The 72089-nt window shown below is 36.8% G+C and overlaps 4 protein-coding genes and 2 pseudogenes across 6 annotated transcripts in view; 4 read left to right on the top strand and 2 right to left on the bottom strand.

The window, feature by feature from the left end:
* Positions 1-2514, bottom strand: part of LOC132543171 (carbohydrate sulfotransferase 1-like) — a 4127-nt gene extending 1613 nt beyond the window's left edge. The window contains exons 1-2 of the mRNA XM_060206641.1: positions 2414-2514; positions 882-1115 (exon numbers count right to left, since the gene is read on the bottom strand). Of these exons, the coding sequence (XP_060062624.1) occupies positions 882-1115; positions 2414-2514 (335 nt within the window). The remainder of the gene's footprint in view (positions 1-881; positions 1116-2413) is intronic.
* Positions 2515-4471: 1957 nt separating this feature from the next.
* LOC132543170 (carbohydrate sulfotransferase 4-like) lies at positions 4472-10245 on the bottom strand. The gene is made up of 4 exons (XM_060206639.1): positions 10166-10245; positions 5995-6228; positions 4887-5607; positions 4472-4645 (listed from the first exon to the last, which is right to left on the bottom strand). Exons 1-4 carry the CDS (start codon positions 10243-10245, stop codon positions 4472-4474), a joined length of 1209 nt encoding a protein of 402 aa, XP_060062622.1.
* A 3242-nt stretch (positions 10246-13487) lies between these two features.
* On the top strand, positions 13488-17494 carry LOC132543184 (trimethylamine monooxygenase-like; annotated as a pseudogene).
* Positions 17495-30062: 12568 nt separating this feature from the next.
* LOC132543153 (trimethylamine monooxygenase-like) lies at positions 30063-34708 on the top strand. The gene is made up of 3 exons (XM_060206622.1): positions 30063-30274; positions 32367-32531; positions 32693-34708. The coding sequence occupies exons 1-3, from the start codon at positions 30112-30114 to the stop codon at positions 33721-33723; spliced, it is 1359 nt and encodes a 452-aa protein (XP_060062605.1). The 5' UTR covers positions 30063-30111; the 3' UTR covers positions 33724-34708.
* Positions 34709-39301: 4593 nt separating this feature from the next.
* On the top strand, positions 39302-52401 carry LOC132543152 (trimethylamine monooxygenase-like). 3 transcript variants are annotated; one of them, XM_060206619.1, is made up of 5 exons: positions 39302-39387; positions 39565-39664; positions 47115-47246; positions 50062-50226; positions 50410-52401. In XM_060206619.1, the coding sequence occupies exons 2-5, from the start codon at positions 39607-39609 to the stop codon at positions 51438-51440; spliced, it is 1386 nt and encodes a 461-aa protein (XP_060062602.1). In that variant the 5' UTR covers positions 39302-39387; positions 39565-39606; the 3' UTR covers positions 51441-52401. The 3 variants fall into 3 exon arrangements, with proteins under 3 accessions (XP_060062602.1, XP_060062604.1, XP_060062603.1); XM_060206621.1 differs by lacking the exon at positions 39302-39387 and having other exon boundaries at positions 39579-39664; positions 47150-47246; XM_060206620.1 differs by lacking the exons at positions 39302-39387; positions 39565-39664 and having other exon boundaries at positions 46939-47246.
* An 11543-nt stretch (positions 52402-63944) lies between these two features.
* Positions 63945-65001, top strand: LOC132543169 (trimethylamine monooxygenase-like; annotated as a pseudogene).
* Positions 65002-72089: the final 7088 nt, after the last annotated feature.

Raw genomic sequence — 72089 nt, 5'->3', positions numbered from 1 at the left:
ACGAAATCTGCCATGCAAATCCATGTAAGTAATGTCATGTTTAGAAAATTCCGAGAATGAAAAAATGCTAGAAAAAATCCGATAAACGAAGCACTGTTTTGACATTTGACTAACGAAAACTGGTTGAAACCGGTCTATACAGATAACTCATTTTGCGGTACTCAACTTTACGAATTACATATAAATGATAAAACGTTGTTAAAATACCATATATTGGGACATAATAAGTAGTTTAGGATGGCATTCGTCGATTGAGATGTACATTATTGTTTCCTTCTCCATGCTGATATTTGATCTAACTAACGTGTCCGGGGCTGAAAATATTACTTCTGGCGGACAGCAACACTTTAGATTATAACATCTAAACAAAAAGTTGTTTTTGTTTGTTTAGTTTTTTGGAATAGGAAATATTTTGTATAATGTTAGGATTACTAGAGGTAACAGGAACTAATAAGCCTGGGGAGGAAAACGAAAAAAGGCAATTACAATGTAGATAGCAAGCCGTTATCAAAGATTTTTTAAGTAATGGAAATAATGTATTTTTAATGTTGAAGTGCAGAATAATTAAACTTTACACTGCGGATTAGCATTAGAAAGAAAATTCAGATGGGAATGGATATCTTAACCTAAAAAACAATCATAAGATATTGCCATAATAATCATTGCTGAATTTTTCATGTTTGGTTGTCATTCAGATTAATAGTGTAATGGTAGTCATACCGTCTGTGGATTTTTATTATCATAAGTGGTTACAACATCGTAAATGAGACATTCTGGGAAGTTCTATACTTAGTTCATATCGATTTACTTATTTCAAAACAAAACAGATTTGCATTTGACACAACATTGCTTTTTCCCTTATACAATGCTCTTCTACTAACCTGCAGCTTTCTTTTTTCATACTGCAGCTATAGTCTGGCTTGAAGTATCCAAACCTATATAAGGAATACAATGGTTCATACAAATAGAAGCTATCATTCCGTTTCCCAAGAATATCTCCTGTAAAAGAGGTTCCGCCTCCTAAATAGCCAATCAGTAGTATGTCGTGAGAATTCTTTCGTTTCTTTCCATTGTTGGACAAAGGGAACGGGCGATATTGGGGATCAGCAACTACTCTGTAAACAAAATGTCATTTATTAGTAAAAAGTAGCGACGAAATGAGAAAGAGGCTACCTATATATATATTTGTGTTTCCCAAAGAGGACAGTTTACTTTTTCTTGTCTCCATCCCATAATCTTGGCCGCCCGAAACTAGTTCACTTGTTGCCATCTGAAACCCTAGCGGGTATTTATAACAATGTTGATATTGTTTTTACGTATATAGTATTGTTGAATACTACACTTGCAATGAAAATTCTTTTTTCAGTGACGAATCAATCAAAATAGGATTACGGAAAAACTTACGTACAATTATTGTACTAATTCACAGCAAATATTAAGCGCAGCATTAATAATCATGTATACATATACGCTTGGCCAAACACTTGACCAACCATATTTTGGACTGGGCTTAATTTTACTCGACGTATTTAAGAAAATTCAACAGGATATATAGGACGTTTAGGCAGTAAACGGAAATAAATAGTCGATGGAAAAAATAATAAAACAGAATCGTAAGTGCTGTATCATTTTAAAACGATGTGCTCAAAATGCATTTTCAAAGTCAAGAAAATAGTTTGACCAAAACCATCTCTTATTTTCAGATACGTCATCAAATCATCAAAACCTATTGCTTAATCAATGAGAAATATTGGACATGAAAGTGTCAATATCGGATATAGGCGGCCACACTTCTGTTACATTTCTTATGTCCCTATTCTCATACCATTGACCAGAACCGAAGCTTGGTTTGAGGAAGCTACTGCCGCTCTTAATTCAGCGAATCGGGTAATTCTCATATTGCTTACTATTTGGATCCCGGGCATTTACTTTTTTCCGAGATAATTTCACACCTGCTGGTTTAATGTGCTGACTCTACAGGCGATGGAAGAAAAACGTTTCTATCACTTCTTGTTTGATGTAGTATTTGTGCATTGTATGGTTTGGCATTGCCATCCATTAGGATAAGCCGATCTGCCAATGGATTGGCATTGACATAATAAATAACTAAAGGCTGAAGGATCTGATCATGGTACTGCTGCCTTTATAAAGTTCTATCAAGGACTTGAAAGCGAAACTTAAATTAAGAGAAAACTATAACCAAACAGCAATATCGCCAACACTAAAGGCTGTTGTGTCCAAAATGTCATTCTAATGGTATGCCGTATTTCTTAGTCTCCAAAAAAGGATTTTCCGTCTGTAAGACTCTTCACCCAGACCTAATATTCCGTTTCCGGAGATCACGTGCCGATTGGAGTCTTGGTGGCTTTCAGTCAACAGAGGACGTTTTACTGGTCGGTGAGAGCGTAGTTACCTATTGCTTAAACGTCGTTTGTTCAGGGTACGCCGGCTAATCCGAATATTGGCATCCCACTCTCCTCTGATCGTCGGTGGTAAATGGGGTTCGTCGTGCATTTCTACACAAACGTTTGTCATCTCTGACTGTAGAATTTGAAAGATTACTAAACCTGAGACTCGTGAATACGTTTGATTCAGACGCTGCATTGTTCCAGAAGTAACAGAATAGCTGACATCTAATTTCCTGTATGTAATACCATCTTCAACCATTATAGAAACATGTCATCTGTGATTTTTCGGCATTCTTCAATTTTCGATGTGCCGTCTTTCATTAAAGTACAATTATGTATGACTTAGGGTATGCATCGCTCGAAATATGGAAGCACGTATCAGAAGGATTTATATGACTCGTGATCAATTGCTGAGATGTTTTATTTACACTTGATGTACTTCAGTAATAATCTTCAGTTGATTATAACATTGAAAGCAATATCCAAATAACAAGAAAATGGCAATCTAAATGAAAAAATCACTTTGTTTAACAAACAAATAAACTGTTATTTTCCTAAACAAAAAAATGATCAACAGATCGAGTACTTACCGAACAACCCCTTTAGATCTGGGATTGTCGAGGAAATCAGAGCGATATATCATATAGGATAATAACAATGCTGTGAACAGAATACCAGCCAGAAGAAACAGTCGCGGAGACATCATGCTGTCATTTGGACCTTGCCAACGTACATACCCAAACGTAAATATTGCCGGCACGGAAAAGTTTTGTTTTTCAAATTGTGCATGCAATAATTTCCTCTCAGGAATAGCTTCAATGCATAGCAATGTGTTTTGTAGTTTGTCGCAGTTTGCACCACTATAGAGTTAAATAGGATTTACGTGTCATTAATCATCGAGTTCCACACGTTTATGACGCGTGTGACAGGTGGATTGTTATTGGATTTGTTAAGGTTAAAGTACAGAAACAAAGAAGGGGACTTACATTATTTTTTTTTTCGGGCGGGGGAGGGGGGGGGGTGCATTTTTCAGCACAATTTTTGATCAGACCCGACAGATTCTTACAAAAGTAAGCGTGCCACTTATCTGAACCTGTCGAACTCATTCTAGTCGCTACCATTCAACGGTGGTGACTCATATCAAAATAATGCAGTATGTTTAATACAGTAGAAGGCTTATAAACTCCCAGTCAGTGATTATAGATTTGGCAGCGTATGGTTAACGTTTTTTCTTCTAATCATCCGAGAATATCTTAAGAAACAAATTAGAAATATATGTCTGTCAAAACGTCACTGATACATATATATGTGTTTCAGTGACTTAATTTGTATTTTAATTGATTATTTTCATACACATGATTGTTGACGTCATAAAGAAGCCTACAATTTAAAACCTTAAAATTAAGATATTAATTAAATATATAACTAAATAGATAAAGTAAACAAGCAATTAGATAATAGATAAATAAATATGAATCTACATTATGATACTTGTAGTCAAACTTGTAGATCTGAACTTAATAGGTATAACAACTCCTAATCTTTTCTGTTGAAATTCAGTTTACAGTATCTCTCAATAGTAATAGAAAATAGCAGAGTTGTTCTCCATACTTAGGGTGGAATTGATTCGTCACTCGTCCATACATCTCAGATTGCTAACTAATTACCATGCATTTGTAGACAAAATATTGATGCAGATGGACATACATATATCACTCTACTATTTCAACTACAGTGTAAGTTCCGCATATTTGTTATACTGATGACGGTAACGCACCTAAACCGATGAATTTCATTTAAAATGTAATATATCTATATTCAATTTCATTTCTTGAGTTTATATCTACATATGTTGATGTTAATTCCCTTCTCCTGTGCTATTCTTCTTCAACAACATAAAGACTGTTAAAAGTGAGGAAGAATCATGCTTGTCGGTTTTACTCCTTGTAAATACAGTACACTTGGAAATGTGATTATAACTGAAAAGATATTCAACTCGCATTTGTTTCCTTTGAGAAAGACGGATAGATAGCTTTACTTCTAGCGTCACAATCGCTACTTTATTATTGTGACACGGATTTAAAAGTTGAAAAGTGCGAAATACATCTGATACCGTCCCCGCCCATCAACACCCCTTCACCTACACACTTTTCGCCACGCCTTTTCTTTCTGTTCCTTTCTGTGCTTTGTTTGTCATCCTTGATGTCTTCTTGCCACTGATCCTCTTGTGACCCTGTCTGTTGAGAGGATGTTTAACTCATAAAAGCGAACATTATTTATGAATTATAAATAAGCATATCTGCTCGAAGTCTTTATGTTATTTCGTATATCACATTTGCATTTCTTATTTGCGATCAAGTATCGTATTATTTGTCATTGTCCAAGGCCCGTGGAGTAATGTCACATACTCTATTGACGTCTGTTTGACATCGACCGATATATATCGGCGATGTTATTAAAGTGTCTGGCCCCTTTTACTTTTAATCGGAGCGGGAAACTCCTGTTTCTTATTTCCTCTATATTTCTAACTTGCGGGTATCCCAGAAGCGAATATAAGTGACTGCATGCTTTATTTGTTTCTTTTAGGACATTATGGTCGATAATGTTCCTCCAACCCCATGCAATGTTCTGGGAATTTCGCGTTTTCTTATTAATACGGAGTTGTTCATCTGCATTGAAGTTATACCCCGCAAATGTATAAATATATTTAAATGTTTCGAATGGATCCGTCACCATATCCTCGTAAAACACAGTGTAAAATCGTCCGGGATAAACCCTTTTCAATTTTACTGATTCAAGAAAATCATCTGCCATTTTATTACATAACGCTATAGCGCCACCTGGGACAGGGGTCCAGTCATATTTGTTCCTTGAGTTCATTATAGCTCTTGGATCTCTCAGGAGATGGATTATATTCAGGTTCGAAAACTTATTCAAAAGTTGTGAAGCTAAGCTGACACTTACTCTTGGTATTTTGCTAACTATTGAATCATAATGTGAACATAATTTCAGATACTTCATTAAGCAAGTTCTGTTACATCTAGAAGAGGAAATATTCCAGTTTCGATCGTTGACTTTTCCAGCTGCACCAGATAATCGGACCTGCCACCATTGCACTGTATGATTGTAATGATCGTAATCACAGTTGAATATTGCCTGTACGGTCCTTATAGCTTGGTCGCTGGTCTGATTGTTCTTCCTGTGAAAAAGTAAAAACATTTAATAATAATGATAATTTTGGATTCCTTTTTCCATTTAAATACGATTCCAAATTTAAAAAAGGAAGAATAATAAACGTTAAATCAAAATATAATTGCTGAACTTAATGCCACCAGTCATGTGACCTGTTGGTCTTCAGAATTTGCCGGTTAATAATATTTGTACTTATATTTATTGCAGCTATTTGATTCTATAATACAGCATATATGTAATAAAACCAAAGTGAGTGATATCACTGTGTTAAATTATAAGGGATGTATGCATTGTATATGTTCTACAATTTCAACAGAACATTTTTATGTAGAATGCTTGATTCAATCTAGATACCTATATGTACCACATACCTAAGAACTACCAATTGACTTACCAACAATTGCCCGTCTTCATGCTGCATTGGTACCCAGGCTTGAAGTATCCAAATCGTGCCATGTAGTGAAGTGGTTCATACAAATAGAAACTAGTATTTCTGGTTCCTAGAATATCTCCCAGAAGTGATGTTCCACCTCCCAGATAGCCTATAAGTAGTATGTGATGATTCTTCTTTACCTGTTTCCTTAGCCTTTCCACATGACTTGTAGTCCTCAAAGGATAACTAAGAAACCTGTGAATAATATAGAATAGAAGTTCTCATAACACAACCAGTAGAAGGTTTAATGTGACGCGTCGATGACTACACGGTCACCTTCGTCTCATAACACAATCAGTAGAAGATTAGAGTGTGACGTTTCGATGACTACACGATCACCTTCATCTTATAACACAACCAGTAGAAGATAAGAGTGTGACGTTTCGATGACTACACGATCACCTTCATCTTATAACACAACCAGTAGAAGATAAGAGTGTGACGTTTCGATGACTACAAGGTCACCTTCATCTTATAACACAACCAGTAGAAGATTAGAGTGTGACGTTTCGATGACTACACGGTCACCTTCATCTTATGACACAACCAGTAGAAGATTAGAGTGTGACGTTTCGATGACTACACGTCATTTTCATCTCATAACACAACCAGTATAAGATTAAAATGTGACGTTTCGATGACTACACGTCATTTTCATCTCATAACACAACCAGTAGAAGATTAGAATGTGACGTTTCGATGGCTACACGGTCACCTTATAGTTCTTATAAAACAACCAGTAAAAGATAAGAATGTGACGTTTAGATGACTACACGGTCACATTATAGTTCTGATAACACAACCAGTAGAAGATTAGAATGTGATGTTTCGATGACTTCACTGTCAACTTTATATTATAACACAACCAGTAGAAGGTTTAATGCGACGTTTCGATCACCTTCATCAGACAAATGACTAGCTCTGACGTACTTAGTGCACGAGATGCAAATAATAGGTGTCTCATAGAACCAAACCATAATAGAATTTAATCGTACTTTGCATCGATATTTATCAGAAGTTTTGTGATTGGCTGCGTCATCAGAAACAGATAGACACGATTTTCAAAGGCATTCTCATAAATATCTCAAAGTGCGTAAGTCTAATGAGCGACCTAGATATACTATATTGTCTGTAGAGGACATCGATTCACACATGGTGGGAAAAATTAGAAAATAAAGAGAAAATATTGTTAGTAATGTCGGAATATTGACGAGGGTGAGTTTGTTCTGTAATAAACCAAGTTTGCGTTTCCCCAAAATACTAAAGATTATTTTGAATAACGCCAAGTACATGTGTATATGTTCACATTCCTCTAACCCTGATTTAGACATGCATGCCAATATTCTTATCAATTAGTGCAGGTCTTTTGTATAGCACTTCATTGTCTTTATATCTTTGGATTTAAGTTCGATTCAGCAGAGCGCGACGTAACTATTAAAACAATGAGGAGACACATCTGTTTGTTCCATCTTTTATGTAATATATAATTTGTAAATGCATATACCTAAATAAGTAAAATCTGATCAATAAACATCAATGGACCACCAGTTCGTCCTTCATATTGCGACAACACCAAGGGGTGATATCGGTAATGTTAAAATCATCAGACAGAGCAACAACACCAAGGGGTGATATCGGTAATGTTAAAATCATCAGACAGACAACAACACCAACAGGTGATATCGGTAATGTTAAAATCATCAGACAGACAACAACACCAACAGGTGATATCGGTAATGTTAAAATCATCAGACAGACAACAACACCAACAGGTGATATCGGTAATGTTAAAATCATCAGACAGACAACAACACCAAGGGGTGATATCGGTAATGTTAAAATCATCAGACAGACAACAACACCAAGGGGTGATATCGGTAATGTTAAAATCATCAGACAGACAACAACACCAACGGGTGATATCGGTAATGTTAAAATCATCAGACAGACAACAACACCAACAGGTGATATCGGTAATGTTAAAATCATCAGACAGACAACAACACCAAGGGGTGATATCGGTAATGTTAAAATCATCAGACAGACAACAACACCAACAGGTGATATCGGTAATGTTAAAATCATCAGACAGACAACAACACCAACAGGTGATATCGGTAATGTTAAAATCATCAGACAGACAACAACACCAAGGGGTGATATCGGTAATGTTAAAATCATCAGACAGACAACAACACCAACAGGTGATATCGGTAATGTTAAAATCATCAGACAGACAACAACACCAACAGGTGATATCGGTAATGTTAAAATCATCAGACAGACAACAACACCAAGGGGTGATATCGGTAATGTTAAAATCATCAGACAGACAACAACACCAACAGGTGATATCGGTAATGTTAAAATCATCAGACAGAGCAACACCAACAGGTGATATCGGTAATGTTAAAATCATCAGACAGACAACAACACCAAGGGGTGATATCGGTAATGTTAAAATCATCAGACAGACAACAACACCAACAGGTGATATCGGTAATGTTAAAATCATCAGACAGACAACAACACCAAGGGGTGATATCGGTAATGTTAAAATCATCAGACAGACAACAACACCAACAGGTGATATCGGTAATGTTAAAATCATCAGACAGACAACAACACCAAGGGGTGATATCGGTAATGTTAAAATCATCAGACAGACAACAACACCAACAGGTGATATCGGTAATGTTAAAATCATCAGACAGACAACAACACACCATCAGACAGGGTGATATCGGTAATGTTAAAATCTTCAGACAGACAACAACACCAAGGGGTGATATCGGTAATGTTAAAATCATCAGACAGACAACAACACCAAGGGGTGATATCGGTAATGTTAAAATCATCAGACAGACAACAACACCAAGGGGTGATATCGGTAATGTTAAAATCATCAGACAGACAACAACACCAACAGGTGATATCGGTAATCATCGGGTGAATGTTAAAATCATCAGACAGACAACAACACCAACAGGTGATATCGGTAATGTTAAAATCATCAGACAGACAACAACACCAACAGGTGATATCGGTAATGTTAAAATCATCAGACAGACAACAACACCAACAGGTGATATCGGTAATGTTAAAATCATCAGACAGACAACAACACCAACAGGTGATATCGGTAATGTTAAAATCATCAGACAGACAACAACACCAACAGGTGATATCGGTAATGTTAAAATCATCAGACAGACAACAACACCAACAGGTGATATCGGTAATGTTAAAATCATCAGACAGACAACAACACCAACAGGTGATATCGGTAATGTTAAAATCATCAGACAGACAACGACACCAACAGGTGATATCGGTAATGTTAAAATCATCAGACAGACAACAACACCAACAGGTGATATCGGTAATGTTAAAATCATCAGACAGACAACAACACCAACAGGTGATATCGGTAATGTTAAAATCATCAGACAGACAACAACACCAACAGGTGATATCGGTAATGTTAAAATCATCAGACAGACAACAACACCAACAGGTGATATCGGTAATGTTAAAATCATCAGACAGACAACAACACCAACAGGTGATATCGGTAATGTTAAAATCATCAGACAGACAACAACACCAACAGGTGATATCGGTAATGTTAAAATCATCAGACAGACAACAACACCAACAGGTGATATCGGTAATGTTAAAATCATCAGACAGACAACAACACCAACAGGTGATATCGGTAATGTTAAAATCATCAGACAGACAACAACACCAACAGGTGATATCGGTAATGTTAAAATCATCAGACAGACAACAACACCAACAGGTGATATCGGTAATGTTAAAATCATCAGACAGACAACAACACCAACAGGTGATATCGGTAATGTTAAAATCATCAGACAGACAACAACACCAACAGGAGACAGACAACAACACCAACAGGTGATATCGGTAATGTTAAAATCATCAGACAGACAACAACACCAACAGGTGATATCGGTAATGTTAAAATCATTAGACAGACAACAACACCAACAGGTGATATCGGTAATGTTAAAAGCACTAATCAGAATGAAAGCGATGTGTGCTGTGATTCGGGCGTATTGTTAGTGATGTGTTGTTGACTTTCTAATGCTTATTTCATACATACCGATCCATTCCTTTCCCCAAGAATTCTATTTTGCCGCTATCCTTTTGATTTGAAAAATAAACGTGAAAGCACAGTGACATCGTTATAACAAGTATGAAGCTCAGTAGATACGTTCTTCTCAACATTGTGTTACAATTAAATCACTACGTTAGTCCAAAACTGTGTGTCCGCTACCATAAGCATCAAAAACAACAGATAATCTTGTATTGGCAAGCATTGTGAAAGGACAGCCGCATCTATTGGTTTACAAGTGACCATCGTGTATGGTTTAAATACATATGTATCGAGGTGAGTTCCATTGAATTGATTGTCTGATTACAATAACAAAAGCTTTGTTCTAATCAGCTGATAGAGTTGTAATTTAGATCTGTTTATGTAAAGTTACATTATCAGCGGTTCTTCGTATTATACATTTACGATCAACATGAGCGAGCATTGACAATCAAGGATACACTTAAGTGATCGCTGACCTTTCCAGTGTTGACCATGTGGGACTGGGATCATATAGCAAACAGGTCGTCATACGGTAGGTAGCGATCGTGATTATTCATTGTGCATCACAACAATATACTGGCGATGTTGATGGTAGGTTCACAGATTTCTAACGCCATTTCTCTTACTTATCTCACCAAACATAAACGTGGGTTGTAATATTAGATCAGTATTGGAATAACGAAAAGAGCATAAGTAGAAAACACAAAAGAGCAATAAATAAACAAATAAACAAACAATTAAATAAACAATTAAAGAATAGATTACTGGCATATTTGATTGACTAGAAACAGATTTTGTATTATTTTTACTTATAAGAAAGAAACATTTCAGAACTTGTAATGAAAAAGAGCTACAATGTAATTTTACAAAAGATGGAATTTCTGAAAACATTCTAGCAACACCATAACAGTGTGGCAACACGTGAAGATTATGTCTTTAGTTGTACCGTACTGGTTAAAAGGATAGGATAAAAATAAACACTTTCCTTGAGTTTGTATCTTCCTACCATTTTATAGGAAAAATCAAGAGTACGACAAAAAGTAGAAAACGAAACATTATCAAGCCAATAAACAGATGTGAAAGACAAAGAAAAGGTACAGTATACATTTGTTTCAAGTATATTTCACTATTACAAGATTAGATCCAAATATCTTGAAGTAACTTTTAAAAAACTGCACAAAACCTTAACCATGAAACACTTCTACTAAAAAGAATCATTTGACAGAATTTGATTTATGTGTCCTAATCAACGGGTTAATCTATCCACGATTGAATATATAGCTTGGTTGATGCAAGGGAAATAACTCCTATTGATTTCATATTTCCATATAAGGAGAGAGGAGCAGGATGGAGGCGTTACTATATCCAATAAACGGTATCCCGTTACCGATACTGCTAGCCGAAATTAAAATGTAAAGTTACTACCTACATATTTCACTCGTATAATGACGTAGTACATAAAATAACTCTAAATTCACTTCCAAGCCATTAAAAAGGTACAACTAAAGCGGCAGAAACGTCATTGACAACACACCTTTCCATGGCAACAATAGGTTGATCTGACCGTCATTAAAACAACGGTATTTACTTCATATATGTAGCAAAAGTGTGATTTATGTTTTACAGAAATGTTTTAGTCGACTTTATTACTAAACGATAAATTACAACAAGCTTATGTAACCAAATATTGAAATCGAGTTCTGTCCGCGCTCTACACTAACCAAGCCAGTATGCATGCTTCACAATCATCTTGACATCAATAAATTGTGTCTAATAAAAGTTTCAAAAATGTTTTAAACAATCGATGCAATTATTTTAGAATAAACATAAACTGATTACTTATTGAAAAATAACTTGTCATTTGTAAGAAGTTTCTATGCTTTTCCGTAAAAAGTTTACCTGCTTTGCAACTTTATTTATATATTTCTGACATGCGCATTTCACTCTTCCGATTCTTATGTTCGGCAGTACTCAGTAGTATTCAGTGTATTACAAGCCGTATTATCATTCTATGTTGGTGGAATGTGTTTTTTTTAAATCGATTATACATACGATACATTATCACGTTTAGTTCTTAAGGTAAAAGTGTACAATAAGGACTGTGACACACATTTTGATTTGAGACTAAAAATCGCAGTACTTGTCAAATCAGTAACAGGCTTGTGTTTGATACGACTTATCTGTTCTGTCGAGGTTTACAAGGAAACCAAGTAAACAACTGAAATGTCTGACGGATGACGCCGTCAGTCTGGGTCATCCCTTGGACATTATATCTTACTCCGTAATTACAAGGATAGGAGGTGAAAGTCGCTGTATACAAGACAAAACTAGATACCACGTGACTGGTCAAAGGCAAAACTATATATACCACGTGACTGGTCAAGGGTAAAACTAGATATCACGTGACTGGTCATGTGTATCAATACGACAAATTCCTAAGTCGGACACCAAAGATCCCACAGTCCCTCTCAGCTACTTTGGAATGTCATTATTATCCATTCAATGTAAAATTTACACTAATGGTTAGGAGTACACGATATACTGACAAACAAACAAAGTGGCTTCCGCCGGAAAAAAAAAACTATCTGGACCACATTTAGTCGCTTTATATCATCATCGTTAATCGAGACTGTTTGTGGCAGAAAATCAAGGAAATGCCAACATATCACCATACCTATAATCTAAGCTGAAATTTAGTGAAAACAAAATATGAGAAAGAGAAAGATTTACATGGAGACGCCTGCCATGTAAACCTAGATCAACTAGAGTAAGTAATGTCACGTTCTCAAATGAGAACAATGTATACAACGAGCAACAATCACGTTCAACTTCATATAACGCAAAGAAATATAATTTTTACCAATGTTTTAATTCATTCGAATGATGGCACAGTGCATGTACACATGTACTTGATTTTGTTTTAAAATTGTCTAATATATGAAAATTAAGAAATTCACTAAATCATGGGTCTACTGCACCTTCTCGCCTAAAGTTTGACTTTTCCTTGTATCTCTCTAGTAAAAATAACAATTTTAAATGTATAAGTTGAAATACAATACCGTGACTGTGAGTGAGAAAATATTACTGGAACGAAAACAAAATTAAATTTACATTCCCTGGTCTCTTAGCTCTCATTCATAAATGTCATTCTCGTCACGTCCATTATCGGCTGTCATTCCAACTGACCGTGTGAAACCAGGGGCACTAACTCTAGGATATGATAATAACTGTATGTATTTACATGGCAACAGAAATATCGCCATTGTGTATAGTAGAGCTCTACATAAGATAGGTGTATTGCGAACTAGCTCGATTCTGTGTCGTCAGATTTACCAGGCAAACATGGCTGGTTACACTCGAGTTTGTGTTATAGGAGCAGGGCCATCTGGCGTGTCTTATTTGTATCAGGACAGTAAACGACGTGATTCTGGAGACACCTATGAAGTTGTTTGCTATGAAAAACAGTCTGACTGGGGTGGATTATGGAATTATACCTGGCGAACAGGTAAGTTTATAATATCATTTAATGAAACGTCGCATCATTATCAACTAACATTATGGGATCTTTCGAGATATTCATTGGAAACGCATAACTGGTATTAAATCAATATGATATGAAACTTCAAGAAAACAACAATGGACATGCTTTTTAAAGATAGGTACGTTCCTAGTATTCATTTCTAATAATACACCGAGGGTGGGCCTGTACAATGATGGGATGAAGGGTTACTAAGTTTGGTAAAAGCAATGATCTTGACCTACTTTCAAGGTCACAGGTCAAATAAAGAATAAATAGGAATTCTCAAAGGCTCATTTTCAATATTGTTATCAAGATAATGGAATCGAGAACGGCAATTAGTTTCTAATGCTTCTGCAGTTTAAGTAGAGTAAGCTCAAGTCAAAGTCACTAGGGTTGTCAGGACCGAGATTCCGTTCAATATGTCCACTAAGAATGAAAATGATGAATATATAAGGAATATCGGTACTGTAGAATTCAGATGCATGCAGAAGATAATGTACACTTCGAAAGGACGCCTTGGACGTCTTTCGGTAACGATAAAAGTAACGATAGCAAAATCTTCATAAAGTTTAAACAGATTTTGGAAGAGGTAATAAGCGAGCAAGTACTACCATTGAACCCTCCGATGGATGCTCTAAACGCTTCAAATGAATTACCCATAATCGTGTATACTAACACACAGAGAGTATAACGAGTTTTGGTAATGGGCGCCAATCAGTACATTGTCAACACTGAATAGCATAGGGTTATCGAGAGATAGACGCTAAAGAGGAATCAAGAAAGAGAAAGGGTTAGATATGTTGCCGGATGAGAGCACGAAAAAAAGGAACAAAGGATATAATTGACATATTATGGAAGTCGAAATAAAAACAAAAAAGACCTGATCGAAGGGCTAGAATAAAATGGATATATTATGGTTAATTATGGGACATTGAACTTAAGATACATGAAATACTACAGAGACACGCAAAAATCAAACATTTTATATACCTTATATTACTTAATACCTACAACACTTAAAACATGGTAAGGAAAACAACAAAGAGAACGGAAAAACACTAGCACACAAGCATGTAAAATTCAGCACCATATCGGGGTAAAACACAACACCTACCCATACAAGTAAACACTCATCTATATAAAATCACCTAGGACACATACCACACATACATCTATACATAGTCACCTAGGACACCATCACACATACATCTATACATAATCACCTAGGACACCTACCATACATACATCTATACATAATCATCTAGGACACCTATCACACATACATCTATACATAATCACCTAGGACACCTACCATACATACATCTATACATAATCACCTAGGACACCTACCATACATACATCTATACATAATCACCTAGGACACCTATCACACATACATCTAAAAATAATAACCGAGGACACCTATCACACGTATTTCTATATAAAATCACCTTGGACACATACCACACATACATCTATACATAGTCACCTAGGACACCAGCCACACATACATCTATGCATAGCCACCTAGGACACTTATTACACAAACATCTATACATAATCACCTAGGACACCTATCACACATACATCTATACACACATACCTAGGACACATATCACACATACATCTATACACACATACCTAGGACACCAATCACACATACATCTATACATAATCACCTAGGACACCCATCACACATACATTTATACATAATCACCTATGATACTTATCACACATACATCTATACATATTCACCTAGGTCATCTATCACACATACATCTATACACACCTACCTTTGACACCTATCACACATATATCTATACATAATCACCTGACCTGACTTTTTAGAATCTTGTTTATCTAGCTCCCGACATATATCAAAGTTAAACACCAAGTACTTTCTCAGGTATTATTTCACCAACAAACTAACTATAAACATGTTAGACGCAAAATGGAGACATCTCACTGAGTAGTAAGTATATTTGGTTTTATTAATCACAGTTGGAAAGGCGAAGAATAACAGTGTACATGCAGATTTATTTAGATTTGTGCAACAAAACATCTTCGGTTCAAAACGACAGATTCAACATCACGTCAGCCTCATACAATTATACATACATTTCAGTGTGATGACACTTTAAGTGTCATTCAGAGACCAATCATTCGTTGTCATGACCTTGGCTGTTGTGAGGACGTAAATCAACGAACTAGCCAGGATTTTCATTGTACACATATTTTATTTCATCAATAGGGTTAGACGAGTATGGAGAGCCTTGCCATGGGAGTATGTATCAGGACCTCTGGTCCAATGGACCAAAGGAATGCCTGGAATATCCAGACTACACTTTTGAGGATCATTTCGGGAAAGTTATACCGTCTTTTCCGCCTCGGGCTGTTCTTTTTGACTACCTAAAAGGTAAAAAAATTAATACATGCTCCATATATGTATTTTGATAAAGAAATCTCCATGTATTGCTATAAAGAAGATTGTGTGATTTACGTACATGTTCAGATGTGTGCAACTACCTATTGTTTCAGTGAAATACAAGCTGGAACTACTTATACCTATCTAACTTCCATTTTCTGTTTTGTAGGTCGATGGAAAAAGGCAAATATCCGCAATCAAGTACGTTTCAATATGCTCGTGAAGGATGTGACGTACAATAAGGAGACTGACGACTTCACGGTGAGAGTTAAGGATCTCAAAAGTGACATGGTTCTCCCTTCAGAAACATTTTCCCATGTCGTGGTAGCTAATGGTCACTTCTCAGTCCCAAATGTTCCAGAATTGGATGGAGCGGAGACATTCCCAGGCAGAATACTTCATTCGCATGATTTTAGGAAAGCTAGCGAGTTCAAAGGTCAACGACTTTTGATAGTTGGCGCAAGTTATTCCGCAGAGGATTTAGCAATGCAATGTTGGAAAATGGGCTCTGGAAATATCATATGCTGCTGGCGCACTAAACCGATGGGTTTCAAGTGGCCAAAAGGAATAGAAGAACGTCCTCTTATGCCAACAATTGATGGGAATACAATTTAGTTCAAAGATGGAATCACGGCAGACGTCGATGTCATAATATTTGAACAGATATCTGTATAAGTATCCGTTTCTGTCAAAGACACTTTGCCTAAAGACGAGGCTACGAATGTACCCACCCGGATTATACAAGGGGACAGTATGGATGGGTGACGGAAACAACAAGCTGATGTACCTTGGTATGCAGGATCAGTACTACACCTTCACCATGTTTGATATTCAGGCGGAGTGGGCATGTGCAGTAATAAAAGGATCCATAAAACTTCCAACTCGGGATGAAATGGAGTCTGACATATCGAAATGGCTGAAGAAAGAGGCAGTACTGAAGGATTGCTATGACCATATCATCTTTCAGACGGAATTTGTTTGTGACCTAGCCAAAGAGGTAGGCTGTCAACACAACCTGAATGTCAAAGCCCTATTTGATAAATGGGAAGATGATAAGCATGCTGATGTTTTAACTTACAGAGATCAAGTATTTTCTTCAGTCTTTACTGGCACTCCAGGGATAAAACACCACACTCGATGGATTGAAGCGTTTGACGACACTTTAGAAACATTCGTTAATCAAACACCAAACAAGTAAAGTGCGAAGGGTTGGTCCCGATCAATCATTTGTATAGAGGCACTTATTTAGCAACTCATATTTAATCCAGAACATGACTAATGTTTACATATGCGGTCGGATGTTTACTATGAAGTATTATGTTGTTGATATATACATATAGACGACGGCATAGATTATGCAAATGAAATAAAGAATGGGCGAATATGCAAATATTCGAATTGTTTCTGTTGTACAACTGGTTTAGAACAGCAGACACAGATGTAGTTTCCATTTTTGCTAATTAAACATTAGTTGAATATATCGTAGATTGATTATCTGTCAAATGATTACCAGATTTTTGACTGGCTTGGTGAATTTGTTTGCGTCATGTTTTTCGCTACTTACCGTCTTTAACGACTGTGCTGAATTTTACTAAATTTTGTGTAAACCATTCTTTTTGTGAAGCGGTCTGAATTTAATTAAATTGATGTGTGTGGTTCCTAGCTACTGAGGGGTAAGACTCAACAGTATTGAATATTTGAACTCCGTATTCTAAAAGTATGAAAAGATCTTGTCCTAATTGAATTTGAATCATTTTTGGGGAAAATGGGTTTAATTTCGGCGAGGATGATCTCCTTGGCGCAGAAGAGCGGATCCCAAGATGGGAAATATACTTCAATCTTAAAACTTTGCACACACGGTGTGTGTCCTCTTTAAGTCTTCGGGGTACACTAGATTGACATGTGAATAGAACATATGAGAAGACATGGTCAGTCGTTAATTACTAAGATCAGGATATGGCATCAAACCACTGTTTCATTTCCGGGTAGGTGTACACGACGTTAGTGCAAAATGAAATTTGCGGGTAGTTAATGAATATTTATTTTAGACTTCACTATCTATGTTAGGCAGTCTGGTATTCTAGATATAAACATTGTTAGACAGAGTAGTATTCTTGACAGAAACAGTGTTAGACAGTCTATTATTCTTGACAGGAACAGTGTTAGACAGACTGGTAATCTAGACAGAAACAATGTTCGGCAGACTGGTATTTTTGACAGAAACAGTGTTAGGCACTCTGGTAATCCAGTCAGAACCAGTGTTAGACAGACTGGTATTCTAGACATAAACAGTGTTAGGCAGACTGTTATTCTAGACAGATTCTGTCTTATACAGACTGGTTATCTAGACAGAACCAGTGTTAGACAGACTGGTATTCTTGACAGAAACAGTGTTAGGCAGACTGGTATTCTAGACATAAACAGTGTTAGGCAGACTTTTTGTGTAGACAGAAACAATGTTAGGCTCTCTGGTAATCCAGTCAGAACCAGTGTTAGACAGACTGGTATTCTAGACATAACCAGTGTTAGGCAGTCTGGTATTCTAGACATAAATATTGTTAGACAGACTAGTATTTTTGACAGAACCAGTGTTAGACAGACTGGTATTCTTGACAGAAACAGTGTTAGGCAGTCTGGTATTCTAGACATAAACAGTGTTAGGCAGACTGGTATTCTAGACATAAACAGTGTTAGGCAGACTTTTTGTGTAGACAGAAACAATGTTCGACACTCTGGTAATCTAGACATAATAAGTGTTAGGCAGACTGGTATTCTAGACATAAACAGTGTTAGGCAGACTGATTTTCTAGACAGAAACAGTGTTAGACAGACTGGTATTCTAGACAGAAACAATGTTCTTTGGTAATCCTGTTAGACATAACTGGTATTTTTGACAGAAACAGTGTTAGTCAGAACAGTGTTAGACAGACTGGTATTCTAGACATAAACAGTGTTAGTCAGACTGGTATTTTTGACAGAAACAGTGTTAGGCAGTCTGGTATTCTAGACATAAACATTGTTAGACAGACTAGTATTCTTGACAGAAACAGTGTTAGACAGACTGGTATTCTTGACAGAAACAGTGTTAGACAGACTGGTATTCTAGACAGAAACAATGTTCGGCACTCTGGTAATCCAGTCAGAACCAGTGTTAGACAGACTGGTATTCTAGACATAAACAGTGTTAGGCAGACTGGTATTCTTGACAGAAACAGTGTTAGGCAGTCTGGTAATCTAGATAGAAACAAGGTTGGTAGACTTTCTAGACAGAAACAATGTTAGGCACTCTGGTACTTGACAGAAACAGTGTTAGGCAGACTGGTAATCTAGATAGAAACAGTGTTAGACAGACTGTATTGACATAAACAGTGTTAGGCTAGACAGAAACAATTTTTTGTTGTTCGGCACTCTGGTAATCCAGTCAGAACCAGTGTTAGACAGACTGGTATTCTAGACTTAAACAGTGTTAGGCAGACTGGTATTCTTGACAGAAACAGTGTTAGGCAGTCTGGTATTCTAGACATAAACATTGTTAGACAGACTAGAATTCTTGACAGAAACAGTGTTTGACAGACTGGTATTCTTGACAGTAACAGTGTTAGACAGACTGGTATTCTAGACAGAAACAATGTTCGGCACTCTGGTAATCCAGTCAGAACCAGTGTTAGACAGACTGGTATTCCAGACATAAACAGTGTTAGGCAGACTTTTTTTTGTAGACAGAAACAATGTTCGGCACTCTGGTAATCTAGATAGAAACAAGGTTCGGCACTCTGGTAATCCAGTCAGAACCAGTGTTAGACAGACTGGTATTCTAGACAGAAACAGTGTTAGGCAGACTGGTATTCTTGACAGAAACAGTGTTAGGCAGTCTGGTATTCTAGATATAAACAGTGTTAGTCAGACTGGTATTTTTGACAGAAACAGTGTTAGGCAGTCTGGTATTCTAGACATAAACATTGTTAGACAGACTGGTATTCTTGACAGAAACAGTGTTAGACAGACTGGTATTCTAGACAGAAACAATGTTCGGCACTCTGGTAATCCAGTCAGAACCAGTGTTAGACAGACTGGTATTCCAGACATAAACAGTTTTTTTGTAGACAGAAACAATATTCGACACTCTGGTAATCTAGACAGAAACAGTGTTAGGCAGACTGTTATTCTAGACAGAAACAATGTTCGGCACTCTGGTAATCTTGATAGAAACAAGGTTCGGCACTCTAGTAATCCAGTCAGAACCAGTGTTAAACAGACTGGTATTCTAGACAGAAACAATGTTCGGCAGACTGGTATTTTTGACAGAAACAGTGTTAGGCACTCTGGTAATCCAGTCAGAACCAGTGTTAGACAGACTGGTATTCTAGACATAAACAGTGTTAGGCAGACTGTTATTCTAGACAGAAACAGTCTTAGACAGACTGGTTATCTAGACAGAAACAATGTTAGGCAGACTGGTATTCTAGACAGAAACAATATTAGGCACTCTGGTAATCTAGACAGAAACAGTGTTAGGCGGACTGGTATTCTAGACAGGAAAAGGTGTTCTGCAGACTGAAAATAATGTGTTGCTCTTTTTGGGTATGGGCATGGCTATGTAACTACTCTCAAAACTGTGAACCATTGAAATGATAAAGATACAGCCAGTAAAAGTTATCAGTATTAGTCAACCAATATCCTTTATTCCAGATTGGTACAGTACAGTTGTTAAATGTATTCAAATCTTAACCATACCTCGGAGATAGGTCCTCAAAAAATTATACCCAGGGATAGTCTCTTCTCAAAATTTGTAAAAAGTCGATGATTCGGCTTTGACTTAACTAATTAGAATAGTATTGTAGATAATGTTGTAACTCGTCCTTTACATTATTTTACAGACATGCCTAATTGTGACTGTCTGATCGTTCAGCATAAAAGTTTATCTTGCGTTTTGCATGCTTTTTTCCCAGGTGCTTGTTGAAATTGTTTTATCTAGGGCGGAATTATTCCACGTACTACACATCTTAAGAACTAATGGTTACAATATGTCAATCTGTAAGAAAAAGTGGAAAAAGTAAGCCAACTTCCGACATTAGAAATCGGCCGTAAGTACAGATATTATCCAAAACAAGCATGCCATATATGTAGGTGTAAAAGGTGTGATAAATACGATAGGGGATTGGGAAATACATATATTTTTATTATGCATTATTATTAACGACCCACTTCATGTTTTCGTTAGTTCGCGTTATGATGAAATGACGATAACAACAGTAAGCGAAAGGACGAATATCATCGTTTTCTCGGATCGACAAAACGAAACAACGAAATGACAGAAATCAGCCACCTCATTAGTTTTCTGTTTACACTTAGATATATAAAAAATAAACTTTATTTTTAGAATAAAAAAAAAAATTCAACTTGTACTAATTTCGATCTTTCAATGATGCTAGTGAGAAAGTCGTTGGTGGGGACCGGAGTACCAGGAGATAATTCTTTGTGGTCGGTAAAGCCCATGTCACACTGTCAAGAATTAAGCTACGGATGATGTCGATTAATTGTTAACAATCGTGGACCTGGTAATCGTGGAGATTCTTGATTTAAATCTCCACGATTCCTTTCTTCTGCAGATTTCCGTCGGCGATTTTACGAATATTCACGGTGTTTGTACGATTCCATGGTGATCCGTGAAGTGTCGGAAGCTATTCTGGCAGAATACTCGGATGAAGTTATAGTCATTGCTGCTACACTAGATCGATGGAGAGAGATAGCAGATCAGTTCGGAAGCTACTGGAATTTTCATCATGCTGTTGGAGCTGTGGATGGAAAACACATTGTCATGAGGTGTCTGAAGAATTGTGGGTAATTGTATTGTAATTATAAGTGATTCCATTCGATAGTATTGCTGGCACTGGTAGATGCAGATTATAAATTCATTTGGGTAAGCGCAGGAGCAAGCGGATCGTCATTAGATGATCAGCTGTTCAACGACTAAGAATTGGAGGAGGTCATTGAAGACGGTACAATAGGGTTTCCAACACCAGATCCCCTACCAAATGATGACTGAGACATGCCATATTTTATTGTTAGCGACGACGCTTTTAGAACGTGGTTAATAAAGCCATTCTCAAAACGTCACATGCCAGATGAAGAAGAATATTTAACTTTCTAATTAGACTGATCCCTGAAGCGTGGAGAGAAGGAGCCAATATGAAAGACATGGACAACATAGTCGTAGGGAATCGCATAACGAAGGCTGAATCTTATGCATTACTTCAATTCTTCAGCAGGAGCAGTTCCATGACAGGACAGAATGACCTAATAAGACTGTTGAATGGATTTGGACTTTAATGTGCCATAAAAAAGTTTGCAATCACGCGATACACTTTAATGATTATTAGTGATTCTGGAAATACTACACAATGCAATTGCTCGCATTTTGTCTCCACAACAGAGTGTTTCAATTTGTTTTATTCCAAAGTGCTCAAAAAAAAAATTAAATTGTGTATGTTAAAGTTGTTGCTTTGTTTGTTAAGAGAAAACTAGTTGATTTTTTTTTGTATCTGATTAAACCTTTAGGTTAAGTTGGAAAAAAGTTGTTCAATCGCGGGGGAAACCGAAGGACCTTTAAAAAACCCCAAACGAGCAGCAGCAAGTAACTGACAACTTTCTCAGACTTTCTTCGAAAACATTATTTGAAAATCCACTGCACGTAGATCAGTAGTGGGATTCGATCCCAGGAGGTGACCGTTGTTAGGCAAATGATGCGCAGAGGATTGGAACTTGAAAATGCAACACAAAGAATGGTGTATCATGAATTGACTAGGGTAACTCTACCAGGAACAGTACGTCCCCATAACAATCGAAATTTATTACTATATGTAGTACTCAACCTTTATAAGTCGGCACCGAAAGGACATGAAAATTATCATTTGTGTTTTACCAAAATATTGTTCTATCAAGTACACACGTATTGACTATAACGTGTTGCCACATGTAAGCAATGACGTGCGCACGTGATGAAAATATTGTTTATTTGTAAAACAGAAAGAGAAGTATATACTCAACAAAAAAGAAAGGTTAACATGTTTCCTTGGCGAATACCTGTAAATGAGTGAAAACAAAATGACGTTTGTGCAATATTAGAAAATGGTAATGTTTTACATTACAAAATCCAAGGGGGTTACCAAAATCATTCAAGCGTGAAAGTCTGTATTAGCGAAAGAGCTGCACGAGGTTTTCTGCGACAAATTTCATAAACATTCAAACAGACAACTGTCCCTTCGATCCTTATTACTTAGAAATCACCGAATCTTTCTATCTATCAATTTTATCATTATGCCCCGGCTGTCACAAGTACAGAGAGAAAGGGCTGTAGGCATGATCCAGGCTGGGGAGTCTCGCCGTCGAGTTGCACGGCATTTTAGTTGCAGTTTTAAGACAATTTGACAGTTGGTAAGTCGTTTAAACCAAGCTTGGTCAACATCCGATCGTCCCCGAAGCGGCCGACCTCGTAAAACGACCGCCAGGGATGACCGTCGTATAAGATTGATACACTTGCGCAATCGATTCGTAACCGCAGTAGAGACTACAAGGACATTGTTTGGGCGTCGTTTGTCTCCCCAAACAGTCCGCAACAGGTTGAGGGCCTACCAATTGAAAGCGCGGCGTCCCTACACTGGACCCAATTTGTTGCGACGTCACCGTAATAATCGGCGTAACTGGACCCGTGTTCACCGTTGTTGGGCCTTACGACAATGGAACAATGTTCTGTTTTCAGATGAATCCAGCTTTTTTCTGCAACACGATGACGGAAGGCGCTGAGTGTGGAGGCGACGAAGGGAGCGTTTTGCGAACTGCTGCGTCGCAGAACGGGACCGCTTTGGCGGAGGAAGTGTAATGGTTTGGGGTGGTATTTGTGGGGGGACTCGTACCATGTTTTTTGTGTTAAATGGCAATTTAACCGGCATCCGATATCGGGACGAAATTTTAAGACCAGTGGTTCTGTCATTCTTAAGACGCCATGACGTTGGCGCCATTTTTCAACAGGATAACGCACCAGCGCACACCAGTCGCATCAGCAGAATAACGTACAGGTGTTAGATTGGCCATCTAAATCACCTGATTTGTCACCGATTAAACATGTCTGGGACGTTCTTGGGCGACGCCTGAGAGAACGTCAAAATCAGCCGTCAAACTTGTAGGAGCTGGCCCAAGCCTTGATCGCTGAATGGAACAACATCTTTCCTCAAATTATCCGCCGGTTTACGAGTTCCATGCGACGACGCTGCAATGCTGTTTGCTTCGCAAACGGTGGCCATACCCGTTACTGATGGTGTTACCTTTGAAATTGACCCCAACGTCCTTTACAGTCGAATAATGAACCATGACTGCAGTTTTATCAGAATTGATCAATTACTTTATTCGTACATGATTGGTAAGGATTTATGCCAATTATTGCCAATGGGTTTCCTTTGTTTTCTAGTTGGCGGTCTGCAGGGAGTTTCTGGTATGTCTTTGTCATCCTCTTCAGGGACATCGTCGTTAAACTGACTACACAATCCACTTGGCGTTTGCTGCGGTTCTGGAAAACCATCTGGCTGTTGTATCTTTGCTTTGTGCTGTAAAAGGATAAAACGTATTATTCGGAAAGCAAATAACTCTCAAATTGGGAAAGGACAAACATTCGTAAAAGGAGCATTATTGAAATATGGAAAGCCCTTAAGTGGGGTGTCAAATTCATCATGTGAACCACTGCTCTACCAACTGAGCTGCCCGGGGCGAACAAATCTTGTAAAAAAGTACCTGTCCTGAAACTTACACTAACAGCCTGCCTGCTTGGTACACCAACGATATGGTTTTTCCAGAAACTGAAACTTGTCAACAATCCATTTGTCCCGTTCGGTATGTTCACGGCTCCCATCGCCAGATTAATTGTGTTAGTTTTCCATACCTCGTACGCATAGATCCAAACCAGATTTTCAGGTCGGTAACTGTAATTAGAACAAAATCAACATTTAATCGTTGTCATGTTTAAGACCTGTATTCAGTTTCAAGTAATAAGCGGAATGTAAGTTGAATTTCATAAAATACAAGATATATCAATCAGTTATTCGTGTAATTCAAAATTACTTCCAGAAAACTAACTCAAAACCAACAGTTTCTTAAAACAGAAAGGTACATGGCAATGAAGCATACCAGGTACATCCATTGCTTTGGCCTTTTCATCCCATATCCTTGTCTTTTTGGCTAGGCCCTTATAGTCATGACTACCTCTGTTGTTTATCAGCTCGTTGTCTTGCAGCCATTCTATGGTATTATTGAGGTAATTAGTTCTTGAAAATAACCAACTTGAACATGTCTACAGCAAGGTTGCCAGAAGGAGAAAAACTCTTTCTTACTTAAAACTTTTAAAATAGTTCCCAATGGTAAGGCTGATCCTTGTCTCTGAAGTCTTGAATTTAACCTTAACATTTTATAGGTTTATTTTATTTTATAAGTGTCAAGCCAAAAAACAAAAACATATTCGAGTGATAGCCAGATACTGTAAGTCCTAGTAAGTCTCAGATGTAAAACAAATTTTAACGCATAAAGTTTTACTTTCCTAGTTTCGAACGGACTTGTACTAAGTTTGTAAAAGTTGATACTGGTTTTTACAAGAACTTATAACGGTCTTTTGCGGACAAATATTGTTTCGTCTCATTTTCGAAATAAATTCAAATTTTTATTTAGAATAAACGTATCCTGATAAAATTTCCAAACCATCATCTATTTTCGGAATGTCTTCGACAACTTCACTGTTAATTGTCTCTAATATTCGTGACATGTGACTATTAGCAGTTCCTCAAATTTACGACAACAGTCAACGATTAAGTCTACCAATATTTGGACGATGTCTACTAATTATTTTTCTAGCTTTTGAATCTATCTTGTATAAAGAGGGATAGGCAGATATGTGTGAACCCTGGACCTTATTGGCATGATCTTGTAGAAAAGGATTAAAACCGTTCATTGGTTTCAATGTATCTTAAGTGTAACAATTCACCGTGATGGTTTTGTGACAAATTACCCTAAACAATTCTCATATTGGAAATAAACTGTAAGTGTGGACGCAGATTATGCCATATTTATCTTATAGCATAAACAAATATCATTCTTAATATAACAACTTTTTTCGGGTAAGAAACAAACCCGCCTTTTCGTATCAGCTCTATTCTACAACTTGTGATGATATAAACTATGAAACATTGAAGTGTTTGCCTGAGGGTACTTGGAGAATTTAATTAATTTTAAGAAATATATCTAAGGTTGATGGATATATCAAATATATATTTTCATTTATCACGATAACCAGTTAGGAAAAGTCTACTAACATCATCATATAAACAAACACTGAGATTTTTGTTTTTATCTTCTTCGGAATTAAATTGCTATTTACTGTTTTGCTGTTGAGTGCTATTAAATGTGCCGTGCGGTATATGGAGACGACATACATGTGTGAGAAAGACTAAGGGTTATGTCCCTTTAGTCTTACTCATCTGTGAGGAAGACTATGGTTTATGACCCCCGAGCTTTGTTCGTCTGTGTGAGAACTACAGAGGATTATGTCCCCAAATCTTGCTCTTCTGTATGAGAAAGGCTGAAGACTCTATTCCTAAATGCTTGTCTGTATGAAAACTTCAAACGGTTCTGTCCCAAAAGTCTGCGTGAGAAAGGCTACGGGCTATGTCCCTGAAGCATTGCTCGTCACTGTGAAAACTTCAAACCATGCTCGTTAGTATGTGAACTGTAAATGGTTTTGATCCCTAGCCATGCTCGTCTGTATGAAACTGCCAAGAGTTTTGTTCCTCAAACCTTGCTCGTCTGTATGGAAACTACCAAGGGTTTTGTCCCCAAGGCCTTAGGACATCAACATGATAAGAATTGTCCTGTATGATACTTTTTTTAACGCGCAGTCTGCACCGAACGGAATACATCAGGAAGTGTATATGTATTGGACCGGGTGGATTGTCATCTCCATCAACCTTGAGGACAGCATTCAATGACGTCTTCATATTTACACCGTTCTCTACACTAAATCATATGTTTATGTGACTTTGAAAAGTAGAATCTATCGACCTATCTTATGATCTAATTCCGATTGTCGTTATCGTCACACACAACCTATCCTATAATATATGGCCGATTGTCGTTATCGTCACAGACGACCTATCCTAAAATATATGGCCGATTGTCGTTATCGTCAGAGACGACCTATCCTATAATCTATGACCAATTGTCGTTATCGTCACAGACTACCTATCCTATAATCTATGGCTGATTGTCGTTATCGTCACAGACTACATATCATATAATCTTTGGCCGATTGTGTTTTCATTTTCAATTTCAAGCTGCAAATTCTTTTACGAATGATGTACCGAATGAAGCCTACTTAGAAAGTAAACTCATCGCAACATGTTCTCGTTTCACCAATTCTCTTGCATAGTTTTCAACAGAAATCATAAGTATCTTGAAATTCATATTCCAAGTAACGGACGATATTTAGATTCTTCATGTAAAGCTCTTGCAGCTTACCATTATGAATAACGCTTCAATCACCAGTTGCTACGTGCCTAGTTGGACCATATTTATAAGTAGAGATAGAACAAAAACAAGCTGACAGAGGACTAGTGCTAAGGTCATCTACATGCTTTCAATTGCTGCAGTGTTATTTGTAGTTGAAAATATGTAATGGTATTGGAATAACTGTAGGAAATTACAGTGGTGTTCCTGCTTTGAAAATATGATAAAATGGTAGATTGACATTTGGTGTAAAATGTTTGTAGCATTCACTCTCTTATGTTCAAACCAAACCTTTATAAATTAGCGTGATGATGAAGGATCGTGCCCATAGGTATGGACAAGTTCAAAAAGGCTGGTTTGTGTCATATCATCAACAATTTTATGGAGTCTCCACGCTAGTTTCCACAGGTCACCTGAAGCAGTATAAGCTAAACATATCTGAAGTCTTTGTGGTAGTAGTATATTAGTAGTAGTAATTGTAGTAGTAGTAATAATAGTAGAGAGAGAGAGAGAGAGAGAGAGAGAGAGAGAGAGAGAGAGAGAGAGAGAGAGAGAGAGAGAGAGAGAGAGAGAGAGAGAGAGAGAGAGAGAGAGCTATACCATTACGTGTCAGATGTGCAGTTTGTTTAACAACTACGTTATATATTATATATATTGATCGTTACCGTTACTTAGACTTTTGCTTCACAAAATATTTTGATTTTTCTGTACCTGTGCGTGAGCTAGCTAAATCAGCAAATGAAGTCCCCGGTGCAGTTATTACCAAATTGAAACTCGATGGAGGGATGTCAATGTCAAGCTTCGATCAATTTTACACGTCTTTTATGTAACCTGTACTTGTCTATTGTAGTGCAATATGTGAACATAACAACTATCGTTTCGTTCAATCGTGCATGGAGATTCTTTCCTGGAACGGGAAAAACTGTTCCAACATTGCCGCACGGGGAAACCATGGTTGGAACTCATGCGGAGTTTACTTTTAACTTTTTGGTAGACTGTTGTTAAATTTAAGATGTCCAGAGGAGAATGGACTTCCAAAAACAAATTTATAACTGGTTTCTTTCTGTCAACTGCAGTTGGGAGTGTTATTTAGCTCATGAGAGACAAGAACTTAAATCTTCTACCTACCGATAATCCCTTATCAAACAAAGAATTATTGTGTCAGCAAAAAAATCCTTTTGTAAATGTTGATAATTGTGAATGGCATGAAGCGTTAAATAATGATCGGTATTTCCTGTTCCGTTACCGTTACCGTTAGAAGATGGAGTTTGTACATTATGTGACTTAAATTGTGCAGAAGATAACCACCATTTTTTATTGGTTGTGACTTTTACACAGATATCAGAGCTCATTTCACGGTAAAAGCTGAACAACCTGTCCAGTTTTTAAACAATGTACGGAAGCTCCATGTTTTAATTAATGAACGATACCAATTTGTAATATCTTTTAGCAAGCAAAGTTTACAAGATGTATGGAAGAAGAATATGCTTTTCATGATTATGTTCATCACTTTTTTGGTACTAGTAGATATTGTATTATATAATGTCTATTAAACACTAGTAGGCTAGGTGTCAAGCTTACTGTATGTTCCACACTGCAAAAGTGTTTATAATCATATTATGAAAGGTTGACACGTGACACTTTGATCAAATGTATTGTACTATTATCTAATTGTAATTGTGCCGTATTGTATTGTATTGTATTGTTTTTTGTTTTCAAAGAAAATTTTGCCATATACCTTTCAAGCGGAAGTCCTAGCTCTACGCATTATAACGAAATTTGATACTTTTAAAAATTTCTCATAAAGCGAAGTTTTTAACACATTTTTGCCATTTTCCACGTAGCTTGATATGTACAAATATAAATAATATATCAAAAGCCGTTACAACATAAGATTACATCTGTTCTCAAAGTATGGAGGATGTCGCCGACATCTGTGGCTATACTTACCTAATAGATCTGCGACAATAATAGGTAATAGATACGTTAAGCGTGCTACGTTTTGGTTAATTTAAATGGTGGCACAGTGCATGTACACATGTACTTGATTTTGTTCTAAAATTGTCTAATATATGAAAATAAAGAAATTCACTAAATCATGAAGCTACTGCACCTTCTCGCCTAAAGTTTTACTTTTCATTTTATCCCTCTTGTAAAAATAACAATTTTAAATGTATAAGTTGAAATACAATACAGTGACTGTAAATGAGAAAATATTACCGGAACGAAAACAAAATAAAATTTACATTTCCTGGTCTTTTGGCTCTCACTCATGAATTTCATTCTTTATCGACTGTCATTCCAACTGACATAGTGAAACGAGGGACACTAACTCTAAGATATGCTAATAACTGTATATATTCACATGGTAACAGGAATATCCCCAGTGTGTATTGTAGTACTCTACATAAGATAGGTGTATTGCGAACTAATTCGATTCTGTGTCGTCAGATTTACCAGGTAAACATGGCTGGTTACACTCGAGTTTGTGTTATAGGAGCAGGGCCATCTGGCATGTCTTATTTGTATCAGAACAGTAAACGACGTGATTCTGGAGACACCAATGAAGTTGTTTGCTATGAAAAACAGTCTGACTGGGGTGGATTATGGAATTATACCTGGCGAACAGGTAAGTTTATAATATCATTTAATGAAACGTCGCATCATTATCAACTAACATTATGGGATCTTTCGAGATATTCATTGGAAACGCATAACTGGTATTAAATCAATATGATATGAAACTTCAAGAAAGCAACAATGGACATGCTTTTTAAAGATAGGTACGTTCCTAGTATTCATTTCTAATAATACACCGAGGGTGGGCCTGTACAATGATGGGATGAAGGGTTACTAAGTTTGGTAAAAGCAATGATCTTGACCTACTTTCAAGGTCACAGGTCAAATAAAGAATAAATAGGAATTCTCAAAGGCTCATTTTCAATATTGTTATCAAGATAATGGGATCGAGAACGTCAATTAGTTTCTAATGCTTCTGCAGTTTAAGTAGAGTAAGCTCAAGTCAATGTTACTAGGGTTGTCAGGCCCGAGATTCCGTTCAATATGTCCACTAAGAATGAAAATGATGAATATGTAAGGAATGTCGGTACTGTAGAATTCAGATGCATGCAGAAAATAATGTACACACCGAAGGGACGCCTTGGACGTTTTTTTCAGATAAAAGTAACGATAGAAAAATGTTCATAAAGTTTAAACAGATTTTGGAAGTGGTAATAAGCGAGCAATTACTACTATTGAACCCTCCGATCGATGCTCTAAACGCTTCAAGTGAATTACCCATAATCGTGTATACTAATACATAGATAGTATAACGAGTTTTGGTAATGGGCGCCAATCAGTACATAGTCGATACTGAATAGCATAGGGTTATCGAGAGATAGATCATAAGAGGAATTAAGAAAGAGAAAGGGTTAGATATGTTACCAGATGAGAGCACGAAAAAAAAAGGAACAAAGGATATAATTGACATATTATGGAAGTCGAAATAAAAACAAAAAAGACCTGATCGAAGGGCTAGAATAAAATGGATATATTATGGTTAATTATGGGACATTGAACTTAAGATACATGAAATACTACAGAGACACGCAAAAATCAAACATTTTATATACCTTATATTACTTAATACCTACAACACTTAAAACATGGTAAGGAAAACAACAAAGAGAACGGAAAAACACTAGCACACAAGCATGTAAAATTCAGCACCATATCGGGGTAAAACACAACACCTACCCATACAAGTAAACACTCATCTATACATAATCACCTAGGACACATACCACACATACATCTATACATAGTCACCTAGGGCACCATCACACATACATCTATACATAATCACCTAGGACACTTATTACACAAACATCTATACATAATTACCTAGGACACTTATTACACAAACATCTATACATAATCACCTAGGACACCTATCACACATACATCAGTACATAATCACCTACGACACCTACCACACATACATCTATACATAATCACCTAGGACACCGATCACACATACATCTATATAAAATCACCTACGACACATATCACAAATACATCTATACACAACTACCCAGGACACCGATCACACATGAATCTATACATAATCACCTAGGACACCTATCACAAATACATCTATACATAATCACCTAGGACACCGATCACACATACATCTATATAAAATCACCTACGACACATATCACAAATACATCTATACACAACTACCCAGGACACCGATCACACATGAATCTATACATATTCACCTAGGACACCTATCACATATATATCTATACATAATCACCTGACCTGACTTTTTTAGCCTGTTGTTTATCTAGCTCCCGACATATATCAAAGTTAAACACCAAGTACTTTCTCAGGTATTATTTCACCAATAAACGCAAAATGGAGACATCTCACTGAGTAGTAAGTATATTTGGTTGTATTAATCACAGTTGGAAAGGCGAAGAATAACAGTGTACATGCAGATTATTTAGATTTGTGCAACAAAACATCTTCGGTTCAAAACGACAGATTCAACATCACGTCAGCCTCATATAATTATACATACATTTCGGTGTGATGACACTTTAAGCATCATTCAGAGACCAATCATTCGTTGTCATGACCTTGGTTGTTGTGAGGACGTAAATCAACGAACTAGCCAGGATTTTCATTGTACACATATTCTATTTCATCAATAGGGTTAGACGAGTATGGAGAGCCTTGCCATGGAAGTATGTATCAGGACCTCTGGTCCAATGGACCAAAGGAATGCCTGGAATATCCAGACTACACTTTTGAGGATCATTTCGGGAAAGTTATACCGTCTTTTCCGCCTCGGGCTGTTCTTTTTGACTACCTAAAAGGTAATACATGCTCCATATATGTATTTTGATAAAGAAATCTCCATGTATTGCTATAAAGAAGATTTACGTACATGTTCAGATGTGTGCAACTACATATTGTTTCAGTGAAATACAAGCTGGAACTACTTATACCTATCTAACTTCCATTTTCTGTTTTGTAGGTCGATGGGAAAAGGCAAATATCCGCAATCAAGTACGTTTCAATATGCTCGTGAAGAGTGTGACGTACAATAAGGAGACTGACGACTTCACGGTGAGAGTTAAGGATCTCAAAAGTGACATGGTTCTCCCTTCAGAAACATTTTCCCATGTCGTGGTAGCTAATGGTCACTTCTCAGTCCCAAATGTTCCTGAATTTGATGGAGCGGAGACATTCCCAGGCAGAATACTTCATTCGCATGATTTTAGGAAAGCTAGCGAGTTCAAAGGTCAACGACTTTTGATAGTTGGCGCAAGTTATTCCGCAGAGGATTTAGCAATGCAATGTTGGAAAATGGGCTCTGGAAATATCATATGCTGCTGGCGCACTAAACCGATGGGTTTCAAGTGGCCAAAAGGAATAGAAGAACGTCCTAATTTGACCAAAATTGATGGGAATACAATCCACTTTAAAGATGGAACCACGGCAGACGTCGATGCCATAATATTTTGCACCGGCTATCTGTATACGTATCCGTTTCTGTCGGAGACACTTTGTCTAAAGACGAGGCTACGAATGTACCCACCCGGATTATACAAGGGGACGGTATGGATGGGTGACGGAAACAACAAGCTGATGTATCTTGGCATGCAGGATCAGTACTACACCTTCACCATGTTTGATATTCAGGCGGAGTGGGCATTTGCAGTAATAAAAGGATCCATAAAACTTCCAACTCGGGATGAAATGGAGTCTGACATATCGAAATGGCTGAAGAAAGAGGCAGTACTGAAGGATTGCTATGACGATATACTTTTTCAGACGGAATTTGTTTGTGACCTAGCCAAAGAAGTAGGCTGTCAACACAACCTAGATGTCAAAGCCCTATTTGATAAATGGGAAGATGATAAGCATGCTGATGTTTTAACTTACAGAGATCAAGTATTTACTTCAATCTTTACTGGCACTCCAGGGATAAAACACCACACTCGATGGATTGAAGCGATTGACGACACTTTAGAAACATTCGTTAATCAAACACCAAACAAGTAAAGTGCGAAAGGTTGGTCCCGATCAATCGTTTGTATAGAGGCACTTATTTAGCAACTCATATTTAATCCAAAACATGCCTAATAATTACATATGCGGTCGGATGTTTACTATGAAGTATTATGTTGTTGATATATACATATATACGATGACATAGATTTTGCAAATGAACGAAAGGATGGATGGAATATTCAAATATTCGTGTTGTTTATGTTGTACTGGTCATGTTTTTTGCTACTGACCGTCTTTAACGACTGTGCTGATTTTTACCAAATTTTATGTAAACCATTCTTTTGTGAAGCGCACTGAAATTAATTCAAATAATGTGCGTGGATCCTAGCTTCTGAGGGGCAAGACCCAACAGTACTGAATATTTAAACTCCTTATTTTAAAAGTATGAAAGCATTTGATCCAAATTGAGTTTGAATCATTTTTGGGGAAAATGGATTTAAATCCGGCAAGGATGATCTTCTTGGCGAAGAAGAGCGGAGTCCAAGATGGGAAATAGAGCTTTGAACCCACGGTGAGTGTCCTATGGGTACACTGGAGTGACATGTGGATAGAACATCTGAGAAGAAATTGTCAGTTGTCAAGTGACTAAGATCAGGAAATGGCATGATTGTTCTACTCACGGGTAGTTGTACACCAATTTAGTGCAAAATGAAATTTGCGGGTAGTTAATTAATATTTACTTTAGACTTCACTATATGTATTTATATCTTATACTCCGAATTGTTATACAATGTTAATTCTAGTGTAGGAATTTTGTTTTGAAATCACTTTCATTTTTCGTTGGTGTGGTATGACACATTGTGTAAAGGAGGCTCGAGTAGTGATATTCTACAATTTGGGGTACTTTCCAGCTAAATGTAGGTTTGTCTTGAGAAGTTGAACAATATGATGTAAGAACCAAATCCTCTGCAAAGATTTATAGATTCTCATGTACATTATGTCAAAAACATTTATACAAATAAATTTAAATACATCACTTGTTGAATATCGATTTGTGTGTACATGGGGAAAAATTGATCGTGTATCATTTGATAGGTAATAACTCAATTTCAACTGAAAACTAACCTTTCAAATGTATGCAGGGACCTACATATAGGCACATGAAAATGTCACTGAGACTCCCCCCCCCCCCCCCACACACACACTGGTCCTAAATGTCGGTATATCATTACCTAGAAAGATTATGTAATACATGTCTACACGTATACAGCTCACAGTCGTGGGAAAAAGCGGCGCTATACACCGCCGGGGGATTTTATGTGCCGTGTATATACATGCTGTGATATGATCCACTAAAAACGATTATCTTTTCTGCACAGTGTGCCTACTGAATTACATTAAACATCAGGCTCGTAGCCAGGCCAAAATGAATATGGAAGCCCGCTGGGACCGAAGGTCCGACAGAGTGTCGAGGCATGAAACCAGGAGAATACGAGAAGTGAGAAGGGCAGTTGGAAGCATCCCTTTCGTAGGGGGATATAGTGGTCTCTCTGGAGTTTTTGGTATTTCTAGATGTACAGAAGTGACGTCGACATATGAACAATTTTGAGATATACAAGTGAGAAATACAATAATGCAATTCAAGAGAAATTTAATACACAACACATACCGTGAAAGTCATGACTTACATTCTGTGATATGTTGTAAAACATATTATTGAATTTCACAGACATCCCCTAACATAATCCGAAGAGAAACCAGACAAAAATGTCATACGTGGTAACTAAGGGGTGTATTTTAGTTGTCACTATTTCTATTTCTGAAAATTCTGTATTGACGTCTTAATTGTACATACAAAAATATTTACATATCCACAACGATATTTTCCCATGACTTCAATTACTGTCCTTGATTACTATACAAAAGTCAATCGTCGTTGTTTTGCTTCTACAAACTGGGTCACTACTTTGTCTTAATCTATGGAGTTTTTTACGATACGCGTGTAACAATGCCAGAGAAGACATTCGCTCTCCGCCCATGATTGATCTAAGGTGTTTTTAGCCGACGCATGATACTGAAAGAACATTCCGCAGTTGCAGACGTACCAGGCATACATAGGAGAATCTGTAGACACCCTGAAGACATTCGGGTAAAGTTTCGGTTCCTTGCTTGCGACCAGTGTTGCACCGATTGTTGCTGATTTCTCTGATATGGTAACGTCTTGCCTTGTGACCTTACAACGCTGAACTTCCCTATTAAATTGCACATTGTCAATGGTCGGTATGTCATCACCGAACGATGCGTACATTAGAGCCAGCTGCCTATCGTTTATGTTGGGAAGGTTTGTAGGCAAAAGAAATTGCGCATTAAATCTGTACTGATTCAATGCCAACCTATCAGTTAATGACTAGATGGTGAATAAACGGCAGAAACAAATTTCTCTTCCAATACTCAGAAATGGTTGTTGCCGGCGCATTCCTCGATGCATCTGCCTTGCAGCTCCTCTCGGAATAGAGAATGTCTTCTTTTCCTTCTAAATCAACAGACTTATCATATAATTCATACCATACGTTGTCATCGTAACACTCGTTTGACAGGGTTTTAATTAATGTATGACACTCTTCAAGAAGGTCAAGAGACTTCTCGAGAGATAGCAAGTTACTGTTTTTTTCCCTTGTAAGTCTCAGATATAAAAAACTTTAAACGCATAAAATTTTAGTTTCCTACTTTCGAACGGACTAAAGTTCGTTAAATTTGATACTGATTTTTACAAGAACATATAACTGTCTTTTGTGGGCATGGCAAATATTGTTTCGTTTCATTTTCGAAAAGAATTCAAACTTTTATTAAAAATAAACATATCCCGATAAAATTTTAAAAACCATCATCTATTTTGGGCACATCTTCGACAACTACACCGTTGATTGTCTCTAATATTTTTGACATGTGACTATTAGCAGTTCCTCAAATGTACGACAACAGTCAACGATTATGTCTACCAACATTTGGACGATGTCTACTAATCATGTTTCCAGCTTGTGAATCTATCTTGTATAAAGAAGAGATAGGTCAGATATGTGTGAACCCTGGACCTTATTGGAACGATCTTGTGGAACCTAAGGATTAAAACAGTTCATTAGTTTCAAGGTATCTTAAGTGTAATAACTCACGTAAACGTTGATCATCGTGAACGATATCCTCACAAAGATTGATTGTTGTGTGACAAATTTCCCTAAATATTTCTCATATTAGAAATAAACTGTAAGTGTGGACGCAGGTGATGCCATATTTTTCTCTCATATCCCGCCATATTGGATAGAGTTTGCCCATGTAAGATTGCTATGTAAGAAAATTCTATCTTACATGTGCAAACACGTGCGCGGAGTAATCTGTGTTCAGGGAAGGCAACTCTTTTATTTGGCGGCAGTTACAAACGACAAAGGTCCCAATGTTAAAGATAAATGGTATTTGCGTGCCCCTGTGGGAAAATGCAAGCTCGACAATATAATGAGAGTGATGGCGAAGAAAGCAAACCTACCTGGTTGTGAACGACTGAAAAAAACTAGCGTCCGAAAATCCCTTGTACAAAAAATGACCAACATCCATGTACCCGATACCTTGCAGGGCTACATCACGGGTCATAAAAACACACAGTCGCTGAATAATTACAGGACACTGAATGACAGACAGAAGTACATGAATTCCAATATGTTGTAAAACACAAAAAGCTCCGAATTAATTCCATCAAACTGAACACCATCCTCTGCCACCATTTCATCAACTTCAACAGTTACTAGGCCTACATCTGATGTCACAGTGTGTTTACCATCGTCATCACAACAAGAAAACACGATTAACACCTACAATCCTGTATCACAGAAACAATCTGAAACTCGCTGTTTGCTGGTTCTCACATTGAAAATTGCCAAATCACCGTAAATATCACCACAAATCATGGTGATCGAGAGCGACAGCGACTCGGAATAGGAGATCGTGTGACGTCACGCCTTGAATTTATGAATGAAATTCCTTTGACGTCATGTCAGCGTCACATTATTTTGAAAAGGTGGAATACCCATAATCGTGTATACTATTACACAGAGAATATAACGAGTACCGGTAATGGGCGCCAATGAGAGCATAGTCGACACTGAATGACTTAAGGTTACAGAGAGACAGAAGATAAAGAGGAATCAAGAGAGAGAAAGGGTTAGATATGTTAGGGGGCGAGGACAAGAAAAGGAACAAAGGATATGATTGACAAAACATTATGGAAGTTGAAATACAAAAAACCTGATCGGAGGACTAGAATATAATGGATATATTATGATTAATTCTGGGACAGTGAACTTAAGATACATGCAATACTACAGAGACACGCAAAAATCAAACATTTTATATACTGTATATTACTTAAAAGATAAAACACTTAAAACAACAAAGGGAACAAAAGAAAGTTAGCACACAAACATGTAAAATTAAGCACCATATCGGGGTAAAACACAACACCTACCCATACAAGTAAACATTCGTTAATCAACTCATACATACATCTTAGGACACCTACCACACATACATTTATACATAATCACCTAGGACACCTATCACACATGCATTTATACATAATCACCTAGGACACCTACCACACATGCATCTATACATAATCACCTAGGACACCTATCACACATATCTCTATACATAATTACCTAGGTCACCTGTCACACATATCTCCATACATAATCACCTAGGACACCTGTCACACATATTTCCATACATAACTACCTGACATATTACATCTAGAACGACAACATTGCAACTAAGGTGGCCGTTAAAATCATTTGGTCTCTTGTTTATCTGGCTTCCGACATATATCAAAGTTATACATCAAGTACTTTCTCAGGTTTTATTTCGCCAACAAACTAACTATAAACATGTTAGACGCAAAATGGAGACATCTCACTGAGTATTAGGGATGGGAAAAGGTATATCTCATTGAATTAATCACAATTGGAAAGGAGAAAAATAACCGTGTACATGCACATAATCATTTTGATCTGTGCAAAAAAATATCTTCTGTTGAAAATGATAGGTTTAACATCATGTCAATCTCACACAATTATACATAGCTGATATATAATCACTAGTTGCATCTAATCATGTATATATATGTGCCAAAATATAGTTTCTATACAAATTAAACGTTGACGCGATGTAATGGTAATCGCTTTAGTAGTTCAAGGTGCATTTTGGTATGATGAGATGAGAAACAAACTGATGACTAACAAAGCAAAGATCAATTTATATACACTTTCTGTCATCTTGAGGTTTCGTCTGACAGATCTTACCTCCAGCCTTTTCGTTGAACTTGTGCATAGGTAAGGAAGGCAAGTCTGAAAGTGGGTGCATCGGGACTTGTAAGCCAGTGGTAGGTATTTTACTTGCAGGTTATTTGTAATGATTCTGTGTCATATATGACATTTCAGTGTGATGTCGTCATTCAGTGACCCCATTATTCATTGCCATGACCTTGAAATTTTATTTCATCAATAGGTTTAGACGAGTATGGAGAGCCTTGCCATGGAAGTATGTATCAGGACCTCTGGTCCATTGGACCAAAGGAATGCCTGGAATATCTAGACTACCCCTTTGAGGATAACTTCGGGAAAGCTATCCCGTCCTTTCCACCTCGAGCTGTTCTGTTTGACTACCTAAAAGGTAAAAATTCAATACATCCTTCATATATGTATTTTGATAAAGAAATCTCCAAGTGTTGCTATAATGAAGATTGTGTGATTTACGTAACTGTTTAGATGTTTACAACTCCAGATTATTCCTGTCAAATATAAGCTTGAACTACCTTTACCTATTTAACTTCCATTTTCTGTTTTGCAGGTCGATAGAAAAAGCGAATGTCCGCGACCAAATACGTTCAATATGCTCGTGAAGAATCCTTTCAAATGCATGCAGGGACCTACGTCTAGGCAAGCCTCTGGTAAGAACACAAACTTTACGGGTTTTTTTATTTTCAGTATAGATAAAGCCATTTAAAACAAACAAGGATTTTATATTTTGTTGCAAATAAAGAACATAATTCTCAAGCCCTGAAGAGCTATTAGGTATTAAAATGAAACATTTTTTTCCAGTAGTTATTAACTACAGTGAAATCATGTGATATCAATTATCAGATAAAAAAATATGCCTATAAATAAAATCTTTGCAAAATTAAGATTAAAATTAGCTACATATTCTGTTTATTTTGAATCTTTATTTAATTTCATGTGCAGTATTTCTTTAATTTTTTAAATGGTTACTTCACTGGAATAATGTACATACATGTGTATATAAGAGATACCTTTATATAGCCTTATGTCAGTTTAAGAAGATTTAGTGAAGTTTCCAGTTTCTGATATACAATGGAATGCTTCTATGCCATTCGACCTTGACTAGTGGAAAAAAGAAAGAAAAACAAACACAAAAACACGCAAAGCTGACATATGTGCATGACTCAGGTATATAAGATAACATTTAGTGCAGATACAAACATGTTTAAATTTTATCTTTATATTCACGTTATGTAACTCAATCCAAACTGCAGTCTGTAGTTAACGAGTCTATCAACTTACAAACTAAAAAAGAATAATTGTTGAAAGTCGTTTGAAAGTCAATCTAGTCTCATTGTAGCCATCCGAGTTCCATTGTTAAAAACCAGCCATCCAATCAAATATTCTTAATTTTTTTTAAATACCATTAAGATTGATAAAGAGGAAATCACAAAACATTTGTTAGTATGTCTTATGAAACACTTTCTTTCCTGAATCTGACAGAATCAATGCAATGTCTTGGTAATACAATGTTATCATTAACTTTAATCTTAACATCATACTACATCTACTTAACCAATCAACGGTTAATTCCTCTGGTCTTTCACCTTTCAACTCTCGACAAAGAGGCGGAATCCAATACAGGAAATAGAGAGTTCGTTATATAAATAACAGTTGGAAGGAAGAAAAAACTTGTACATGCACATATTCAATTGGATTCGTGCAACTTAAACATTTTTGGCACTCTGGTACTCTAGATAAAAAAAACTTTCGCCACTCTAGACAGAAACAGTGTACGGCAGACTTGTATTCTAGACAGAAACAGTGTTAGGCAGACTGGTAATCTAGAAAAAACATTGTTAGGCAGACTGGTATTCTAGACAAAAACAGTGTTAGGTAGACTGTTATTCTAGACAAAAACAGTGTTAGATAGACTGGTATTCAGGCAGAAACAGCGTTAGGCAGAATAGTTATCTAGAAAAAAAAATCAGTGTTAGGCAGACTGGTAACCTAGACAAAAACATTGTTAGGCAGACTGGCATTCTAGATAGAAACAGTTATAAGCAGACTGGTATTCTAGACAGGAATAGTCTTAGATAGACTGATATTCTAGATAGAAACAGTGTTAGGCAAACTGGTATTCTAGACAGGAAGTGTCTTAGATTGACTTGTATTCAGACAGAAACAGCGTTAGGTAGATTGGTATTCTAGACAGAAACAGTGTACGGCAGACTTGTATTCTAGGCAGAAACAGTGCTAGGTAGACTGGTATTCAAGGCAGAAATATTGTTAGGCAAACTGGTAAGTTGCTGCTGTGATGAAATTTGCTGATGTGCTTGTTGCTGAAGTGGTTGTTGTGGAGCAGGCGGGAACATATGAACAGGCTGTAATGACTGGACATTCATATACTGGTGGGCAGAATCTCCCTGGTATGGTTTGAAAGTATACGGTTGAAGTGGAGTCTGAAACTGCTGGGGGGCTACACACTGTTGAGATGACTATTTCAATTGCCACTGTTCTTGTTCTCTTATCTGAGCTGGCTATTGGATATAGTGCATAACCTGATCAGAGTGTGTGACTAGAAGAAGCGGAGTCACCTGCCCTTACCAGCTTTCTTCGTCTTGACCTTGACAGCATTGTCGGACATCACCATAAGTTTACTGACAACCTCTGATTCAGTGCCAATGGATTTTCTTTGTTTTCTAGTTGGCGGTCTGCAGGGAATTTCTGATATGTCATTGTCATCCTCTTCAGGGACATCTTCGTTAAACTAACTACACAATCCATTTGGCCCTTGCTGTGGTTCTGGAAACCCATCTGGCTGTAGTATCGTTGCCTTGGGCTGTAAAAGGATCTAACGTATTATTTGGAAACCAAACGTGCAAAATAAGTCACAAATTGGGAAAGGACAAACATATGTAACAGGAACATTATTGAAATATGGAAAGCCACTGCTCTACCAACTGAGCTACCCGGGGGGAACAAATATTGGAAAAAAGGTACCTGTACTGAAACTTACACTAACAGCCTGCCTGCTTGGTACACGAACGATATAGTTTTCCAGAATCTGAAACTTGTTAACAATCCATTTGTCCCGTTTGGTATGTTCTCTGGTCCCATCGCCAGATTCATTGATGTTAGTTTTCCATACCTCGTACACATAGATCCAAGCCAGATTTTCAGGTCAGTAACTGAACACATTTCATCGTTGTCATGTTTAAGACCTGTATTCAGTTTCAAATGATAAGCTGAATGTAATTTGAGTTGCATAAAATACAAGTTATATCAATCAGTTATTCATGTAATTACTTCCAGAAAACTAACTCAAAACCAACAGTTTCTTAAAATAGAAAGCTACATGGCAATGAAGCATGCCAGGTACATCCATTTCTTTGGTCTTTTCATCCCATATCCTTGTCTTTTTGGCTTGGCCCTTATAGTCACGACAACCTCGTTGTTTATCAGCTCGTTGGTTTGGAGTCATTCTATGGCATTATTGAGGTAATTAGTTCTTGAAAATAACAAACTATTTGTTTTAATCTTGGCAAAAAGATTTGGGAGCCTGGAGGCACTGGCGTAAGGGGAATAACTCTTTCTTACTTAAAAATTTTTCGAAACTGTTTCCAATGGTAAGGCTGATCCTTGTCTTTGAAGTCTTGAATTTAACCTTCACATTTTATCGTGATTTTTAAAGTGCCACGCCAGAAAACAAAAACAATTATTGTTTCGTTTTATTTTCGAAAAGAATTCAGATTTTTTTTAGAATAAAAGTATCCTGATAAAATTTCCAAACCGTCATCTATTTTGGGAACGTTTTCGACAACTGCACCGTTGATTGTCTCTAATATTTTTGACATGTGACTATTAACAGTTCCTCATATATACGACAACAGTCAACTATTATATCTACCAATATTTGGATGATGTCTACTAATTATGTTTCTAGCTTGTGAATATATCTTGTATAAAGAGGAATGGGCTGATATGTGTGAACCCTGGACCTTATTGGCATGATCTTGCAGAACCTAAGTAACAACTCACCGTGATTGTTGTGTGACAAATTTCCCTAAACATTTCTCATATTGGAAATAAACTGTAAATGTGGACACAGGTTATGCCATATCTATTTTATACCATAAACAAATATCATTCTTAAGATAACAACTTTTTCGGGTAAGAAACAAACCCGCCCTTTCGTCTCAGTTCTATTCTACAACTTGTGATGATATAAACTATGAAACTTTGAAATGTTTGCCTGCGGGTACTTGGAGAATATAATAAATTTGAAGAAATATTTCTTAGGTTGACGAATATATCAAATATGTATTTTCATATATCACGATAACAAGGTAGGAAAAGTCTACTACTACATCATCATATAAACAAACACTGAGATTTTTGTTTTGATCTTCTTCGGAATTGTTATTTACGATTTTGCTATTAAGTGCTATGAAATGTGCCATGCTGTTTATGGAGACGACATATATGTGTGAGGAAGACTATGGGTTATGTCCCCCGAGCTTTGCTCGTCTGTGTGAGAATTACTGAGGATTATGTCCCCAAATCTTGCTCTTCTGTATGAGAAAGGCTGAAGACTATTCCTAAATGCTTGCCTGTGTGAAAACTTCAAACGGCTCTGTCCTACAAGTCTGCGGGAGAATGGCTACGGGCAATATCCCTGAAGCATTATTCGTCACTGTGAAAACTCCAAACCATGCTCGTCTGTATGGAAACTACCAAGGGTTTTGTCCCCAAGGCCTTAGGACATCAGCATGATAAAGAATTGTCCCGTATGATACTTTTTTGACGCGCAGTCCGTACCGACGGAATATATCAGGAAGCTTATATGTATTTGACCCGGTGGATTGTCATCTACATCAACCTTGAGGACAGGATTCAATGTCGTCTTCATATCTACACCGTTCACTACACTTGATCATATGTTTATGTGACGTTAAAAAGTAGAATCTATCGACCTATCTTATGATCTAACTCCGATTGTCGTTATCGTCACACACAACCTATCCTATAAAATATGGCCGATTGTCGTTATCGTGACAGCCGACCTATCCTATAATCTATGACCGATTATCGTTATCGTCACAGACTACATATCATATAATCTTTGGCCGACTGTTGTTATCGTCACAGACGACCTATCCTATAATCTATGACCGATTGTCGGTATCGTCACAGACTACATATTATTCAATCTTTGGCCGACTGTTGTTATCGTCACAGACGACCTATTCTATAATCTATGACCGATTGTTGTTATCGTCTAATACCATATTCTATGACCGATATAAACGGGGGAGGTCCGTATCCTTATCATTTAGATGCAAGCTGAATGATTGTAATACCGAAGCATAACTAGTATTTGCCTTTTGGAAGATTGTATGACGTATAGATAGGTGTTCCTTCGTTATCTAGCAAGCTCAGTTCTGATTGTAGAAAACAGTACAACATTGAAGTGTTGAATTAACATCAGGATCTAGTAAAAAAATGTTGTTTTTTTTTTTCATTTTCAATTTCAAGCTTTTTTACGAATGACGGACCGATTGAAGCCTACTTAGAAAGTAAACTCATCGCAACATGTTCTCGTTTCACCAATTCTCTTGCATAGTTTTTTAACAGAATTCATAAGTATCTTGACATTCATATTCCAATTAACGAGATTCTTCATGCAGCTTAACAATATGAATAATGCTTCAATCACCGCAACTATGTGCCCAGGTGGACCATAAAAAAGCTGACCGAGGACTAGGTCTAAGGTCATCTACATGCATTTACTTGCTGCAGTGTTATTTGTAGTTGAAAAGATGTAATGGTCTTGGAGTAACTGAAGGAAATTACAGTGGTGTTCCTGCTTTGAATATATGATAAAATGGTAGATTGACATTTGGTGTAAAATATTGCTGATGTTTGTAGCATTCACTCCCTTATGTACAAACCAAACCTTTATAAATTAGCGTGTCGATGAAGGATCGCGGCCACATGTATGGACAAGTTCAAAAAGCCTGATTTGTGTCATATCAGCAACAATTTTATGGATTCTCCATGCTGGTTTCCACAGATAACCAGAACCAGTATCAGCTAAACCTATCTGAAGTCTTTAAAGTAGAAGTAGTAGTAGTAGGAGAGGAGAGGAGAGAGAGAGAGAGAGAGAGAGAGAGAGAGAGAGAGAGAGAGAGAGGGGGGGGGAGGGAGGGAGAGAGAGAGAGAGAGAGAGAGAGAGAGAGAGAGAGAGAGAGAGAGAGAGAGAACGCTATGCAATGACATTTCAGATGTGCAGAATATTTTGTTTTTTCTGTACCTGTGCGTGAGCTAGCTAAATCAGCTAATGAAGTCCCCGGTGCAGTTATTACCAAATTGAAACTCGATGGAGGGATGTCGATGTCAAGCTTCGATCATCTTTATCCGTCACTTGTTTAACCTGTACTTATCTATTGTAGTGCAATATGTGAACATAACAAATATAGTGTCGTCCAAACTGTACAAAATAGTGCATGGAGATTCTTTCCTGGAACGGAAAACACTGTTCCAACATTACTGTGGTAGACTGTTGTTAAATTTAAGATGTCCACAGTGGAAAAGATTTCAAAGAAAAAAAACCCAACAAATTTATAACTAGTTTCTTTCTGTCAACTGTAGTTGGGAGAGTTATTAAGCTCATGAGAGACAAGAACTTAAATCTTCTGCCTACCGATAATTCCTTATCAAACAAAGGATTTATTATGTCAGCAAAAAAATATTTGGTAAATGTTGATAATTGTGAATGGCATAAAGAGTTATATAATGATCGATATTTCTTGTCCTGATATACCGTTAGAAGATAGAGTTTGTACATTATGTTACCTAAATTGTAGAGAAGACGAACACCATTTTTATTGAAACTACTACACAGATATCAGAGCTCATTTCATGGTAATAGCTGAACAGTCCTGTCCAGTTTTTAAACAATGTACGGAGGCCCCATGTTTTAATTAATGAACGATACCAATTTGTAATATCTTTAAGCAAGCAAAGTTTACAAGATGTATGGAAGAAGAATATTCTTTTCATTATTATGTTCATCACCTTTTTGGTACTAGTAGATATTGTATTATATAATGTCTATTAAACACTAGTAGGCTAGGTATCAAGCTTACTGTATGTTCCACACTACAAAAGTATTTATATTATATTATGAAAGGTTTGACACATGACACTTTGATCAAATGTATTGTACTATTATCTAATTGTAATTGTGATGTATTGTATTGTATTGTTTTTTGTTTTCAAAGAAAATTTTGCCATATACCTTTCAAGCGGCAGTCCTAGCTCTAAGCATTATTACGAAATTTGATACTTTTAAAACTTTCTCATAAAGCGAAGTTTTTAACACATTTTTGCCATTTTCCACTTAACTTGATATATACAAATATAAATGATATATCAAAAGTTTATGTTAATGTTTGGTAAACAGTGTAAGATAAACAATTTAGCATCTGATGCACGAAGCAGTTACAACATCAGATTATATCTATTCTCAAAGTATGGAGGATGTCGCCGACATCTGTGGCTATACTTACCCAATAGATCTGCGACAATAATAGATAATAGATACGTTAAGCGTGCTACGTTTTGGTTAATTTAAATGGTGGCACAGTGCATGTACTTGATTTTGTTCTAAGATTGTCTAATATATGAAAATTAAGAAATTCACTAAATTATGGGTCTACTGCACCTCGCCTAAAGTTTGATTTTTCTTTTTATCCCTCTTGTAAAAATAACAATTTTAAATGTATAAGTTGAAATACAATACAGTGATTGTGAGTGAGAATATATTACCGGAACGAAAACAAAATAAAATTTACATTCCCTGGTCTTTTGGCTCTCACTCATAAATTTCATTCTCGTCACGTCCATTATCGGCTGTCATTCCAACTGACCGAGTGAAACCAGGGGCACTAACTCTAGGATATGATAGTAACTGTATATATTCACATGGTCACAGTAATAGCCCCAGTGTGTATAGTAGAGTTCTACATAAGATAGGTGTATTGCGAACTAACTCGATTCTGTGCTGTCAGATTTACCAGGTAAACATGGCTGGTTACACTCGAGTTTGTGTTATAGGAGCAGGGCCATCTGGCATGTCTTATTTGTATCAGGACAGGAAACGACGTGATTCTGGAGACACTTATGAAGTTGTTTGCTATGAAAAACAGTCTAACTGGGGTGGATTATGGAATTATACCTGGCGAACAGGTAAGTCTATAATATCATTTAATGAAACGTCGTATCATTATCAACGAACATTATGGGATCTTTCGACATATTCATTGGAAACGCATAACTAGTATTAAATCAATATGATGTGAAACTTCAAGAAAGCAACAATGGACATGCTTTTTAAAGATATGTACATTCCTAGTACTCATTACTAATGATACACCGAAGGTTGGCCTGTACAATGATGGGATGAATGTTTACTAAGTTTGGTAAAAGCAATGATCTTGACCTACTTTCAAGGTCACAGGTCAAATAAAGAATCAATAGGAATTTTCAAAAGCTCATTTTCAATATTGTTGTCAAGATAATGGAATGGAGAATGGTAATTAGTTTATTATGCTTCTGCAGATTAAGGAGAGTAAACTCAAGTCAAAGTCACTAGTGTTGTCAGGCCCGAGATTCCGTTCAATATGTCCACTAAGAATGAAAATGATGAATATGTAAGGAATATCAGTACTGTAGAATTCAGATGCATGCAGAAGATAATGTACACTTCGAAAGGACGCCTTGGACGTCTTTCGGTAACGATAAAAGTAACGATAGCAAAATGTTCATAAAGTTTAAACAGATTTTGGAAGATGTAATAAGCGAGCAAGTACTACCATTGAACCCTCCGATCGATGCCCTAAACGCTTCAAATGAATTACCCATAATCGTGTATACTAACACACAGAGAGTATAACGAGTTTTGGTAATGGGCGCCAATCAATACATTGTCAACACTGAATAGCATAGGGTTATCGAGAGATAGATCATAAAGAGAAATCAAGAAGGAGAAACGGTTAGATATGTTAGGGGATCAGAGCACGAAAAGAAAAGGAACAAAGGATATAACTGACAGATTATGAAAGTTGAAATAAGAAAACAAAAAAGAACTGATCGGAGGACTAGAATATAATGGATATATTATGGTTAATTATGGGACATTGAGCTTAAAACCCATGCAATACTACAGAGACACGAAAATTCAAACATTTTATATACCGTATACTGCTTAATACATACAACACTTAATACATGGTAAGGAAAACAACAAAGAGAACGGAAGAAAGCTAGCACACTAGCATGTAAAATTCAGCACCATATCGGGGTAAAACACAACACCTACCCATACAAGTAAACACTCGTTAGTCAACTCATACATACATCTTAGGACACCTACCACACATACATCTATACATAATCACCTAGGACACCTATCACACACGCATTTATATATAATTACCTAGGAGTTCTATCACACATACATCTATACATAATCACCTAGGACACCTATCACACATATATATATATACATTATCACCTAGGACACCTATCACACATACATGTATATATAATTACATAGGATACCTATCACACATAGATCTATACATAATCACCAAGGATACCTACTACACATACATCTATACATAATCACCTAGGACACCTGCCACACATACATCTATACATAATCACCTAGGATACCCATCGCACATACATCTATACATAATGACCTAGAAAGTTTATATTGTAAATTAAATTATTGACGTACATCCTTGACACTTGACAAATCTGTGCATTTGAGTTAGATCTTTATGGCACCGTATTAAAATCACTGATGCATAACTAAACTGCGCACGCCGTTTGTACAAAAGAATAGGAGACAAAAGCAGATATTTCGAACCCAGCATAAAGGATTGGTTCAAAATCTATGTGTGCGAATCTTCAGATATATCCGTCTTGATTTCCCACATTTCAACCATAAACAGTTCACCGTAAAAAATGCCACGACTATCCAAAGTTGACAGGGGTCGTGCCATTGCATTTCTTATGCAAGGTACCCCGCAAAATCAGGTCGCTAATCAATTTGGAGTCCATCCATCGCACATTTGCCATCTTATCCAAAGACTACATGCCACCGGAAGGGTTGCATACCGTCCTCGAAGCGGTCGCCCTCGTGTGACGACGCGTCGGCAGGATACGGCAATGCGACTTTCGCACCTACGCAATCGCTTCCTGACGGCCAAGAAAACAGAAAGGAACACTATTGGGTGTCATCATCTTCCAATTGATCCAAAGAAAGTGCGTACTCGACTGCGTGCCTTCGGTCTAAGACCGCGGCGGCCATATGATCGATCACAGCTTAATGCGCGGCGACGTGCCAGACGAATACAATGGCTGAACGCACATCCCGTCGGATGCTTTCCAATGCAACGTTTGAGAAGGGTCCTGTTCTTAGATGAGTCCAGGTTTTCAATTAACACACGATGTTGATGGGTCCAGAACGCACTTCATTTTGAGTGGGATAGTCTTGAATCAACGTCAAATTTGAAAGGTTTACTTAAAGTACACGAATGAAATTCTCGTAGATGACAATGGTCAACTATCTTTCAATTACACCATAATTACATTATAAAACCCTTTTCTATTTCCCGTAGTTGACCTGGAAATTCCTAATTCTGTTTCTTTTTCCACTCAGTATATATATGTGCCGAAAAATAGCTAATATATTCAAATTACCTATTGACCTGGTGTAATTTTAACACTTTAGTAGTTCAAGATGAATTTTGGTAAGATGATAAGATGAATAAGATAAACATACTGATGATTAACAAGGCAAAGATAAATTTACATATACTTTTTTGATATCTTAAGGTTTCATCTGACACACCTCGCCCCCGGCCTTTGCGTTGAATTTGCGACCAGATAAGGAATGCTTAGAGTCTGACAGTGGGTACATCGGGACTTGTTAGCCAATGGTTGGTATACTAGCCAGGATTTTCATTGTACGCATATTTTATTTCATCAATAGGTTTAGACGAGTATGGAGAGCCTTGCCATGGAGGTATGTATCAGGACCTCTGGTCCAATGGACCAAAGGAATGCCTGGAATATCCAGACTACACTTTTGAGGATCATTTCGGGAAAGTTATACCGTCTTTTCCGCCTCGAGCTGTTTTGTTTGATTACTTAAAAGGTAAAAATTCAATATATGCTCCATATATGTAATTTGATAAAGAAATCAAAATATATTGCTATAAAGAAGATTGTGTGATTTACGTAGACGTTCAGATGTGTGCAACTACATATTGTTTCCGTGAAATACAACTGGAACTAACTATACCTATATCACTTCCAACTTCCATTTTCTGTTTTGTAGGTCGATGGGAAAAGGCAAATATCCGCAATCAAGTACGTTTCAATATGCTCGTGAAGAGTGTGACGTACAATAAGGAGACTGACGACTTCACGGTGAGAGTTAAGGATCTCAAAAGTGACATGGTTCTCCCTTCAGAAACATTTTCCCATGTCGTGGTAGCTAATGGTCACTTCTCAGTCCCAAATGTTCCTGAATTTGATGGAGCAGAGACATTCCCAGGCAGAATACTTCATTCGCATGATTTTAGGAAAGCTAGCGAGTTCAAAGGTCAACGACTTTTGATAGTTGGCGCAAGCTATTCCGCAGAGGATTTAGCAATGCAATGTCGGAAAATGGGCTCTGGAAATGTCATATGTTGCTGGCGCACTAAACCGACGGGTTTCAAGTGGCCAAAAGGAATAGAAGAACGTCCTAATTTGACCAAAATTGATGGGAATACAATCCACTTCAAAGATGGAACCACGGCAGACGTCGATGCCATAATATTTTGCACCGGCTATCTGTATAAGTATCCGTTTCTGTCGGAGACTCTTTGCCTAAAGACGGGGCTACGAATGTACCCACCCGGATTATACAAGGGGACAGTATGGATGGGTGACGGAAACAACAAGCTGATGTACCTTGGTATGCAGGATCAGTACTACTCCTTCACCATGTTTGATATTCAGGCGGAGTGGGCATGTGCAGTAATAAAAGGTTCCATAAAACTTCCAACTCGGGATGAAATGGAGTCTGACATATCGAAATGGCTGAAGAAAGAGGCAGCACTGAAGGATTGCTATGACGATATCTTCTTTCAGACGGAATTTGTTTGTGACCTAGCCAAAGAGGTAGGCTGTCAACACAACCTGAATGTCAAAGCCCTATTTGATAAATGGGAAGATGATAAGTATGCTGATGTTTTAACTTACAGAGATCAAGTATTTTCTTCAGTCTTTACTGGCACTCCAGGGATAAAACACCACACTCGATGGATTGAAGCGATTGACGACACTTTAGAAACATTCGTTAATCAAACACCAAACAAGTAAAGTGCGAAGGGTTGGTCCCGATCAATCATTTGTATAGAGACACTTATTTAGCAACTCATATTTAATCCAGAACATGCCTAATAATTACATATGCGGTCGGATGTTTACTATGAAGTATTATGTTGTTGATATATACATATAGACGAGTGCATATATTTTGCAAATGAACTAAAGGATGTTGTTTATGTTGTACTGGCCATGTGTTTTGCTACTGACCGTCTTAAACGACTGTGCTGATTTTTACCAAATTTTATGTAAACCATTCTTTTGTGAAGCGGACTGAATTTAATTCAAATAATGTGTGTGGATCCTAGCTTCTGAGGGGCAAGACCCAACACTACTGAATATTTAAACTCCTTATTTTAAAAGTATGAAAGCATTTTATCCAAATTGAGTTTGAATCATTTTTGGGGAAAATGGATTTAAATTCGGCAAGGATGATCTTCTTGGCGAAGAAGAGCGGAGTCCAAGATGGGAAATAGAGCTTTGAACCCACGGTGAGTGTCCTATGGGTACACTGGAGTGACATGTGGATAGAACATCTGAGAAGAAATTGTCAGTCGTCAAGTGACTAAGATCAGGAAATGGCATGATTGTTTTACTTCCATGTAGTTGTACACCAATTTAGTGCAAAATGAAATTTGCGGGTAGTTAATGAATATTTATTTTAGACTTCACTATATATGTTTATATCTTATACTCCGAATTGTTATACAATATTAATTCTAGTGGAGGGATTTTGTTTTAAAATCACTTTCATTTTCGTTGTTGTGGTATGACACATTGTGTAAAGGAGGCTCGAGTAGTGATATTCTACAATTTGGGGTACTTTCCAGCTAAATGTAGGTTTGTCTTGAGAAGTTGAACAATATGATGTAAGAACCAAATCCTCTGCAAAGATTTATAGATTTTCATGTACATTATGTCAAAAACATTTATACAAATAAATTTAAATACATCACTTGTTGAATATCGCAAAAAATTGTCATCATTTGATAGGTAATAACTCAATTTCAACTGAAAACTAACCTTTCAAATGTATGCAGGGACCTACATATAGGCACATGAAAATGTCACTGATGCATGACGTAAGAACCAAATCCTTTGCAAAGATTTATAGGTTCTCATGTGCATTATGTCAAAAGTATTTGTCCTTCAACTGAAATCTTCATAATATACAAATAAATTTAAATGTATCTTGTGATACCTAATTGTACTTTTTAGTTACTGCTCTGGAACTCAATAATACAAATGATGGTGATGCCTATTTTGCATTTCTGTTATCTAATCATCCATTTGAATCTATCTTCTACATTCTTATTCCTAATATTATTTTTATTTGTTATCTTTAATTTTGATTGATGGGTCTGTATACTTGTTTATGCACTGTAAGGAGAGGGCTTTCATAGGCTCTGCCTGTTGCCCAATTCCTATTGTCAATACCACCAAGACAATAAGATATTCTGAAATAAAAAAAAATCCCTTGTTGAATATCGATTCGTCTGTACATCAGGAAAAATTAAACTTGTATCATTTGATAAGTGATAACTCAATTTTATCTGAAAACTAACCTTTCAAATGTATACAGGGATCTACATCTAGGCAAGCCTCTGGTAAAACATATGTTTTTTTTTATTTTCAGTATAGATAAAGCCATTTAAACAAACAAGGATTTTATGTTTTGTTGCAAATAAAGAGCATAATTCTTAAGCCCTGAAGAGCTATTAGGTATTCAAATCAAACAGTGAAATCATGTGCTATTAATTATCAGATAAAAAATATGCCGACAAATAAAAGCTTTACAGGATTAAGATTAAAGGTTGCTTCATATTCTGTTGATTTTGAATCTTTTGTTTTTTATTTTCACGTTTATATATATAACTTAAAAAGATAAAAAAAACTTTGTGCATCATATATACAGAGAAAATTAATCACTTATCATGACAAACAAATATATCACTAATGTTTTCAGGCCTCGCCGCCATCTTCAGATGAGTACATTACATGTACACTGTACGTTACTTAGTAACCTACATTGTGACGTAATGCTATTGTTATAATAAAAGGGGAATTAATAACGTGATTAATTGTGTCCCAACCCAATCTTCAGTGATTCGTTTTGACGTTGTAGATTCTGACATCTTATAGAACGGGTATATCAAAAAGTTTCATTTGCCGCAGATGTCCAAACGTTCACTCAGCGGGATATTCCATGTTTCCGGTGAGCGTATGTCCTGTCTGTGAACCCGAACTCTTTCAGATAGGGCATTTCCTGTCTGTCCAATGTAGTTTTCGAGACAAGTTGGACAGGTAATGCAGTAAATTAAGTTTCTGCTTTTACAGCTTTTGCTTTTTTTAAATAACATTTTTTTTTTATTCTGAAATCAGGATGATAATAACATGGGGATAACATTTTTTCTCGACTCAAGCTCAATGGTTTTAACGATATATGGAATTGTACACACTGTTGAGATGACTGATTCAATTGCCACTGTTCTTGTTCTCTTATCTGAGTTGACTGTTGGATGTAATGCATAACCTGATCAGAGTGTGCGACTAGAAGAAGCGGAGTCGGCTGCCGTTACCAGCTCATCTATCCTCGTCTGGGTCTTGACAGCAATGTCGGACATCGCCATAAGTTTACTAACAGCCTCTGATTCAGGTCCAATGGTTTTCATTTGCTTTCTAGTTGGCGGTCTGCAGGGAGTTTCTGATATGTCATTGTCATCCTCTTCAGGAACATCTTCATCAAACTGACTACACAATCCACTTGGGATGTCAAATGCAACATGTGAGTCACTGCTCTACCAACTGAGCCGCCCGAGGGCACAAATCTTGGAAAACAATACCTGTCATGAAACTTACACTAACAGCCTGCCTGTTTGGTACATGAATGATATGAATTTCCAGAAACTGAAACTTTTCAACAATGCATCGTCCCATTCGGTATGTTCACGGGTCCCATAACCATATTTCTTTGATGTTAGTTTTCCATACCTCGTACACATAGACCCAACCCAGATTTTCAGGTCGGTAACTGTAATTAGAACAAAATCAACATTTAATCGTTAACATGTTTAAGACCTGTATTTAGTTTCAAATAATAAGCGGAATATAATTTGATTTTCATAAAATACAACTTATATCAATCAGAGTTATTCATGTAATTCAAAATTACTTTAAGAAAACTTACTCAAAACCAACTGTTTCTTAAAACAGAACGCTACATGGCAATGAAGCATACCAGGTATATCCATTTCTTTGGCCTTTTCATCCCATGTCCTTGTCTTTTTGGCTTGGCCCTTATAGTCACGACTACCTTTGCTGTATAGCAGCTAGTTGGTTCGCAACCATTCTAGAACATCTTCTTCTTGTTCGTGAGTCAACATTAAACTGGTCTTTTTCTTTTTTAATTTTGTCACATTGGGTGACCTCCTGTGTTAATTGGTGGCTGGACTGTGCGGCGTCCTCCTCTTGGATACTCACGCCTTTGTTTCCGTCATAGGAAAGCATTTCATGTTCCAGCTGCGGAACTTTTTGAACAAGAGTGGTCTTTTGGATTTTTGTTTTGTTTTGAGTGCCACATTCCATGTGTGTTCTATCATTATTTGTCAGATATCTTCTATTTGAGAAAAGGAGATGAAGTAGAAGGATCTAGAGTTATGGTCGGTATTTATAGTCAAGGATAGCCACTGATGCTTTCAGGATGGACCTACGATAACCTACAACTAACTTACGAATTCGCTAGGGTAAAAATCAAATCGAGCATCGCCACGATTGTTTTGGACATTACGGACAAACAAGGTTATATACGATCGCCACGGTGCTCCTACGGTCTTATCCAAGAATACTCCCGGTTCGGAAATCGTAGTCATTCGTGGCCCTGATTCTTGTTTAATTATTCTCTTCTCACGCCAAAATAAAGTTGACAAACACGAGTAAGACATGTATTCTAAATTTTATCATGTAGTTCTAATAAACGTGAATCATCAGACATTACACGTTAAGTCACAAACGCTCTCACTATCCATATATCAGTATGTAAAACACTGTTAATTACTACCATGCACACTCCAGATCTTACCATTCTCTTCCTCCACTAGTGTCTCACCTTTATGTACCCCTTCACACAAGAACCGGCCCTAAAATCTTATCGACCAGCCTTGAAAACTAACTCAGGTAGACCTTAACACTATGTAATGAGTGATGTTCCTACCAAAACAAAAGAACGTGCACTCCAGTCTTCATCTTAACCAACCCTAAACCCCTAATAGACTCCAGCTCGCTGTCCCTTCTACACATCAAAATTTCACTGAGATTCCCCACACACACTGGTCCTAAATGTCGATATTATCATAACCTAGAAAGATTATGTAATACATGTCTACACGCATACAGCTCGCAGTCGTAGGGAAAAAGCTGCGCTATACACCGCCGGGGGATTTTATGTGCCGTGTATATACATGCTGTGTTATGATGCACTAAAAACGATTATCTTTTTAAATATCACGTTGCACAGTGTGCCTACTGAATTACATTAAACATCAGGCGCGTAGCCAGACCAAAATGAATATGGAAGCCCGGTGGGACCGAAAGTCCGACAGAGTGTCGAGGCATGAGACCAGGAAAATACGAGAGGTGAGAAGGGCAGTTGGAAGCATCCCTCTCGTAGGGGGTATGGTGGTCTCCCGGGAGTTTTTGGTATTTCTAGATGTACAGAAGTGACGTCGACATATGAACAATTTTGAGATATACAAGTGAGAAATACAATAATGCATTTCAAGAGAAATTTAATACACAACACATACCGTGAAAGTCATGACTAACATTCTGTGATATGTTGTAAAACATGTTATTGAATTTCACAGTTATTCCCTAACATAATCCGAAGAGAAACCAGACAAAAATGTAATAAGTGGTAACTAAGGGGTGTATTTTAGTTGTCACTATTTCTATTTTTTAAAAATTTTGTATTGTAGTCTTAAATGTACATACAAAAGTATTCACACATTCACAACGATATATTCCCATGACTTCAATTACGTTCCTTGATTACTATACAAAAGTCTATCGTCGTTGTTTTGCTTCTACAAACTGGATCACTACTTTGTCTTAAGCTATGGGGTATTCACGATACGCGTGTAACCATGCCAGAGAAGACATTCTCTCTCCGTCCATGGTTGATCTTAGATGTTTTAGCCGACGCACGATACTGAAAGAACGTTCCGCAGTTGCAGACGTACCAGGCATACATAGGAGAATATGTAGACACCCTGAAGACATTCAGGTAAAATTTCGGTTCCTTGCTGCGACCAGTGTTGCAGTGATTGTTGCTGGTTTCTCTGACATGGTAACGTCTTGCCTTTGACCTTCCATCGCTGAGCTTCCCTATTAAATTGCACATTGTCAATGGTCGGTATGGCATCACAGAACGATGCGTACATCAGAGACAGCTGCCTATCGTTTATGCTTGGAAGGTTTGTAGGCAAATGAATTTGCTGATTCAATGCCAACCTATCAGTTAATTCTGTGACTAGATGGTGAATAAACGGCAGATACAAATTTCTCTTCCAATACTCACAAATGGTTGTTGCCGGCGCATTCCTCGATGCATCTGCCTTGCAGCTCCTCTCGGAAAAGAGGGAAGTATGTTTTTCCCCTTCTAAATCAACATCCTTATATAAGGCATCCCATACGTTGTCATCGTAACGTTCGTCTGACAGGGTTTAAATTAATGTATGGCACTCTTTCAGAAGGTCAAGCGATTTCTCGAGTGATATCAAGATACGCGTAAAATTTTACTTTCCTACTTTCGAACAGACTAATGTTTGTAAAATTTGAAACTGGTTTTTACTAGAACATATAACGGTCTTTTGCGGGCATGGCAAATATTGTTTCGTTTCATTTTCGAAAAGAATTCAAACTTTTATCAAGAATAAACATACCCGATAAAATTTTAAAAACCATCATCTATTTTGGGAACATCTTCAACAACTACACCGTTGATTGTCTCTAATATTTTTGACATGTGGCTAAAAGAGGTTCCTCAAATTTACGACAATTATGTCTACCAATATTTGGACGATGTCTACTAATTATGTTTCTAGCTTGTGAATCTATTTTGTATAAAGAAGAGATAGGGCAAATATGTGTGAACCCTGGACATTATTGGAACGATCTTGTGGAACCTAAGGATTAAAACAGTTCATTAGTTTCAAGGTATCTTAAGTGTAACAACTCACGTAAATGTTGATCATCGTGAACGATATCCTCACAAAGATTGATTGTTGTGTGACAAATTACCATAAATATTTCTCATATTAGAAATAAACTGTAAGTGTGGACGCAGGATATGCCATATTTATCGTATAACATCAGCAAAAATCATTCTTAAGAAAACAACTTTTTGGGGTAAGAAACAAACCCGCCCTTTCGTATCAGCTCTATTCTACAAATTGTGATACATATAAACTATGAAACTTTGAAATATTTGCCTGTGGATTCTTGGAAGGTTGATGAATATATCAAATATATATGTTCATATATCACGATAACCAGGAAGAAAAAGTCTACTTTTACATCTTCATATTAAAAAAAAATTGAAATTTTGGTTTTTATCTTCTTTGGAATTAAATTGTTATTTACGATGATGCTATTGAGTGCTATGAAATGTGCCATGCTGTTTATGGAGACGACATACATGTGTGAGAAAGACAAAGGGTAATGTCCCTTTAGCCTTACTCATCTGTGAGGAAGACGATGAGTTATGTTCCCCAAGCTTTGCCCGTCTGTGTGAGAAAAGCCGAAGGCTCTATCCCCCATACCTTGCCTGTCTGTGTGAACACTTCAAACGGCTCTGTCCCACAAGTCTGTGTGAGAAAGGCTAAGGGCTATGTCCCTGAAGCATTGCCCGTCACTGTGCAAACTCCAAACCTTGCTCGTTTGTAAAATAACTGGAAATGATTTTGACGACAAGCCATGCTCGTCTGTATGAGAACTGCCAAGCGTTTTGTCCCCAAAACCTTATTCGTTTGTATGAGAACTGCAAATAGTTTTGACGACTAGCAATGCTCGTCTGTATGAGAACTGCCAAGGGTTTTGTCCCCCACACCTTGCCCATCTGCATGAGAACTGTAAAGGGTTTTGACCTCGAGCAATGCTCGTCTGTATAAAACTGCCAAGCGTTTTGTTCCCCAAAACTTGCTCGTCTGTATGGGAACTGCTACGGGTCTTGTCCCCAAGGCCTTAGGACATCAACATAATAAGAATTGTCCTGTATGGTACACAGATTCTGTACCGAATGGAATACATCAGGAAGTGTATATGTATTGGACCGGGTGGATTGCCATCACCATTAACCTTGAGGAAAAGATTCAATGACGTCTTCATATTGACACTATTCACTACACTAAATCATATGATTATGTGAGATGGAAAAGTAGAATCTATCTACCTGTCTTATGATATAATTCCGATTATCGTTATCGTCATAGAATATCTATCATATATTCTGTGTCCGATTGTCGTTATAGCCACAGACGACCTATCCTATAAACTATGTCCCACTGTCGTTATCGTCGAAGACGACCTAACCAATAATCTATGGCCGACTGTCGTTATCGTCACATACGACCTGTCCTATAATCTACGGACCACTGTCGTTATCGTCACAGACGGCTTATCCTATAATCTATGGCCGATTGTCGTTAACGTCACAGACGGCTTATCCTATAATCTATAACAGATTGTCGGCCGACTGTCGTTATCGTCACACACGACCTATCCTAAACGCTATGGCCGATTGTTGTTATCGTCACAGACGATCTATCCTATAATCTATGGCCGATTGTCGTTATCGTCACAGACGACCTATCCTATAATCTATGACCGATTGTCGGTATCGTCACAGACGTCGAATACTATAATCTATGACCGATATAAACGGGGGAGGTCCGTATCCTTATCATTGATATGCAAGCTAAATGATTGTAATACCGAAGCATGATTAACTAGTATTTGTCTTTTGGAAGATTGTATGACGTATAGGCGGATTTTCCTTCGTTATCTAGCAAGCTCAGTTCTTTTTTTTATACAACAGTGAAATATTATATCAAGTGTGGAATTAACATCAGGATCTAGTAAAAATATCTGTGTTATCATTTTCAATTTAAGCTGCAAATTCTTTTACGAATGATGGACCGAATGGAGCCTACTCAGAAAGTAAACCAGTCGCAGAATGTTCTCGTTTCACCAATTCTCTTACATATTTTTCAACAGAATTCATAAGTATCTTGACATTCATATTCCAATTAACGGACGGGGTTTCACGATATTAGATTCTTCATGCAGCTTGACAATATGAATAATACTTCAATCATCGTAACTACGTGCTCATGTGGACCATAAAGAAGCTGACAGAGGACTAGTTCTATGGTCATCTACATGCATTCAATTGTTGCAGTGTTACTTGTAGTTGAAAAGATGTAATGGTCTTGGAATAACTGTAGGAAATTACAGTGGTGTTCCTACTTTGAATGTATGATAAAATGGTAGATTGACATTTGGTGTAAAATATTGCTGATGTTTGTAGCATTCACTCCCTTATGTACAGACCAAACCTTTATAAATTAGCGTGTCGATGAAGGATCGCGGCCACATGTATGGACAAGTTCAAAAAGCCTGATTTGTGTCATATCAGCAACAATTTTATGGATTCTCCATGCTAGTTTCGACAGATAACCAGAAGCATTATAAACTAAAACCTATCTGAAGTCTTTGTAGAAGTAGTAGTAGTAGTAGTTGTTGTTGTAGTAGTAGAGAGAGAGAGAGAGAGAGAGAGAGAGAGAGAGAGAGAGAGAGAGAGAGAGAGAGAGAGAGAGAGAGAGAGAGAGAGGGGGGGGGGTTGAATATAACATAGTTCGAATATGGAATATGATGAACACTTATTTTTTTAATTATATTCAGTTGGCATAAAAATATCTTTTATGGACGCCGTCAAATTGTTATACAATGACGTCAGATGTACAGTTTGTTTAACAACTACATTAAATATTGAATCAATTAATCGTTACCGTTACTTAGGCTTTTGCTTAACAGAATATTTTTATTTTTCTTTAGCAGTGCGTGAGGTAGCTAAATCAGCAAATGAAGTCCCCAGTGCGGTTATTACCAAATTGAAACTCGAGGGACGGATGTCGATGTCAAGCTTCAATCAACCTTATATGTCTCTTGTGTAACATGTACTAATCAATTGTGGTGCAATATGTGGACATAACAAATATCGTGTCGTCCAAACTGTACAAAATCGTACATGAAGATTCTTTCCTGGAACAGGGAAAACGGTTCCAACATTGCCGCACGGGGCAGCCATGGTTGGAACTCGTGTGAATTTAACTAGAAAATTGAAGTCTATGGTCGACTGTTGTTAAATTTAAGATGTCCAGAGGAGAATAGATTTCCAAAAACAAATGTATAACTGGTTTCTTTCTGTCAACTGTAGTTGGGAGTTATTTAGGTTATGAGAGACAAGAATTTAATCTTCTACCTACCGAAAATCCCTTATCAAACAACGAATTTATTGAGTCCTTTTGTAAATGTTGATAATTGTTAATAGCATAAAGAGTTATACAATGATAATAAATGTATCAATGGTGATAAGCTGAGAACATACAACTTGTATAAAACTTGTAATTATACCGAAACAGGTGCCTCCAATATTTTGAATTTTAGACATAGTTAGATTACCTAAATTTTATAGTGACAAGTTATAGCTAAATATTGAGAGAGATTGGTATTTATTGTCCTTAAATACCGTTAGAAGATAGGGTTTGTACATTATGTGACTTAAATTGTAGATAAGTCGAACACCATTTACACATATAACAGAGTTCATTTCATTGTAATAGCTGAACAGCCCTCTCCAGCTTTTAAGTTTTTAAACAATGTACGGAAGCTCCATGTTTTAATAAATGAACGATACCAATTTGTAATATCTTTTAGCAAGCAAAGTTTACAAGATGTATGGAAGAAGAATATGCTTTTCATGATTATGTCTATCACTTTCTTAGTACTAGTAGATATTGTATTATATAATGTCTATTGAACACTAGCTTATGTTATGAAAGGTTGACACGTGACACTTTGCTAAAATGTATTGTTTTTGTGGTGTATTTTGTTGTATTTTTTTCAAGGAAAATTTTACCGTACACCTTTCAAGCGGCAGTCCTAGCTCTGAGCATTATTACGAAATTTGATACTTTAAAACTTTCCTATAGATTGAAGGATACTACCAATTTTACACATTTTTGCTGTTTTCCACGTAACTTGATATGTAAAAATATAAATTGTCGAAAGGTGAATACCAGATGATGGAAATAGAATCATCAGCCATGAAATAAATCTAACAAATTTATTAACAATTTTCTATGTATATATGTACAAAGTCATAACAAAAAAAGGATGCCTCCTGGAAAGGAGTGACGCAACATGGGGTTCGAACCAAGATTACATTAAGGTTATGCCCTATAATTACCATTGATAAAAATATAACTCTTGACTAGAGTTGAATAAATTGCCATTTACATGAAATTGGAAATGAATTCTATCAGCATGAAAAAATATTTAACAGCAATCTCATAACCAATGAGCCTAATAATGTTACACTGATTCTTATTATTACTCTGAGTCAAATAATGAAATGCTCTAGATATTCGGTAAAATTACAACTTAATTGATCGATCAATTAATGAATAAAATAACAGCTTGACACTATCACTACTTGTGACATAAATTATATATCAAAAGTTGATGTTAATGTTTGGTAAACAGTGTAAGATAAACAATTAAACATATGATACCGGAAGCCGTAACAACATAAGATTATATCTATTCTCAAAATATGAAGTTTGGTCAAAGGAAACTACTTTCAAGGCCACAGATCAAATAAAGAATAAATGTGAATTTCCAAAGGCTCATTTTCAATATAGTTATCAATATAAAGGAATGGAGAATGGTAATTAGTTTCTTGTGCTTCTGCCGTTTAAGTTGGGTTAGCTCAAGTCAAAGTTACTAGGGTTGTCAGAACCCAGATTCCGTTCAATATGTCCATTAAGAATGAAAATGATGAACATGTAAGGAATATCGGTACTGTAGAATTCAGATGCATGCAGAAGATAATGTACACTTCGAAAGGACGCCTTGGACGTCTTTCGGTAACGATAAAAGAAACAGAACAATGTACACAAGGTTTACACAGATTTTGGAAAAGGTAATAAGCAAGCATGAACTACCATTGAAACTTTCAATCAGTGCCCTATTCGCTTCAAGTGGAATACCCATAATCGTGTATACTAATACACAGAGAGTATAACGAGTACCGGTAATGGGAGCCAATGAGAGCATAGTCGACACTGAATGACTTAAGGTTACAGAGAGACAAAAGATAAAGAGGTATCAAGAAAGAGAGAGGGTTAGATATGTTAGGGGGCGAGGACAAGAAAAGAAACAAAGGATATAATTGACAAAACATGTTATGGAAGTTGAAATACAAAAAACCTGATCGGAGGACTAAAATATAATGGATATATTATGGTTAATTATGGGACATTGAAATTAAGATACATGCAATACTACAGAGACACGCAAATATCAAACATTTTATATACTGTATATTACTTAAAAGATAAAACACTTAAAACAACAAAGGGAACAAAAGAAAGTTAGCACACAAACATGTAAAAACACCTACCTATACAAGTAAACACTCGTTAGTCAACTCATATATACATCTAAACATAATCACCTAGGACACTTTCACACACACATCTATACACACTTACCTAGGACACCTATCACGCATACATCTATACATGCTCACCTAGGACACTTGTCGCACACATCTCTATACAGAATCACCTAGGACACCTGTCACACATATCTGTATACATAACTACCTAACATATTGCAATTATAACAACATTGTAATTAAGGTGACCGTTAAGATCCTTTGGCTCCCAACATATGTTAAATACTTTCTCAGGCATCATTTCGCCAACAAATCAGCTATAAACATGTCAGATGCAAATCAAATTAAGCGTTGGCTTGATGTATTGGTAATCACTTTAGTAATTGAAGATGCATTTTGGTATGATGAGAAACAAGCAGATGGCTAACAAAGCAGAGATCAATTTATATACACTTTTTGTCATCTTGAGGTTTCATCTGACACATCTCACCTCCAGCCTTTGCGTTGAACTTGCGCACAGATAAGGAAGGAATAGAGTCTTATAGTGGGTGCATCGGGACTTGTTAACCATTGGTCGGTATAAATCTAGCAGGTTATTTGTAATGATTTTGTGTCATATATGACATTTCTGTCTGATGGCGTCCTTCAGTTACCTCATCATTCATTGTCATGACCTTGGCTATTGTGAGGACGTTAATCAACGCCCTAGCCAGGATTTTCATTGTACACATATTTTATTTCATCAATAGGTTTAGACGAGTATGCCTTGCCCTGGAAGTATGTATCAGGACCTCTGGTCCAATGGACCAACGGAATGCCTGGAATATCCATACTACACTTTTGAGGATCATTTCGTGAAAGTTATACTGTCTTTTCGGCCTCGAGCTGTTCTGTTTGACTACCTTAAAGGTACAAATATCACATTCATCATATATGTAGTTTGATAAAGGGATCTACATGTATTGCTATAAAGACGATTTACGTAACTGTTCCGATGTGTACAACTCCAGATTGTTCCGGTCAAATATAAGCTGGAACTACCTTTACCTATTTAACATCCATTTTCTGTTTTGTAGGTCGATTGGAAAAGGCAAATCTTCGCAATCAAGTACGTTTTAATATACTCGTGAAGAATGTGACGTACAATAAGGAGACTGACGATTTCACGGTGAAAGTTAAGGATCTCAAAAGTAACATGGTTCCCCCACCAGAAACATTTTCCCATGTCGTGGTAGCTAATGGTCACTTCTCAGTCCAAAATGTTCCTGAATTTGATGGCACAGAGACATTCCCAGGCAGAATACTTCATTCGCATGATTTTATGAAAGCTAGCGAGTTCAAAGGTCAACGACTTTTGATAGTTGGCGCCAGTTGTTCCGCAGAGGATTTAGCGATGCAATGTTGGAAAATGGGCTCTGGAAATATCATATGCTGCTGGCGCACTAAACCGATGGGTTTCAAGTGGCCAAAGGAATAGAAGAACGTCCTCTTATGCCAACAATTGATGGGAATACAATCCACATCAAAGATGGAATCACGGCAGACGTCGATGTCATAATATTTGAACAGATATCTGTATAAGTATCCGTTTCTGTCAAAGACACTTTGCCTAAAACGACGATACGAATGTACCCACCCGGATTATACAAGGGGACAGTATGGATGGGTGACGGAAACAACAAGCTGATGTACCTTGGCATGCAGGATCAGTACTACTCCTTTACCATGTTAGATATTCAGGCGGAGTGGGCATGTGCAGTAATAAAAGGATCCATAAAACCTCCAACTCGGGATGAAATGGAGTCTGACACATATTAGTAGTTGTACAGCAATAGCGTTTAAAATGTTATTTCTGTGTAGGAAATATATATTTATTTTGGACTTCACTATATATGTTTATATCTTATACTCCGAATTGTTATACAATGTTAATTCTAGTGGAGGAATTTTGTTTTGAAATCGCTGTCATTTTTGTTTGTGTGGTTTGACACATTGTGTAAAGGAGGCTCGAGTAGTGATAGTCTACAATTTGGGGTATTTCCCTAAATTTTTAAGGTGTTGTATAATTTGAATGAAAAAAAAAAACCCTTCTTAAATGCAAGTCATGAGGTAATTTCCAGCTAACTGTAGGTTTGTCTTGAGAAGTTGAACAGCATGATGTAAGAACCAAATCCTTTTCAAAGATTTATAGGTTCTCATGTGCATTATGTCAAAAGTATTTGTCCTTCAACTGAAATCTTCATGATATACAAATAAATTTTAAGAAATCACTTGTTGAATATCGTTGTGTGTGTACATGAGGTAAAATTGATCTTGTATCATTTGATAAGTGATAACTCAAGTTTAACTGAAAACTAACCTTTCAAATGTATACAGGGATCTACGTCTAGGCATGCCTTGGGTAAGAACACAAACTTAATGGGGTTTCTTTATTTTCCGTATAGATAAAGCCATTTAAAACAAACAAGTATTTTTTATGTTTTGTTGCAAATAAAGAACGTTACTCGTAAACCCCGAAGAGCTATAAGGTATCAAAATGAAACATTTCCCACTAGTTATTAACTACAGTGAAACCATGTATCAATTATCAGATGAAAATATGCCGACAAATAAAATCTTTGCAGGATTAAGATTAAAATTAGCTACATATTCTGTGTATTTTGAATCTTTGTTTAATTTCATGTGCAGTATTTCTTTAATTTTTGAAATCGTTACTTCACTGGAATAATGTACATACACATATATTTAAGAGTTACCTATATATAGCCTGATGTCAATGAAACAAGATTTAGTGAAAGTTCCAGTTTCTGATATGCAATGGAATGTTTCTATGCCATTTGCCAAGTGAAAGCAAAAACACACAAAGCTAACATATGTGCATGACTCAGGTATATAAGATAACATTTAATGCAGATACAAACATGTTTAAGTTTTATCTTTATATTCAAGTCATGCACCTCTATTCAAACTGCAGTCTGCAGTAAACACGTCTATTAAATAACAAACTAAAAAAGAATTGTTGAAAGTCGTTTGAAAGTCAATCTAGTCTCATTGTAACCATCCGAGGATGATTTCAATAAAAATTAGTTCCATTGGTGAAAATCAGCCATCCCATAAGATATTCTTACATGTTTTAAAATACCATCCAGGACTGATCAAGAGGAAATCACAAACACTTGTTAGTATGTCCTATGGAAAACTTTCTTTCCTGAATCTGCAACAATGTTATCATTAACGTTAATCTTTACATCATACTACATCTACTTATCCAATCAACGGTTAATTCCTCTGGTCGTTCACCTTTTAACTTTCGACAAAGGGGCGGAATCCAATACAGGAAATAGAGAGTTCATTATATAAATCACATTTGGAAGGAAGTGATCTCAATCAGTAAATTGTATAATAAATGGAGCCTATCATGATTATGATAATATGGTATTTAATGTGTGGTTTATATTGTTTACCTGATCAGGTAATGAAACTTGTGAGCGTTTTCCCATTTGCCAGTTAACAAGGCTAAATGGACACTGCCTTTCCGCAGGTCTTCTTCGTTCACACCATATATGTCTGGGTAAGATGGAAGATCAATCGTATTAACTGTCGTTGACAATTTAAATCTAATGATCAATTCAAATTATATTCTAGCTTATTGACAACTGTTTTAGCAGAAACGGAAATAATTGGAGCTCTATAATTTTCCGAACCAAACCTGGACCAGATTTAATATAAGTAAGGCCGGCCTGGCTTCGGAAGTTAATATTACATACCGTCTAATTGAGGTAATTAATTCTTGAAAATAACCAAATAATGTTTTCATCTTGACAAAAAGATGTGGAAGCCTGGGGGTACTGACGTACGCCTGGCTACGCGCCTGAACATGTCTACGGCAAGCGTGTCACAAGGGGAATAACTCTTTCTTACTTAAAACTTTTTCGAAACAGTTTCCAATGGTATGGTTGATCCTTGTCTCTGAAGCCTTGAATTTAACCTTAACATTCCATAGTGAAGTGTCAAGCCAAGGGGAATGAGTCAGTATAATCCAAATATTGTTTTACAAAAAACATATTCGAGTGATAGCCAGATTCTGTAAGTCCTAGTAAGTCTCAGATGCAAAAATAAATGAACGCATAAAGATTTACTTTCCTAATTTCGAACGGACTAAACTTTGTAAAATTTGATGCTGGTTTTACTAGAACATATAACGGTCTTTTGCGGTCATGGCAAATATTGTTTCATTTTATTTTCGAAAAGAATTCCAACTTTTATTTAGAATAAACGTATCCCCCCTTTTTTTTTGATAAAATTTCGTAACCATCTACTATTTTGGGAACGTCTTCGACAACTACACCGTTGATTGTCTCTAATATTTTTGACATGTGACTATTAGCAGTTCCTCAAATTTACGACAACAGTCGACGATTATGTTTACCAATATTTGGGTGATGTCTACTAATTATGTTTATAGCTTGTAAATCTATCTTGTATAAAGAAGAGATAGGACAGATATGTGTGAACCCTGGACCTTATTGGCATGATCTTGTAGAACTTAAGAATTAAAACCGTTCATTAGTTTCAAGGTATCTTAAGTGTAACAACTCACGTAAACGTTGATCATCGTGAACGATATCCTCACAAGGATTGATTGCTGTGTGACAAATTTCCCTAAACATTTTTCCTTTTAGAAATAAACTGTAAAAAATGGACGCAGGTAATGCCATATTTATCTTATAGCATAAACAAATATCATTCTTAAGAAAACAACTTTTTGGTGTAAGAAACACGATTTTGCTATTGGGTGCTATAAAATGTGCCATGTTTTATATGGAGACGGCATAAATGTATGAGAAAGACTAAGGGTTATGTCCCTTTAGCCTTACTCATATGTGAGGAAGACGATGAGTTATGTTCCCCAAGCTTTACTCGTCTGTGTGAGAAAGGCTGAGGGCTCTATACCCCATATCTTGCCTGTCTGTATGTGAGTTTCTAACGGCTCTGTTCCACAAGTCTGCGTGAGAAAGACTACGAGTTATGTCCTTGAAGCATTGCTCGTCACTGTGAAAACTTCAAACTATGTTCGTCTGTATGAAACTGCCAAGAGTTTTGTTCCCCAAAACTTGCTCGTCTGTATGGGAACTGCTAAGGATTTTGTCCCCAAGGCCTTAGGACATCAACATGATAAGAATTGTCCTGTATGGTACTTTTTTGGCGCGCAGTCTGCACCGAACGGAATACATCAGGAAGTGTATATATATTGGACCGGGTGGATTGTCATCTCCATCAACCTTGAGGAAAGGATTCAATGTCGTCTTCATATTGACATTGTTCACTACACAAACTTATATGTTTATGTGAGGTTAAAAAGTAGAATCTATCTATCTTATGATATAATTCCAATCGTCGTTATCGTCACAGACGATCTATCCTATAATCTATGTTGGTTTGTCTTTATCCTCACAGACGATCTATCCTATAATCTATGACCGATTGTCGTTATCGTTATAGACGGCCTATATTATAATCTATGGCCGATTATCGTTATCGTCACAGACGATCTATACTATTGTCTATGGCCGATTGTCGTTATCGTCACAGACGACCTATCCTATTATCTATGGTGGTTTGTCGTTATCGTCACAGACGACCTAACCTATAATCTATGTTGGTTTGTCGTTATCGTCACAGACGATCTATCCTATAATCTATGGCCGATTGTCGTTATCGTTACAGACGACCTAACCTATAATCTATGTTGGTTTGTCGTTATCGTCACAGACGACCTAACCTATAATCTATGTTGGTTTGTCGTTATCGTCACAGACGATCTATCCTATAATCTATGGCCGATTGTCGTTATCGTTACAGATGGCCTATCTGATAGACAATTGCCCACTGTCGTTATCGTTACCGCCATTTCTTACATGTAACGCCGTTTTGAATTAATCTTGTCCTGAGAAATACTAAAATTAACACTGTGAAAGTTCTATTTCTTTTATTACATTAGAACGTCCATCAACACACATGCTGCCGAATTCTGTAATGATATCAAAGACTTTTAGAGCCATGATGCATTGCAATAAATTACGATTGTAGGTCTTAAGGAATCTGATAGTCAACGACTGATGGATTGCTACAGGTTGCAATAAACGAAACAGGAAATAAACTAAATATACTGAACATCTTTTGCTTCGGTGTTTTAAAGAATGTGACGATTATAAGATACCCTGCAAGTATAAACCAGAGCAAAACTTAATGTAGATTATTTCTAATGCAGATGTGTAAAATTAAAGCGGTGGAACATTTCCTTTAAAACGTGTCTGATACTAACAGTTTTACATGTCATTATTGATTAAATGCTAATGTTTCACACACAAAACGGTCGATGGCAAGAGACAAATTGTGAAACGTTTGCCTCGCCCTTACCTCGTAGTAATCGGTTTTTGAAAAACAACAACATGAATTGATTTGATAATTGGTCAAAGAGTTACTTCCCCCTTTATAAACAGATTTTAACAGCCTTTCTTAGTTTTCTCTTTCGCAACTGTCGAAAATGATAAGAAACAAAATACTCTTATGAGTTCATAAAAAAATCTTTCAGAATCGGTTGCTTTAAAAAAGGTCGCTAATGATTATGAAAGGAAGGTGTATGATAGTGAAATTAAAGAAATTCAAAGGTGCTAATTTCCGTAGAAATAGCCTGATAACTAAGCAGATAGGTTCAGCATCTGTCGAGAAACAGCAATAGTAAGAACAGGCAAACTAAGACGTAAAACTTTTAAAAAAAATTTGAAAGTTCTTCATTCAATCAATCAGGGTGATATGCTGTCTTACTGAAATATTTAGCGTTTTACAGTGATTTTACAGAGGCTGTGGAATTGGGTTTTTCTTTTTTTTTTTGTTTTCTTTTTCCTATTGCATTTGATAGCACTTCAGAGCATTTTTGTACAAGGTCAGATGTTGGGCAAATTAATGTATTAACTATGTTGCTTTAAAGGACAAAACTTACACAAGTCATTAACGCTAGACAAGACCCTTGCAATTTTTAATAAATGATACGGAGCAATTGCAAATATATACTGGCAGTCTAAGCACAAAGGGTTTACTTCACAGCAGTAGTAACAAGAGGCCAATGGCCACGAGGCTCTCGATCGAAGCAAATTTCACCACACTGACCAATATCGATAGGTTTTACTGAGGTACATGTACTAGTGATCTGACATCAAATTGATAATCATTTATATGAAATTAATCATATGCAACTAACAGTAACATGACAACAGAATTTAAAAAAAGCAAATTACGTTACAGTTCAATGTGACTACAATATCTGTTCACACAATATCCTCACATACTTCACATAATCATTCCGCTCTTGATGTGGAAAAGTCCCTTCTTTAAACCTCGAAAAGGATGAAAGATGCCATTAAAAAGTTATAACAATTAAAAATCAATGCAACGAAGGATCCTGAATGATAACACGCTACCCAGAGGCGCTACAGTTTACTCATCGTGACAAACTCATTAACTGTATCTCTACTCATCTGTGTACAAGATAATTTTAAATCGCATATCAGTAAATGAAATAATATAGTTTCAAACACGTTACATGTTACGGCACCCGATAACTTGAATATAATCTGATTTTTATTTCTGCGAGAGATGGCCGACGGTATATACATGTATTCGTGATACAGGTCACGTGTAAGTGAAACATCACAACTATATAAACTTATATTAGAATGATATTCGTGAGTAATAATTGTAATATATGTGTCCAGCTGTACATCGGTACAATTCAATCTATAAAATAAGCTATATCAGGACTTGCCAGGGACCAACGCAAATATATACCCTTTTGTAGATGATACCCAACTACAAACGTTCTCCCTCCCCTTTATCGAAAACTGTATATGTTTAGCAAATAAGAAAAGGTTATCAAGTAACCTTGCCGTACACTAAAAGTTGATTGTTTAAACAAATACAGGTACCGATGTATTCTGTAAAAATCTCTGGATTAGTTCCCAAGATCTTATATCGAAATCTGATGTAAAATTCACAGTTTGTCTTATAGAAAAAAACAAATTCTTTATATCCGAGATTAGTTCAGTTGAATTTCATAAAACGGTTTATGCTTTAGCTAAAAACCTTTGTAATTAAAAAAAATCATCATTTGGCTTGAAATGGTATAGATTAAGGCAATGTATCATCTGTTAAAAATGGGGACATACTCCAAGTTGGCGCGACGTAACGCGAAGTTGAGGTAGCCAAACATTGGTATATCATTTATGACAAGATTTTAATGAAACCGCTTTATCATCCGACCGTCCAAGGAGCAGGCCACCATGAGTTACCAACCCTCGTGAAGACCGTCTAATGCTGCTGCATTATCTTCGGGATCGGTTTCTTCCTGCAATCGTAACAGCAAGGACTGGTTGTCTGTTAAGCGTCTGTTCAGACTAATAGTCACTGAATGAGTGTAAGCAGGCCTCACATAGGCCCCGTCTTAAGGCGTCGCCATAGCACCAATCGCACTGATTGGACTCGAGACACTAAAATGATTCTGACGGCGGTGGAACAATGTTTGGTTCACGTGTGAGTCGAGATCTGGTTTGGTGTACAATGATGGGAGGCAGCGAATATGGAGATGTCGTAAGAAACGCTGCGCTGTATAGCCTAACGTGACAGAATTATTGGAAGTTGTGTGATGATCTAAGGCGGCATATCCGAAGGAAATCGAACCAGCAGTGTTCTTGTCAATGCCAATTTAAATGTGATCCGGTATCAGGACGATACTTTAGCACCCGTCACCGTTCTGTTTTAACAGTGTCAAGGAACTGCGACTAAGTCATTCTAAAAGCTGAACAACTTTTGAATTGGTCTGCGAAATCATCCGATCTGAAACCAATAGA

This window comes from Ylistrum balloti, unplaced genomic scaffold (assembly GCF_031769215.1).
Source record: "Ylistrum balloti isolate Yb309-2 unplaced genomic scaffold, AGI_CSIRO_Ybal_v1 Utg369742, whole genome shotgun sequence".
Classification (NCBI taxonomy): domain Eukaryota; kingdom Metazoa; phylum Mollusca; class Bivalvia; order Pectinida; family Pectinidae; genus Ylistrum; species Ylistrum balloti.
The sequence above is the reverse complement of the archived record's forward strand: the minus strand, read 5'-3'. Positions and strand labels throughout refer to the sequence as shown.

Bases quoted from the DNA above. Each gene is read 5' to 3' on its own strand.
- LOC132543152 (XM_060206619.1), top strand. From the start codon at position 39,607: ATGCTCGTGAAGAATCCTTTCAAATGCATGCAGGGACCTACGTCTAGG. The intron at 39,665-47,114 runs GTAAGAACACAA...TTTGTGTTATAG, and splicing joins TACGTCTAGGCAAGCCTCTG to GAGCAGGGCCATCTGGCATG. The intron at 50,227-50,409 runs GTAAAAATTCAA...TCTGTTTTGTAG, and splicing joins TTTGTTTGATTACTTAAAAG to GTCGATGGGAAAAGGCAAAT.
- LOC132543170 (XM_060206639.1), bottom strand. From the start codon at position 10,245: ATGTCACTGTGCTTTCACGTTTATTTTTCAAATCAAAAGGATAGCGGC. The intron at 5,608-5,994 runs GTAAGTCAATTG...ACTTTTTCACAG, and splicing joins ATGAAGACGGGCAATTGTTG to GAAGAACAATCAGACCAGCG. The intron at 4,646-4,886 runs GTAAAAGGGGCC...TCCTCTCAACAG, and splicing joins GTTTCCCGCTCCGATTAAAA to ACAGGGTCACAAGAGGATCA.
- LOC132543153 (XM_060206622.1), top strand. From the start codon at position 30,112: ATGGCTGGTTACACTCGAGTTTGTGTTATAGGAGCAGGGCCATCTGGC. The intron at 30,275-32,366 runs GTAAGTTTATAA...TTTCATCAATAG, and splicing joins GAATTATACCTGGCGAACAG to GGTTAGACGAGTATGGAGAG. The intron at 32,532-32,692 runs GTAATACATGCT...TCTGTTTTGTAG, and splicing joins TCTTTTTGACTACCTAAAAG to GTCGATGGGAAAAGGCAAAT.